The sequence below is a fragment of the Mobula birostris genome, chromosome 13 (assembly GCF_030028105.1).
Source record: "Mobula birostris isolate sMobBir1 chromosome 13, sMobBir1.hap1, whole genome shotgun sequence".
Lineage (NCBI taxonomy): Eukaryota > Metazoa > Chordata > Chondrichthyes > Myliobatiformes > Myliobatidae > Mobula > Mobula birostris.
The window spans coordinates 67282291-67354379 of NC_092382.1; the positions used below are offsets into that span (position 1 = coordinate 67282291).

Genomic DNA, 72089 nt, shown 5'->3' on the forward strand with positions numbered 1-72089 from the left:
GCTCCAGAATTTCCACACAATTAAAATAGTTTATTACATCTTTTATTTCTAGTTTTGCAACATTTATATAATTTAACAATTTAATATGTACATTATTGCAATTCATAGTTGTTACCGCAGATGGTAATGCGAGATTGAAGCCTTTTCTATTTATCTGCATTCCTCAGAAATAACAATAGTTCAGTTAAGTTTCCTTCTGTGATTCCAAAGCAGAAGCTCGGTCTGTCTAATATTTACACACAATTAAAATGGGGAATTTGTTTATCATTATCATGTACTGAGCTACAGTGAAAATCTTGCCTGACGTACCATCCACACAGATCTATACATTACGGCAGTACATTGATCTGATATACGACAAAACAATAACTGTAACAAAGCATTATGGCTGCAGAGAAAGTGCAGTGCAGATAGACATATGGTGCAGGGTCATGTCGAATTACATTGTGAGATCAAGTCCATTTTATCGGACTGGAGACCATTCATTTGGCTTATAACCGCAGACAGGAAGTCGTCCTTGAGCCTGGTTGTATGCGCTTTAAGGCTTTTGTATCTCTTCCCTGATGGGGGAGCAGGTTTGCAGCAAGAATGTCTGGGTTGTGAGGATCTTTGAGTATATGACTGGCTTTTCCAAGGCAGGGGAAGTGTAGGAAGAGTCCATGGAGGGGAGGTTTGCTTCTCTGATGTTCTCTGCTCTCCAAAGTTCTCTGCAGTTCCTTGCAGTCATGGGCAGAGCAGTAGCCATACGAAGGCGTGAGGTATCAACAAGGAGCTCAGAGACCTCGGCCTTCACCCTGCCTTGTGTAGCTGGATCCTGGACTTCCTGTCAGATCGCCGGCAGGTGGAAAGAGTGGGCTCCCTCACCTCTGTCTCTCTGACCCTCAGCACTCATACGCGCAGGGTTGTCTCCTTGGCCCCCTCCTTTACTCTCTGTATTCCCATGACTTGTGTCCCCACCCACAGCTCCAATCTGCTAATTAAATTTGCTTACGACACTACATTGATTGGCCTAATCGCAAATAATAACGAGGCAGCCTACAGAGAAGAAGTCATCATCCTGACACAGTGGTGTCCAGAAAACAACCTCTCCCTCATTATCACAAAACCAAAGGAGCTGGTTGTGGACTACAGGAGGAATGGAGACAGGGACCAAAATTCAACATTTCCAAGTCTGTTATTGACACAAAATGCACATTTTAATATTGATCACGACACAATGTATTTTATATACTTTTAATGACATAAAACGTATTTATAGATTGTGACTGACAGAGAATCGTATAATTTGTGTTCCGTGTGTTATCTGAATGTACTTGCCTGTGATGCTGCCACAAGTCAGTGTTTCTCTGTACCTGCACCTTCCCGTACTTGTGCACTTGGCAATAAACTCAACAGGACCTGAGAAATCTCCGTGAGTTTTGATTAGTGATGATCATCTTGGCAGCTTGGTAGGTCGAATGTATTGGACAGTACACTGTTAAATGCAAAACCCTGAACAGTGTTGATGATCAGAGGGATCTTAGACTCCAAGTTCAATGCTCCCTGAAAGAGACTGCACAGATTGATCAGGCGGTTAAGAAGGCAAATGGCGTGGTTGTCTTTATTAGTTGAAGCACTGAGCTGAAAAGTCGGGAAGTTGGAGATACATATATATATATATCTGCAGACAGGCAGTCGGGGCGAGAGAGAGAACCCAGACAGAATATAAGGTGCTGATCCTGGACCCTGAGGGTGGCCACATCTTGGCACAAGAGGAGACGATGGGTTGACACGGCGGAATGGGAAGGGGAATGAAAATGTTTGGACACGGGAAGTCCCGCTCGGGACGGATAGTTCAAAGGTTAATTTATTATCAAAGCAGGTATCCATAAACAACTCTGAGTTTTTTTTCTCCTCCAGAGAGTCACGAAACAAAGAAAGAAAAAGGCTTTCAGAGCGAAAAAAATCGGACTCCCACCCCACCCCCGTATAAAAAAGAACGGCATCCCGATCATCGACCCCCCAAAACCCACCCCTCCCACAAACGGGAACAATAACATCGATAACTTTAATGACCAATAAATATAATTCCTCTCTTTGATCACTGTCTGAATGATTCCCTGACTCTGCGAGGAAGGGGTGTCTATGATCCACATTGTCAGGGTGTTGAGTTTACCAGGAGACAGAGACTGCAGGGACGGGAGGTTTTCTGTTCACTAATACACTGTGTGTGGACCCCGCTGGCAATTCTGATGTTGTGACCCGAATCGAGACAAACACCACGCTGCCCACTCCACCAACAACACGGCACAGCCGGACACATAACAGGGGACTTTACATCTCACAACACTGGATTCAGTGATGAAACCCGTGATTAATGTTGTTGTCCCACTGAAATCATAAGAAATGTCCATTAAGGTGCTTTTAAATACGAGCGCTCCACCACAGGTGACGTCACACCCCCCCCCAAGTTCAGCACCGACAGTCACTCTCAAAATTGCATTGAGAAACAATGATGGACAAATATCCAGCATGAAGCTTATTGAAACTTTCTCCCCAGTGTGAACCCGGTAGCGTGTCACAAGGTTAGATTACTGAGTGAATCCCTTCTCACATTCACAGCAGGTGAACGGCCTCTCCCCAGTGTGAACTCAATGATGCACATTTGATGGAGATGGCTGAGAGAATCTCTTCCCAATCTCTGAGCAGGTGTATGGCCTCTACCCAGTGTGAACTCGCTGGTGCCTCTGTAGGCAGGATGATTGCAGAAATGCTTTCCCACATTCATAGCAGGGGAACAGCCTCTCCTGTATGAACTGACTGGTGTGCCAGTAGCTTGGATGACCGAGAGAATCCTTTCCCACAGTCTGAGCAGGTGAACGGCCTCTCTCCAGTGTGAACTCGCTGATGTACCTTCAGTTTAGATAAACAAGTGAATCCCTTCCCACAGTCTGAGCAGGTGAATGGCCATTCCCCGGTGTGAACTCTCTGATGTTCCTTCAGTTTAGATGACCGAGTGAATCTCATCCCACAATCTGAGCAGGTGAATGGCCTCTCCCCAGTGTGAACTCGTTGGTGCACCAGTAGGTCAGATGACCTAGTGAATCCCTTCCCGCAGTCTGAGCAGGTGAATGGCTTCTCCCTGATGTGAACTCGCTGGTGCACTATTAGGTTGGACGATTGAGTGAATCCCTTCCCACAGTCTGAACAGGTGAACGGCCTCTCCCCAGTGTGAACTGACTTGTGTACCAGTAGGGTGGATGACTGATGGAATCCCTTCCCACAGTCTGAGCAGGTGAATGGCCGCTCCCTGGTGTGAACTCACTGGTCAGCCATTAGGTCAGCTGACCGAGTGAATCCTTCCCCACAAATTCAGCAGATGATCAGCCTCTGCCCAATGTGAACTGACTGGTGTGCTTACAGGTGGGAAGACCAACTGAATCCCTTCTCACCCACAGAACAGGTGAATGGCCTTGTCCCAGTGTGAACTTGCTGATGTACCTTCAGTTGAGATGACCGAGTGAATCCATTCCTGCTGTCTGAGCATCCCCAGTGTAAAATGACAGGCATGCCAGTCGGTCAGATGATTGACTGAATCCCTGCCCAGTCTGAGCAGGAAGGACGATCGAGTGAATCCCTTGCTCCAATTCTTAAATATCTGGACAGAGTCAGAAAAACTGGCGTGTTGTGTTCGAGATTCCTGTAGATAAATTCCTTGTCGTTTTTAACCTGTGAAAACATTTACAAAATCCATCAATGGCTGAAGGACAACATTTCAGATGAGATCACTTTAGTCAGCAAGCTGTGATCTGACATCACACTGTTACAGTGAGCTTCAACCCAAGTTGGAGAGAGAACTCATCTTCGAACTGGCACAGTGCTGGTATCGAGGATTAAATGTTAACTGGAATCAATCTCCCTGATGCCTTTCCTGTCTCTATAAGAATGGGGCATTTCTGCCATCTCCAATCTGTGCTTTGCCTCAGTTTGAGTCTCTCCATTGGTATTATTCCCTCTTCCCACTGAGCTACATGGGTGTCTCGTTCCACAGTGACTGAAGCACTCTCACACAAATAGCCTTTGCTGACCTGCAGCTGGGACTTTCTTTTATGCACTGTTAGATTAAAGTGCCACAGTTTTAACGCCATATAAAAATTTGCTGCTGAGATGAACGGTCGGTCTGTTAAAAGGAATTAGAGTGAATATTAATATTATTTATGGTTCTTGTTACAGTCATAGAAAAGTACAACACAGAACAAGACCCTTCGGCCCATCTAGTTTGTGCTGAACTATTTAAGCTTTCTACTCCCATATCCCTACCATCCAGGTACCTAAACAAACCTCTTAAATGTTGAAATTGAGGTCACATTCACCACTTGTGCTGTCTGCTCATTCCACACCCGGATGACCTTCTGTGTGAAGAAGTTTCCAGTCATGTTCCCCTCAATATTTCACCTTTCACCCTTAACCCATGGCCTCTTGTTGTTGTCCCACCCCATCTCAGTGGAGAAGGCCAGCTTGCATTTACCCTATCTTTACCCCTCATAATTGTGGTACACCTCCATCAAGTCTCTCCTCAATCTTTTACATTCCAAGGAATAAACACCTAACCTGTTCAATCTTTCCTTATAACCAAGTCCTCCAGACCTGGCAACATCCTTATGAATTTTCTCTGGACTCTTTCAACCTCTTTTATGTCTTTCCTGTAGGTCGGTGATCAAAACTGTACACAATACTCCAGATTAGGCCTCACCAATGTCTTGTACAATGTCAACATAACATCCATCTCCTGTACTCAGTACTTTGGCTTACGAAGGCCAATGTGCCAAAATCTTTCTCTCCATCCCTATCTAAATGGGGCATCACTTTCAGTGAATTATGGACCTGTATTCCCAGATCCCTTCCTTCTGCAGCATTCCTCAGTGCCCGACCAGTCACTGTGTAAGACCTTGTTCCTACCAACATGCAACGGTTCACACTAGTCTGCATTAAATTGCATTTTCCATTTCTCAAACTATTTCCCAGCTGGTCCAAATCACACTGCAAGCCATGATAGTCTTCCTCACTGCCCACTACACCCCAATCTTGGTATCATCCACAAATTTGCTGATCCAGTTAACCACACTATCATCCAGATTACTGATATAGATGACAAACAACAACTGATCCAGCACCAATCCCTGTGGCACACCACTAGTCACAGGCCTCCAGTCACAGAGGCAACCACCTGCTACCACAACTTTGGCTTCTCCCAAAGCCAATGTCTCATCCAATTTACCATCTCATCTTGAATGCTGAGTGACTGAACCTTCTTGACCAACCTCCCATATGTGACTTTGTCAAGTGCCTTGCTAAAATCCATGTAGACAACATCCACTGCATTGTCTTCATCCACTTTCCCGATAACTTCCTCGAGAGACTCTATAAGATTGGTTAGACATGACCTACCATGCACAAAGCCATGCTGCCTATCCTTAATCAGTCCACATGTATCCAAATATATATTGATTTCCTGCACATACTTTCTAATAAATTCCTCACAACTGATGTCAAGCTCACCAATGTAGAATTTCCTATTTATTTTTAGAGCCTTTCTTGAATAGCAGAACAACATTGGCTGTCCTCCAATCCCCCAGTGTCTCACCTGTCACTAAGGATGATTTAAGTATCTCTGCTTGGGCCCCAACAATTTCTGCACTTGTCTTCTGCAGGGTCCCAGGGAACAACTTGTCAGGCCCTGGTGATTTATCCACGCTTATTGGCCTTAAAACAGCAAACACCTCCACCTCTGTAATCTGTACCGGGTCCATGAAGTTGATGCTGCTTTGCCTCACTTCTATAGACTCTGTGTCCAACTCCTGAAAAATAGAGATGCAAAAATACTATGTAAAATCTCCCCCATCTATTTTGTCTCCTCATATAAATTACCATTCGGATCTTCCAGAGTGGGCATGTTTCTGCACTGACCTTCTCCATGTTTCTGTGACACGGAAGCTGGCCAAACTTGTTTGGAAGGGAAACTGGCAGGAATGACGATGGAGCAGCAATGGCTGGAGTTTCTGCAAGCAATTCGGGAGGTGAGTGATGGACACATCCCAAAAAAGTGGAAGCATTAGAAAGGCAGGAGGACACAACCATGGCTGAAGTGAGAAGCCAAAGTCAACATAAAAAACAAAGAGAGGGCAAATAATGAGCAAAAAAGATTGAGAAGCTTTTAGAAACCAACAGAAGACAACTAAAGAAAGATGAGCTCAGGGTGTGGAAATATGATATTGTAGTCATTAATGTGCTTTGGTAGCACCCAACAGCCTGAGGCATTTACAGGAACAAAATATCTGAGGCTTCAATATCTCTTGAAAACCAAGGTTCCCTGCACTAGTTACAATTCAACTTTTATTTTGACAGGCACATACAAACTCTACACCCTCAAAATTTCACTTCTGAAGAACTCCAACTTACCACGTACTCCTTTGCCAGAAAACAGCCTGTCCCTATCCACACTTGTCAAATCCTTGCAAATACCATAAAAATTGACTTTCTCCAATTTAGAATCTCAACCCCTGGTCCATACCTCTGTTTTTTCCGTATTTACTTGGAATCTCATGGCATTATGATCACTAGACATAACGTGTTCCCGTACACTAATTTCAGTCACCAGCCCTGGACCATTTTCTAATAGCTTACTGCACACTTCAACATCGGAAATTTTCCATACTAATTAAGGCACATTTGACAACTAGTCCTTTTACAGTATGGGAGTCCCAGTCAATATATGTGTAAGGGGTTTCTTCTTTTATGTTACTGTGTACAGTAACCAAAATGGCTTCTTTGTTATGTTAACTGCTGAGAAAGTTTTCTCTCTAGCTGCTTGTTTGGGTTACAAAGAGAGTAGTATTCAGTTGCTAACCAATTGGGATAGACGTTATTTTTTCTTGTGTGTCTGTAAGCTAGTGTGATGCGCGGGCTTTGGCGCAGAAGGCACGATGGGGACAGAGACAGTGGACACGATGCTGTGGGCTGGCCGATAGGATGGACCACGAGCCAGAGTCCAAGGCCCAGGGTCTTCAGCGAGGAGAGGAGACGAAGACATACTCGTGTGGAGCGTCTGGTCGACCACTGTGGTTGGTCCCAGGCGGCGGGTCGAGGTGGTTGGAGGGGATTGAATGGTGGAAAGAAGACCCCGTTACTTGAGATCCAACTGTTGTGCACAAAGTGAACTTTGATAAGTTTGGCGCCTTTTATTTCCTTTTATATTTTATCTCTATTAATTACATAGTTCCAGTAATATCTATAAATTGTAATCATTTAATGGCATATGCTGTATTGTCTGTTATTTTGCGGGAATGTCACTGATCCTTGAATGTGGAGGCGGAGATGCTGGAGAAGACAGCGCACCATACGCTACAAGAAGAGCCCGGTCACGTGTCCATGTCCGTGATTAATTTGAAGGTACAAAACCTAATCTTCTAACTGGCCACAGCATCCACACAAACTTGATTACCCAGTTTGGCGGGGCCGAAGGCTGCTTCCCCTAGATGAAAGCGAGTTGAGCGAGCTGAGGTTTACCAGGGGGCTACATATGGGAAGTTATAATCACTTACAATATCAACTTTTGTTTCTTGGTATAGTCTGTGAACTCTCTACAAATTTGTTCCTCCTAATCCCTCAGACTGTTGGGTGCAACCAGCTCCCAGTGATGCCTACAATATCATAATTCCATGCCCTGGGCTCATCTGGCTTTCCTACAATGCTTCTTGCATTGTGATATACACAGCTCAGCACATTCATCGCACCATGCTCAACCTTCTGATTGCTGACTTCGTCTTAGGTCTGAACAAATCTGTCTGGTGTCCAGGAAACAACCTCTCCCTCAATGTCAGAAAAACAAAGGAGCTGATTGTGGACAACAGGAGGAATGGAGACAGGTTAACCCCCGTTGACACCAATGGATCTGGGGTTGAGAGGGTGAACAGCTTTGAGTTCCTCGGCATAAACATCAACGAGGATTTAATGTGGTCTGTACATACCGGCTGTGTGGTGGAAAAGGCACAACAGTGCCTCTTTCACCTCAGACAGTTGAAGAAGTTTGTTATGGGCCACCAAATCCTAAGAACACTCTATAGGGGCAATATTGAGAGCAATCTAATTGGCTGCATCACTGCCTGGTTTGGAACTGTACTTCCCTTAATGGCAGGACTCTGCAGAGAGTGGTGCGGACAGCACAGCGAATCTGCAGATGTGAACTTTCCACTGACAGGACATTTACAGAAACAGCCACCAACTGTTCCAGCTGCTACCATCTGGGAAACGGTACCACAGCGTAAATGCCAGGATCAACAGGCTCCGGGACAGCTTCTTCCAGCCAGGCCATCAGACTGATTAATTCATGCTGATAGAACTGTATTTCTATGTTATATAGACTGTCCTATGTACAAACTATTTGTTATAAATTACTATAAATTACACATTGCACATTTAAACGGAGATGTAAGGTAAAGATTTCTACTCCTCATGTATATGAAGGATGTATGTAATAAAGTCAATTCAATTCAATTCACCCTCTCCACTATCTGTTCTGTCATTCTGGCTCCCGCCCCCCACCCCCCTGCAACTTTACTTTAACCAACACTCCCACCCCCACACTAGCAATAGCAAGCCTTACCACTAGGATATTAGACCTCTGCTAGTTTTATTTCCCAAACTAACTAATCCCCTATCACCACTTTGACTTTCCTCTGCAAGGTAATTCCCCCCCCCCCACCGCCCAACAAGTTTCTAAAGTGGTCCATCTGCTGTTGTGAGGGATGGCAACAAGAGCACTCTGCGATGGTTACTGAACCTCATTCCCCTTCCTGACTCTCACCCAGTTTCCTGTGTCCTGCACCTTGGGTGTAACTCACCTCTCTTCATGTCATATCTATCATCCCTTCTGACTCCCAGATGATCCGGAATTCATCCATTTTGAGTTCCAACTCCTTAAAGTGTAGCTGGATACACATCTTGTAGGTGATGGTGTCAGGGGCACTGGAGGTCTCCCCACCTTTCCACCAATGCCCCCTCAAATTTGTAATGACAAGTGTGTGCAAATATCTTGCGCTGTGCAATTTTTAACAGTAACAAAAACGTGCACACTGAATTTTATATAGAGAGGTATTGATTTTAACAGTTAGCAAATCACAATCAATAAGAACTTTGATCTCCCCTAGGTTTGATCATGTTCATCTGCACTCTCACACAACCTATGTAGCAGGCCTGTAGCGGGTAATGAAGGATCTTCTCAACAGAAATTTTGCACGCTGTCCATATCTGATTTGCTCGTAAAATGATACTTTAAAAAGTCAGATTTCCCAATATCACTCACTTCTTCCCACTTGCAAATTCTCCAGCAACTTTTGCATTGCCACAATACACACAGGTAATACCATTTTCTGTGTTGTACATAAATATCTCTCCTGAACCCTCCCCCAGGTGACTGATGGTGGTGAACTCATTGATGGCAATGCCAATGAATATGAAGGGAAGGGCAGCAGTCTGTCTCATTGGAGTCTGGCACGTTTGTTATGTGAAAGCTACATGTTGCCCAGGTCAAAGGTGTTTGATATCATTATGTAACCGGACAGAATGGGTCAAAATATGTTCCCACGGGTAGAAACGTCCAGAACAAGAGGAGGTAGAACAAGCAACACACACAAAATGCTGGAGGAACTCAGCAGGCCAGGCAGCATCTATGGAAAATAGTTCTATTTTACCTATTTTATGTGTGTTGCTTGGATTTCCAGCATTTGCAGAGTTTCTTTTGTTTGTGGTTGAAGGTAGAACAAAGGAGATTTTCTCAGCTACTGATCTAAAAGATTTTGTTCCCTTTCCCCGAGTTCCTAATCCTTGTATTTAGACAGCTGGAGCTCAGCTCTGTCTGAAAGATGCATCGGTTCCCACTCCCTCATCAGCCGGAAGCTCCCCGGGGCCCGTGTACGGATGGTGGGGCTGAGAGAGAGAGAGAGAGGGAAGAGAACAGGACTGCCCCGGGATTGCGGGCCACGATGGCAGGAGCAATTGCCCCTCAGTCAGAGTCGAAACCCCCCGCCCGGAATATGCTCTTACCTGCAGCTGATTGTTCCGCGGCCTTTTGTGTACTGCGCGCATGCGTAATATTCGGGAAAGTCAACAACCCTGACGCCTGCGCATTTAATCGGTGCTGCAGCGCGGGCGTTATTTTTAAGGCACCGCTTTCTGGGTGATCACGGTGACTTTAGGTTTCTGCAGGCACCGGTTCCATGTCCATGCCTCACTGTGTTTTGTGTGTAGAAAACTCAGCAGCTGTTTTCACGCAGAAAGCAGCTTCCATAAATAATATACTCAATATCAACAGGCATTTCGCGTGTCAGGAGCCAAGGTACAATCCTCTCACAAAATGCAGATATAAAACACAAGAGATTCTGCTGTTGCTGGAAATGTAGACACACACACACACACACACACACACACACTATTCTGGATGAACTCTGCAGTTCGGGCAGCAACTAAGCAGAGGAGTACACAGTCTAGCCATGCCGAAGGGGCTCGGCCTAATCGTTATCTATTTATTCCTCTCCACATTTGCGGCCTCATCTGTTGATTTTCTCCAGTATTTTGCAGACATTAACCACCTTTTTAAAAATCAATCAGCTTCCAAATGTTTCTGTAGCCACATCCTGCTGGTCTGATTCCTCTTCTTCCTCCTCCTCCTCATAAACTCTAGACCCCATCTCTTTCTAGAGCCCCAAAGCCCTGACTCAGGCTGGCAACTCTTTGGTTTCTGCCTCTGCTCCATCGAAGATTCACTCGCTAGTCTGCTGTCAGACTTTAGAGGTGCATTGCAACAACCCAGCTGTCTATGGCACAGTCCTTTGAAATGAGTGAAAATGATAGAAAACGTTGAAAAGAGCGGGGAAGGAGGAGTTTAACCACCTTAGTTCAGAGCTCTAAAGAACATCAAAACCACAGTGAGTTCATCGTCTTATTCAGCCTGGAGACAATCATGCAGGAAATTCATGCAGGTGTATAGGATGATGAGAGGCATTGGTCGTGTGGATAGCCAGAGGCTTTTCCCAGGGCTGAAATGGCTAACACGAGGGGGCATAGGTTTAAGCTGCTTGGAAGTAGGTACAGAGGAGATGTCAGAGCTAAGTTTTTACACAAAGAGTGGTGTGTGTGTGGAAAGCACAGCCAGCGATGGTGGTAGAGGTGGATACAATAGGGTCTTTTAAGAGATTCTTAAATAGATACATGGAGGTTAGGAAAATAGAGGGTTATGCAGTAGGGTAATTCTAGACAGTTTCTAGAGTAAGTTACATGGTCGACACAACATTGTGGGCCAAAGGGTCTGTAATGTGCTGTAGATTTCTATGATTCCATGAAATTCAAAGAAAATCTCCTATCCCACGGAGTAGTAACTAGTTGCAACCTGTCATCACAGGGAGAGTGAGAGGGGAACGGCAGGGATAGATTTTCAAATACTGATATGGAAACGAAACCTGGGCAGGGACCAGATGGGCCGAGTGACCTCTCTAGTGTACATTGTGAGTGTGGTAGATACAGTAAGTACCTGAGACACGGGATTTGATACAGAACTGATTTATCTTTCACAGATCCACAATATTAAACATCAGTCTAGTTTAAGGCTAACATCAGCAGAACAGACTCCTCCAATACTCAGTGACCAGGGTTCAGTCCTGGGTGCGATGAGCAGCCGCAAGAACTGCAGAATCTGACAGTAACAGTCCCTCATGAACCTGCAGCTGCCTTCAGTCACTGTGATAGTTAAACATTTAACACAGGGCTGATTTGAATTAAAAAATACCATGAGAGGTCATCTATTACATCCAGTGCTTCCGGTGCGGCCTCCTCTACATCGGTGAAACCCGAGGCAGATTGGGGGACTGCTTCGTCGAGCACAATAGACAGGATCCCCTGGTTGCCACCCACTTCAACTCTGCTTCACATTCCCATTCAGATATGTCCATACATGGCCTCCTCTCCTGCCATGATGAGGTTAAACTCAGGTTGGAGGAGCAACACCTCATATACCGTCTGGGTGGTCTCCAGCCCCTTGGTATGAATATTGAATTCCCCAACTTCCGGAAATTCCCGCCCCCGCCTTTCCCCTATCCCAGTTTTACTCTGCCTCCTCCCCCTGCTGCCTACCACCTCCCTCATGGTTCCACCTCCTTCTATAGCCATAACATATAACAATTACAGCACGGAACCAGTCCATCTCGGCCCTTCTAGTCCGTGTCGAACGCTTACTCTCACCTGGTATGTACCACACAACCAGCACACCATCCTTCGAATCCATATTCCTCCCCATTTCCTCGATTGGTAAATGCTGTTTGATGCTCTCCAAACGGAAGCACTTAGCCTGGGCTGCCACTGCGGCCTCTTCAACCTCCGGCAATCGAGATGTCCTCTGACTCTTTGACTCCTCGACCTCCACCCGCAGTCGCAGCAGTTCTGACCTACGCTCCGTGTCCATCTCTATCTGGGACGCAATTACACCACCAGCTTCTTCCAATCTGTGCTGGGTCGATTTCTTGAGCTTCTGCTGATCCTTTCGAAGGTTGGTCATTGCAGCGTCTCTTTGGATTAATTCATCAGTAATGACCGCAGTTTCGGCTCGGAATACCGTTTCCCCGTCTCCACTTTGATGAGCGTGGACTCCAATCCTTCAATGGGTGTCCCAAAATTGCAGCACTCAGTCTCCATCCTGCATTTCTGAGCGTTCAGTTCAGCGGTACAAATCTCCTCTCTCCGCCAAACACTCAGGATCTGCGTCCTTCTCCAGAGCTGGCACTCGTCCAAAGAAAGTTTTACTTAGTTTATCCCTAGTCGCCCGGGATTCCTCACTCGCCTCAATTCATAGTCTTCCAAGGTGAATCCCAATGCTAGGAGATCATCCAAATACACCAAAACTCCAAACAAGTCCACATCCCCCGTCCCCCGCGGGAAGGTTGCAAGGGCTCCGGATATGCCCTGTGGCATCTTTTCGGACTGGAAGAATCCTAGGGGACCTATAACTGCCGTCTTCTCCTCATTGGCCTCACTCATCGGGATCTGGCAACATCCACTCCTCAGATCCAGCACATTAAACCACATCGCACCATTCAGACAGACCATCGCGTCTTCGGCCGTCAGACCCGTATTCAGGTCAATGACAGTGCGCCTTATCAGAGTCCTATAATCCACACACACGTCCTTCACGGCTGCAGGGGCCAGTCGCCGCGACCCCTCTCTCAGGTGTCTTCAGCGGTCAACTCCCCTCCCTCGTGGTATTTTGGAGCTTCCACTAAGAGGGTCTCACCCTCAGATACTTCCCCCAGGCCGTACCACCATCGGCTCTCGTTTAAATTCGGTACCGGCCCAATGCTGCTACACACGTCCAGATGAATATTCGGCCAATGTTGTTAATATCACTACATTTTGCGACTTTCATTTACAACGATTTAATATTCTGCATCTCTGTTTCTCTTACATAAAAAGCCATCCTTAAAGGCACGCGCCTCTGACTTTTCAGGCGGCCATAAATTCTGGGAGTGGAATCAGCAAAATGGTCCAGTTCATTCAAAACATCATCGGGCGTGATTTCTTTTTATATATCATATGCATATACCAGAACCGAGCAGCCATGCATTGTGTCGGTTAAGGTTGGGATATTTAGATCTGCTGCCGCAGACGGAGCTAAGTGCTCTTCAGCGTTTCTGTAATTTAATAGCTATCGGGTTCTCATAATTGCCAATACACGAAACGCCGTTGTTTTGGAGCCAGATGATAATTTACGATAATACGTGTTTCTTGAAATCAAACAATTTGATAAACAAGTTACTAGACGTTTACTAAATTCGATATAATTTTATCTCACTGCACTACCCAAAACACACTATTTCTTAGAGCTACAGCACACGGAATCGATCAATTTGGCATAGCACAGCGGTGGCGTCTGAAATGCTAGTAATAGCTGGTTCTGTTTTTCCCTATGGTTAGCACCTATCTCACTAAGTCTTTCTTCCCAATATCCAGAAATTCTGGTAAGCATCACAGGCAAAGTAAATATAAATGGTATCTGAAAACAAATATTTCTAACATAAGCGGAGTTTCTAAGTGCTGTGAAGAAATTCAGAATTTTGTAACACAAGAGACAGAAGAACAGACGAGGTGCCCGAGAGGTTAAGGCGATGGACTGCTAATCCATTGTGCTCAGCACGCGTGGGTTCGAATCCCATCCTCGTCGTGACCTCTTTATGTGAGGGGCCATCTGTTGAACTATTACTGTACTTTAAAGCTTCCAAGTCTCCAATATTTGCCAGATAGTTTGCTTTGTGAGTCATGAAAAATAATGTTCACAATTGGAATTTGTCTCCAAATTTGGTCATTTGGAGAGGAATTAGGCCATTCCGTCCATCGAGTCTGCTCTGCCATTCCAGCATGGCTGATATACTATCCCTTTCAACCCTATCCTCCTGCCTTCTCCTCGTCACATGTGACCCCCTTACTGATCATGAAACTGTCAATCACCTCTTTTAATATATCGAATGACGTGGCCTCCACAGCTATCTGTAGCAATAAATTCCACAAATTCACAACCATCAGGCTACAGAAATCTCTCCTTACCCCAGTTCGAAAATGACTTCCTTATATTCTGGGTTAGTTCCCTCTATTCTTAGACTTCTCCACGACAAGAAGCATCCTCTCCATGTCCACTATCTCCAGGCCTTTCATTATTCGATAAGTTTCAATGGGATACCCGCGTCATTCTCCGAAACTACAGCAAGTATAGTCCCAAAGTCATTAAACGCTGTGCATATTTCGCCTTGTAATTCCCAGGATCATTCTCGCGAATGTCTCCTGGGTCCTTTCCAATGCCAGCACACCCGCTTTTGGTTAAGGAACACACGCTGCTCAATAGATTCCAACTGCGGTCTGACCAATGCCTTATAAAGACTCAGCATTACATCCTTGTTTTCATTTTCCAGTTCTCTCGAAATGTAAACTGTCACTGCATTTCCCTTCGTTAATACTGAGCCAACCTGCAAGTTGATCTTTCGGGAATCCTGTACCAGGTCTCCCGCTTCCTTCTACACATCTGTTTTCTGAACATGCTCACCGTTTAGAAAATAGACCACGCCTTTATAGCTTCTGCCTAAGTGAACGACCATACACTTTCCAATATAATTTTACATCTCTCTCCTAATCAGTTCAGTTCCTTCTGCCAAGTTCCTGCTGATCAACACTCACACAACATAACCATCAACCTATATTTATACCGTTTGCAAACTGGCCAGAAAACTATCAATCCCCTTATTCAGATTATTGACATATAACGTGAAAATAAGTGGTCCAAACACCAACTGGTCACCAGCAGCCGACAAGAAAAACGCTCCATTTAATTCCACTCGCTGCCTTCGGCCATTCAGCCAATCTTCGATCCATGCTAGTATAACTCCCGTAATACCATCGGCTCTCCTCTTGTTGAGAAACCTCAAGAGTTGCACCCTGTGACATTCTTTCTGATTTTCTAGGCCAGCAACATCCACTGACATTCTCCATTTATCCTGTCTGTTATTTCCTCGAGGAATTCCAACAGATTTGTCAGGCTAAATTTCCCCTGAGGAACACCATGCTGACTTTGCCCTATTTTAATATGTGCCTCGAAGTGCCCCGAAACTTCATCCTTAATAATGGACAACATCGTCCTAAACACGGAAGAAGACTAACGGGCCTAACATTTCCTGTAACACAGATAAAAGTTGCTGGTGAACGCAGCAGGCCAGGCAGCATCTCTGGGAAGAGGTGCAGTCGACGTTTCAGGCCGAGACCCTTCGTCAGGACTAACTGAAGGAAGAGCTAGTAAGAGATTTGAAAGTGGGAGGGGGAGAGGGAGATCCAAAATCATAGGAGAAGACAGGAGGTGGAGGGATGGAGCCAAGAGCTGGACAGGTGATTGGCAAAAGAGATATGAGAGGATAATGGGACAGGAGGCCTAGGCAGAAAGAAAATGGGGATTGGGGGAAACAGAGGATGAGCAAGGAGTACAGTGAGGGGGACAGAGGGAGAAAAAGGAGAGTGAGAGAAAGAATGTGTGTATAAAAATAAATAACGGATGGGGTTAGAGGGGGAGATGGAGTATTAGCGGAAGTTAGAGAAGTCAATGTTCATGCCATTAGGTTGGAGGCTTCACGGACAGAATATAAGGTGTTGTTCCTCCAACCTGAGTGTGGCTTCATCTTGACAGTAGAGGAGGGCGTCGATAGACATATCGGAATGGGAATGGGATGTGGAATTAAAATGTGTGGCTGAATGGGAATGGAAATAAAATTTCTTGTCTTTTGTTTCTCTCCCTTTAAAGAGTGGAGAGACATTTCCAATTTTCCAGTTCTCCTGAACTGTTCCAAAGTCTGCTGCTCCTTGAACGATCAGTACAAATGCGCCGACAGGGGAAAATGTGTGAGTGTCACTATAAGTTGCGATGTTTATCAGTTTCCCCATTCAGCCTCCGTCTCTTCGCAACGATGAAGGGCGGATGGAGGTGCATGCGGAAATTCTGAACTGGGAGTTGAGCGCACAGATCCCGAAGCAGGTGATTTTCAAACCTTCCTGCAGAACACGCGTCAGAAACGTTTAAACACAGCGCGGTGTCGATTAATACTCGAGTGTACCGAACTGATATCAAAGACAGATCGAGCGGAGTATGTTCTCGTCATCCGATTCCGGAGACAGCAGAAGAGCGGCACAACGTCCGGACCGAGTAAGTGAAATGCATCAACCGCGGCCACGCAGGCGAGGAATGTACAAGTAAAACACAAACTGAAGGAATTTCCATACAGCGCATGAATACTGTGGGCGGCACCGATTAAACCGCGATTTCCCCACCCATCTGTCTCTTTCCTTCCGATGTACAGTTTTATGTTTTCTCCCTTCCATTCTGCTGATACCTCCGGATACATTTTAACTGACATTTCTGCAACTTCAGTGATACATATTTTATATCGACTGTGGGCAGATTGGAACATCAGTGGTAAGTCCGCCATCAAGACATTGAATAATATTCGTAACAGTGGCCGGTTTGATGACGATAACTGACCCTTATGTTTTAATAATGTAATAGAGGTAACAGGGTGCCGAGGGAACATCGGGAGCTATGTGTTGAGTCACAGGGCAAAGTGTACACCGAAATATAAACTTATTCGTGACGTTAACGACGAAGGAAAGAAAAAACATCACTGGTTAATTACTCATCTGCATGCATGCGTGGGATATTCCGTAAGTAGTTACATGTTGCATCAATACTCAGCAAGACCGACATATTAAAATATAGTGACTATAACTCTATACCGATATACGATCTCGCATCATCATCTTGTCTCGAAACAAAACGGTTCCCAATTCCCTTGCTCTGTAGATTATGCACGAGGTTTTTGGCCATTCCTTTTCAATTTCCCGCAGGGGTATTTCCATGATAATAAATGTAAATACGAACGTAAAAGTTCGCGGGATCTTTGAGATCACGTGCCTCCTAAATCCTGGAGCCTAAAGGGTGTTTCTGTCCAGGATTGAACTGGAGACCTTTCGCGTGTAAAGCGAACGTGATAACCACTGCACCACAGAAACGCTGCCAGGAGCTCAATGTTCTACACTATTGAGCACTGACCAGACACCCTGCACCTCCGACTCTCTACTTATTCATCCTGCTCTTAAGGACAATTTTTTTCTGCCCGCAAGCAATAGAAAACGAAACTTTGCCTACTCTTCGTTCCCACTTCAGGAACAAGGGCCAACTTTATAGGGCATATTTATTAAATTCACGACGAATTTGCTGTGATGTTTCGGTCAGGGCGCAACATCCAACAACATCCAACTGTACCTCTTCCTAGAGATGCTGCCTGGCCTGCTGCGTTCACCAGCAACTTTGATGTGTTGCAACAAAAAACGTATCGGCCGCTGCAGTGTCCTTCAGTCACCACATGGTGGCTCCCCGCCTCTCAAGAATAATTCAGCTGTAATTTTGACATTTCTCGCTGTAGATTAGTTCTTCGCCAGTCTTCGCCAATCTTCCGTTCTCGTCACTCTCGCCAGAACGTTAATTGAAGGAAATAATTCATAGACAACGGAAATAGTGAAAACAAGAGGAAATAGCATCTGTAGAGTCAGAAACCAATGTCTTTAGCCCCGCCTAGTGCACAAGCGAGCTATTACTAAACACACAATCACACTAATGTTTCATTAATTCCATCTTAATCTTCATTTTCCAATCTGTTCCGTCGTATCTGAACCAGACCCACTCATCTGCGGATAATCAAACAACCTCTTTTGGATGGAAAATTATATTAATCACAATAACCATCAGGAAGCGAGGCCCGTGTGACAGGAGAGCGGGAATGTGAGCATTTTACAGCAGTGCTGAGTCGGTCACATCAGAGGTCGTAGGTCACAGAGAGCCTGAAGGATCTGATAATCGGCATGTCAGTAGATTTGGTGGAGGGCTCCATTCTTTAACAGCAGCTTGGTAAAGCAAGTCAGAAATCGGATTACACTGGACATGGAAGAACTGATTTATAATTCTGTTCCAGAATGGAATCGTCTCAACTGCAGGTTTCAATAGTTTAGTGTGAAAAGTAACCAAGGAATTGCCCATTCCCGGACCTTTTAGTTTTCATTCCCTGCGCTCACCTTGTACTGTAACAACAGCCGCAATGACATATATAATTCCTCCAGTTTAACCCCATGTCAGGGTGCTGGAAGGTGGAGTTTGATACTGTCCTCCAAGCATTTGCGGCGCGGCGCGTATGCTGGGTACATCGCATGTCGCGCGGTTTCACTGGGTAACTGATAGCTTGCATATCGGCCGGGACTCTACCTTTGATTTAATGTCATGTACAGCAGGAACAAATCCATGCGGGGTTTTATCGGGATTATGGACAGTATATTGTTTTAATTTACGCTGGCAGATCAGTGCACATATTTATTACGTGAGTGAAACGTGGATGTGACTCCGTTCAATGCAGAGGTAATTTTAGCAACGTGGATAAACTGTAATGGTGTTTCTATCGCATGTTTCAATGAGGGGCGGACTTTGGTGGGCAGAGAGATTCTCTCCTCGACCTGTTCTTTTACGCTGGGTTAACCTATGTAAAGAACAGATTGGCTTCAATGATGAGAGCTCCGGCCAGTCTGTTTGGAGAGTGGATGGTCAGCTCTTTCCAAAATTAATTGCAACATGAGTACTCCACTTGTAAAAAACAATCTACGTTCAATTTAGTGACACAATCTTAGCCACTGTTTTACTCCGCTGGGGTGGAAGGAGAATCGAAGTACGGGATCATCAGGGGTATGAGAGATTTCTGTTACAACTGCAGGATGGTGAATGTCGGTTGCGACCATCCGCCCAACGACAGCTTCTAGAAAAAGCATAGGGGGACATTCGAGCCGTGGCTGTGTTGTGATTCGAAGCCTCTTCACTTTAAAGACTGGAGACAGAAACCTCTCGGCTGCACTACCCGTGAGCAGATTACATGATGATCTGAAATTGATTGCACACGGTTCATGTATTGAAGTTCCCAACAGAAAAAAAAAAACACGCATGGAAAGCAGTGAAAACCAGCTGGAAAAGTGACAGGTAGGGGGAGTTGTCAGCAAGAGGGATAGATGGGGCGGGGGGGTGGTGGTGGCAGGGTGAGCGCGAATGGAAATTATGAAGTAAGGTAACCCGAATATAACGTTCTGAGGGTCACTTGCGATCGTAAAAAGTAGGTCCTGTGTCTCTGGGAATCATTTTGTGTCTTAAGACTGCCAATGCGAGTAATCTTTGCATTTGGTCTACCACGTGGAATTAATGGAGACTTAGTTTCCTTTCTTCGGGTTGCTGGTCCGAGGTGTTCGAGGGCGGTAGTGTAGACAGCGTCTGTGAAGGCCGTCCACTGTTCCTCAACGCTGGTCCCGTCATGCTGTGGTGTGTCTGGCAGTCTGCCTTCAAGGTCATCGACGAGTTCTTCTGCAACCCTGCTGCTTTTCAGCTTGGAGACATTCAGCCTCTTTGCAATTTTCTACCCTTGGGGTCTTCTCATGGGCAGAATGCGAAGCCTGAACTTGGACACGATGAGGCGGTGGTCGGTCCAGCAGTCGGCACCACACATGGCTCTCGTCACTCTGACACCCATCCTGTCCCTCTTCCTGGTGATGATGCAGTCAATCAGATGCCAGTGCTTCGAGCGTGGGTGCATCCATGACGTCTTCTTACGGGTGGGTAGGTGGAACAGGGTGTTGGTGATGACAAGGTCGTGTGTGGCATGTCTTGAGGAGCAGAAGGCCGTTGTTGTTACACTTGCCAGTGCCGTGTCTTCCAATGATCCCTTCCCAGGTTTGGTAGCCTGTCCCTACTCTGGCATTGAAGTCCCCGAGAACGATGAGCTTCTCTGACTGTGGGATTGCTGAGATGAGGGCGTCGAGTTCTTCGTAGAACTTGTCTTTAATGTCATCTGGGTTGGTCATGGTGGGAGCGTAGGCACTAATCAGCGCAGCACTCTTCTTGTTTGCAAGTGGGAGCTGAAGTGTCATCAGGCGGTCGTTGATGCTCTCTGGGTGCTTGGTGAGTTTACGGGCGAGGTTAGAATTGATGGCAAATCCCACGCCTGCTTCTCGTCGTTCAGCGCTGCTGCGACCGCTCCAGAAGAACGTGTATCCACCAAGACTGGTTTGATGAGAATGATGAAGAAATACAGGCACTACTAACGGAGAAACATCAACATTACAGAGCGCATCAGAACGACCCCACGTCGCTAGCCAAGAAAGATGCCTTTACCAACGCAAGAAGAAAGGTGCAGAAAATACTTCGCGAGATGCAGGACAGCTGGTTCAGCAAGAAGACCGATGAAATCCAGGGCTATGCAGACAGCCACGACATAAAGCGCTTCTACGATGCGCTTAAGGCTGTATCCGGCTCCTCACCTCTCCTCAACGCAGATGAGACGCAGCTGCTGACAGAGAAGAAGCAGATTCTGGATCGGTGGGCTGAGCACTTTAACAACGTCCTTAACCGCCCTGCCGACATCAACGACGAGGCCATTGCCCGCCTGCCCCAGGTAGAGATCAACAAGAACCTCGACACTTTCCCCACAGTAGATGAAGTCAGGAAGGCAGTGAAGCAACTCTCCTGTGGCAAAGTGCCAGGACCCGATATAATCCCTGCTGAGTTATACAAAGCAGGAGGCCCTGTCATGATGCAAAAGCTGACTGTTCTCTTCCAGTCCATGTGGAAAAAGGGACAGGTCCCGCAACAGCTGAAAGATGCCAGCATAGTCCACATTTACAAGAGGAAAGGCAACGGCCAGTCTTGCGACAACCAACGAGGCATCTCCCTCTTGTCCATTGCGGGGAAGTTCTGGCCCGCGTCCTGCTCAACCGCGTTCTCCAACATCTTGAGCGAGGTATGCTCCCAGAAAGCCAGTGTGGCTTCCGTGCTGAACTTGGGACGGCGGACATGATTTTTGCTGCGTGCCAACTCCAGGAAAAATGCCAGGAGCAACACAGCGACCTCTTCGTGACCTTTGTCGATCTAACCAAGGCTTTCGATACGGTCAGCAGAGAAGGCTTGTGGAAGATCATGGAGAAGTTTGGCTGCCCCAGCAAGTTCATCACAATCGTCCGGCAGTTCCACGACGGTATGATGGTGAAAGTTCTGGATGACGGCGACGAGTCGGAGGCCTTCCCAGTGACAAATAGCGTCAAACAAGGCTGCGTTCTTGCCCCGACTCTGTTCAGTATGGTATTCTCTGCCATGCTGACAGATGCCTTCCGTAACTACGAAGAAGGAATCCACGTCAGGTAGAGGACTGACGGCAGGTTGTTCAACCTTAGGCGCCTGCAGGCAGTTACAAAGGTGCAAGAGACTGTCATCAGAGACTTCTTGTTTGCTGATGACTGCGCACTCAACGCCAGCACAGATCAGGAGATGCAGCGTGAAACGGACTGCTTCTCACAAGCCTGCGACAACTTCGGTCTCACTATCAGCACCAAAAAGACCGAAGTTATGTACCAGCCTGCCCCAGGAAAGCCATACCAGGAGCCGCGCATCACGGTGAAGGGCCAGAACCCCCAGGCAGTCGACAACTTCATCTACCTGGGCAGCATACTCTCTCGCGCAGTGAACATAGACGCTGAGATCAACAACAGGATTGCCAAAGCCAGCGCCGCCTTTGGGAGACTCCGTGAGAACGTCTGGGAGCGGAGAGGACTCAGCCTTACCACCAAGCTGAAGGTCTACTGTGCAGTGGTCCTTACCACCCTCCTTTACGCCAGCGAGACCTGGACTGTCTACAGCAGACACGCCAAACAGCTCAAACACTTTCACCTGAGCTGTCTCCGCAGACTCCTCCACATCAGGTGGCAGGACACAGTCCCCGACACGGAAATCCTGGAACGAGCTGGGCTCTGCAGCGTCTACACCCTCCTGCTGAAAGCCCAAGCCAGGTGGGCTGGACATGTGGTCAGAATGCCAGACAGCCGATTGCCTAAGCAGCTGCTGTACGGAGAACTGTGTCAGGGCAAGCGCTCAGTCGGGGGGCAGAAGAAACGTTACAAAGACTGCCTCAAAGCATCCCTCAAAGGCCTGGGTGTCGACATCAACACGTGGGAGACGCTTGCCCTCCACCGTCCAGCTTGGCGCAGCAAGATCACCACAGGAGCCCGTGCAGCTGAAGTCAGGCGCACCATCGAGGCGCAACGAAAGCGTGCTGTGAGCAAGGCCCGAGCAGCATCCACTGCCATGACAGCACCCACCCACTTGTGTCCCACATGTGGGCGAGCCTTCAGGGCCCGGATTGGCCTCATCAGTCACCTCCGGACCCACAGCCACCAATCTCCCATTTGACTTTGAAGCCATGGTCATCTCCGACTACGAAGGACGAACAACAACAACAACAACAAAGAAGGTTCACCAGATTGATTCCTGGGATGGCGGGAGTTTCATATGATGAAAGACTGGCTCGGCTAGGCTTATACGCTATGAATTTAGAAGATTGAGAGGGGATCTTATTGAAACGTATAAAATTATAAAGGGATTGGATAGGCTAGATGTAGGAAGATTGTTGCCGATGTTGGGGAAGTCCAGAATGAGGGGTCACAGTTTGAGGATAAAGTGGAAGCCTTTTAGGACCGACATGAGGAAAAACTTCTTCACACAGAGAGTAGTGAATCTGTGGAATTCTCTGCCACAGGAAACAGTTCATTGGCTATATTTAAGAGGGACTTAGAAAAGGCCCTTGTGGCTAAAGGGATCAGGGGATATGGAGGGAAGGCGGGTACAGGGGTCTGAGTTGAACGATCAGCCATGATCGTACTGAATGGCGGTGCAGGCTCGAAGGGCCGAATGGCCGACTCCTGCACCTATTTTCTATGTTTCTATGTTTCTATATCAGCTGCATCTAACACGATGGACACAGGTTTAGTGGAAGTGTAGGTTTCAGAGTTTGTCACGTAATGTGTTGACTTTCTTTGTTCCATTCTGACGTAAGGCAATGACGCGACGATTTAATTGGACATTTGCCGGCCGAGGCTACTGCACTTTCATTGTTCACAACGAGAAACATTGCAACAATAAACACACTGAGTTTGGCTGCTCAATCTACGGAATACTTGTCTACGCAGATGATCCCGAGTTCCCGATTAATGCTGAATCCACTGATATCAGGACTTTAATCTCCGTCTGCGGTGGGGGATATGTGCGTTGATGATCCTGCCGCCTTTTGTTTCCCTCTAGGTTTCATTTCCAACCGAATTAGAAGACGATTTGTATAATTTGATAATAAATGTACCTTTTAACCTGAAGTTATACCCGCTTGAGCTGAAAGCGAAGATCGATAAGGAGGTTCATCGATCAACCTTGCTTTTATAAGATCAAACTTGCTGTTATTAGTCGAAGCCTTAAGTTCAAAAGTGAAGGGGTTATGTTGCAAATTTATAAAACTCTGATTAGGCTATTTCTGGAGTATTGCATACAATTCTCGTCACCCTACTGTAGGAAGGAAGTTCAGGCTTTGAAGAGGTTGAAGAGGAGGTTTACCTGGATGCGGCCGGGTTTAAAGGGTATATGTGTTTATGGAAGGTTGGATTAACATGGTTTGTTTTCTTTGGAGCACCGGGAGCTGAGGGGAGATCTAGTAGAGGTTTAGAAGATTATGAGGTGAAGAGTTAGAGTAGACAGGGTGCGTCGGTTTCCCAGGGTTGAAGTAACTAATACCAGATGCCATGCATTGAGGATGGGAGGAGGTAGATTCTGGGGAGATGTCAAGGTCAAACTTTTTTGATCAGAGTGGTGGATGCCTGGAGTGCACTGCCCGGTACGGTGGTAGAAACAAAAACATTAGAGGCTTTAAAGAGATCAGAATCAGAATTCAGAAAAAAAAAATCGGGTTTATTATCATTGGCATGTGTCGTGAAATTTTGTAACTCAGCAGCAGCATTTCAAAGTAATACATAATATCGACGAAGAAAATAAATAATAATAAATAAGTAAATCAATGATGTTATACGTATATCGAATAGATTAAAAATTGTGTAAAAAAGCAGAAATAATATATATTTGAAAATAGAGGTGGTGTTCATGGGTTCAATGTCCATTTAAGAATCGGATGACAGAGAGGAAGAACCTGTTACTGAATCGCTGAGTGTGTACCGTCAGGCTTCTGTGCCTCCTATCTGATGGTAACAGTGAGAAAAGGGCATGTCCTGGGTACTGGAGGTCCTTAATAGTGGACGCTTTCTGAGGTACTTCTCCTTGAAGATGTCCTGGGTACTTCGTAGGCTAGTATCCACGATGGAGAGGAACAAATTTTACAAACCTCTGCAGCTTCTTTCGGTTCTGTGCAGTAGCCCCACTCCCCATACCAGACAGCGATGCAGCCTGTCAGAATGCTTCCCAATGTACATCTATAGAAGCTTTTCAGTGCATTGGTTGACATACCAAATCTCTTCAAACTCCCGATGAAGTACTGACGTTTTCTTGCCTTCTTTAGAACTGCATCGATATGTGGCGACCAGGATAAGTCCTCAGAGATCTTGACACCCAGGAACCTGAAACTGCTCACTGTCTCCACTTCTGATCCCTCTATGAGGATTGGAATGTGTTCCTTCGTCTTACCCTTCCTGAAGTCCACACTCAGCTCTTTCGTCTTGTTGATGTTCAGTGCCAGGTTGTTGCTGCGACACCACTCCGCTAGTTGGCATATCTCAGTCCCGTAGGCCCTCTCTTCTCCATCTGAGATTCTACCTACAATGTTTGCATCATCAGCAAATTTATAGGCGGTACTTGATGCGCACATTTGATTACTCGATATCCACATGGATGTCAGGAAGATCGAGGGATATGGACATGGTAGGAAGGAGGGATTAGAGTTTGAGTATCTTTGATTTGCTGTTTAGATGCCACGGCAATACACTGTGGGCCGAACGGCGTTTTCACGTATATTTCTGTGCTGTTTGCTCCATGATATTGGAATTTCTTCCAGTTTTCCTTTCCAGATATTTACAACCAAGTGTTTGCAGCGCTGGGCTCTAGTGGCGCAATCGGTTAGCGCGCGGTACTTATATGGCAGTACACGGCGGAGAAATGCCGAGGCTGGGAGTTCCAGCCTCACCGAGAGCACTTGTGATTTTAATGCTTGCAACACCCAGGTGACTGCGCGTTTTTCAAGCTGAGCACCCTGTTTATTACTTGCATTTAACTTCGAAGCGATGCACCTTTGACCTTATTCACTAAAAGGCATGTGCCCGCGGGGCTGCAAACATTCTCCCTGTTTGCTTCTCTCGCTCAACACGCGTAGCCTCACTTCCCTTTGTTGAACGTGCCTGAACAGGCGATTTCTTTGTTGAATCAGGACATCACAAGCCCAACACATTCCTGTCTTCTCAATTCAATTAACCAAACAGTGAAACAACGAACCCGACCTTTCCTGAAGCCATGCCTCAGAAACGCTGTAATTGCACCTCACCTTGGTTCGCTGTGCTGTCGATTAAGCTCAATGTTTACTTACTACGGCGAGTTGTTTCAGGCCCACCCGGATTATTGTCAGATCTCTGTAATAGTTTGGAATTTATTCATTTCAGGATGACCAGGCACACGATTGTTTGAATTTATGACGTACTTGCCAAACCTACTGAATTTTAAACTGCTTTATTCAAAAACTTCGCTGAATTGGAATTGGAGTTGGCGTTGCCTATACAGAAGGCCATTTAACGTAAACACATATTTCATTTCATCCTTCAGCTGTTGTCTGAATTTCCTTTGTGTCAGTGTGTAGATACAAGTATTGGTGCACACACTAAGAATTTGAAACATTAATCCAGTTTGCTGCAGTATATATACCGGGGAACTGAAATATCTGTCCTGGTAATAGTAATTTTCCACTTGCCATTTCAGAGAATGAGCTATATAGGGCATCCAAAACAATATGAAATTAGTTGAAATTGCAAACAATAAGATCATCGATTTTCTGCGGTTTTCCACCTCGGTATCTTTCTGTTTATCGCTGCTCTTCCGAAGCCCTCTGCGGGCTCTATTTGCCGCAATTATATGTCTTACTGTTAACCCATTGAAGATAAGAATTAAGCTGATTGGTAGCAATGGTGTTATAATGCTCTCTCGTAATTCGAGTCCTTTCCACACGGGTGAAGCAGTGTATTCACGTGTGAAGGAGTAACGCCACGGCACGTTGTCAATGATGACGTAAGGTTCAAGAGCAAAGTAAAACGGGACACTCTTCCCGCAACTCACTATAACCACGGTCACCATGATGACCGTTGCTGTTCTCTCAGTGCAGTATCGTTCCCCTAGTTTTTCACAACATATTGCGATGAAACGGTCGAATGTGAAACTGACCGTAAACCACACAGAACGGTCTCTCATCACACCAAATAATACATTTGTCAGAGCGCATACAGGAGTGATCAGCAGTGATCTGGAATAAATGTAGATATTGTTGGTCCGGTCCACTAAAGCGAAAACTATAACCACTATCAGATCCGCTGTTGCCATTCCAACCAGGTAACGGGTGATGCATTTGGAGAGTCCGCACTTTCCCTGAGATAGGATCACGATCGCCGTTAAATTAACTACAAGAAATTTGGAGAGAGAGAAACAGATTTATTTTATCCCATTCAGCGGAGCACATTCGCTTCTGACATTGAGGGCGGGACACCAGCTCGGCAGGTGAAATGGAGTATACCTTATTGAACGGGGAGATAGGATCATTCTTTACTGTCGCTTCTTCTAGTCATTTCGAGTCATTTGAACAAGAAGGTCACAGTAACAGCTGATGACATGTGTCACAATAAAACATGTTGTACGTATGTTCTTCTGAGCTTGTAAGAGAGATCGAGAGCAATGTTCCAGGGGCCTTTGGTAATAAAAAGTTACCCGCCCAGAGGAATTTAGCTGCGGTTTAGGGCCGGATTGATGAGCGTTCATGTCCGGATTAGCAGAGAGTGGGTTGTTGATTTTTTGACTGTGACGGGTCTACTGCAGGGATTGGTGTTAGTCCCATTGCTATTTATCATGTATGTTAATGACTCAGATCTCGATGTAGAAAACTGAATCAGAAGAATTACGGACGACCCTAAGGTTGGGGGCGCTGTTCCGGCCAGAATCTCCATCCAAGCTTTCAGCTTGATGTCAGCTGGCTTGAAAACTGGCAGATGGCATTTAATACAGACAGTGTGCGACGGTCTGCGTTGTGAGGAACGGTGCAACGGGTTTCGACGCACATATTGAATATGTGGACTTTAGTGCGCAGTATTTAAAAAGAGACAAGGCGATACAGATTGATAACTCCAGGAAAGCGGCGTCACGGGCAAATCGGGTCGTATTGAGCTCGAATCACAGAGGCCTTCACAATCAGATCACTGAGTACACGAATCAGGACGTTTTGTTGAAGCTGTACAACACGTTGGTGAGACCGTACATAGAATATCGTGGGCTGTTCTGGCCATCTACTTACAGTTTTGAAATATCAATAAACTTCAAAGAGTGCAGCGATAATTTGAAAGGAAGAAATCGGGAAATGAACAGTGTGAATGCGCGCAGATCTTCCCCATCCAGGGTCAATACTATAGAGAGGCTGTGTGCATACTGAACAGAGAGAGAGTGCATAGGAGATTTACAAGGATGTTGCCTGGATTGGAGGGCGTACCTTAGGAGAACAGGTTGAGTGTGCTTGGCCTTTCCTCCTCGTACTGACGGAGAATGAGAGCTGACTAGACAGAGATGTACAAGATGAAGAGAGACATTGATCGTGTGAATAGTCAGAGTTTTTTTTGTCCCCAGGTTAACACAAGGGGGATATAGTTTTAAGGTGCTTGGAAATAGGTACAGAGAGGATACCAGAGGTACGTTTTTCACACGGAGAATGGTGAGTGCCTGGAAAGCACTGCCGGCGGCGGTGGTGGAAACGGGTACAATAGGGTCTTTGAAGAGCCTTTTAGACAGGGACATTGAGCTTAGAAAACCAGAGGGCTATGCGCTAGGGAAAGTCTAAGGAGTTTTTAGAGTAGGTTACATATCGGCACAACATTGTGGACCGGAAGGTCTGTAATATAATGTAGATTTCTATATTCTATGTCATATCCTTTGAGAACATCTACAACTAAAGTTCATAGGCTTGGGGAGAAAGTTGAAATATGCAAGAAGTATATGTAATAGAATTTATTCACTCAGAGGGTCGAGCGAGCGTGGAAGGAACTCCAAGCATAACTGGTAGATGCGGATTCAATTGTATCATTTTAGTGGAGGTTGTGTAGGGACGTGTATGAGAGAGGGACGGAGGGTGCAGAAAAATGGAGTGAGGCGGAAGATCACAGAGGGATGGCCTAGATTGAATGAAGAACCTATTTTCTATAGTAATAATCTGTGACTTCATGACTATCTCTGTCCCATTTCCCCATTCAGTGTCTTCTCATTTTCCACTTCGTCACCAATCTAAGTCTGTGCAGAATAGAGGGCGTATTCAAGCTCACCTTTCAATCTCATTTCCTTCTGCTTTTGTAGTACAAACTATTGCGTGCCTATTGTGAAACTGGTACCGAAGAGCGGCCCTCGGCTTATTAGATAACCGAAACCCTCAGCACCCTGCTTCCAGTGTGGAACTTCTACTAATGTGTGGCCCTCGGTTGCCGGAGAAAGTCTCATGTCTGTATCTATCTTGGAACTGGTATCGATGTGCGGCCCACATGGGCAGAGGAGGGATGCTACATGCAATAGAACAGCAATGGTATGCGCCAGGAATAACAACAGCCATTGCTGAGGTTGTGAAAAGATGTGCCATCTGTCAGCAAAATACTGAGGCCCCAGGTCCGGCCACAGACGACCATATGCCTATGCCTGAGTTCACTTTTGAGGATTTGCATGTCATCCTTGCGCAGGGGCCATGCTAATCTTCTCTGTATCGTACCATAGCTGCAAAGAATCGAAACTATCTCATGTGTGGGCTGACTATCTTAGGCAACAGTACAATAGATGGGTTTAATGCTAACAACCGAGAACTGGCAGAGATGCTGCTGTATGCTCAACAGACTCGCTATGCCGTTGACTATGAACTTGCCCAACAAGGAGGGGTCTGTGCCGTAGCAGGAGATAAATCTATCACCCACGTCAGGGACGAGTGGTATAATATTTCCTATGCTATAGGTGAAATACGTGATTACACAGATGGCTTCACGCAGGGGCCGGCGAGCTGGTGGGACTGGCTTACTGGCTGGTTCTCCAGCTGGAGGTTGTGAATCATCCATGGAGTTATGATAATTGTAGTGTTATGTCTTCTCGGGTGCTCTGTATGTGGAGCATTAACGCCGTGTTGTAATCAGTGGATCAAACATATTGTAAATCCTTTAGGCACCCCAGTAGTTCCACAGATGTTGGGGTCCATAGCCAGCGAAGAGCATTGGCTGGGGGAGAAAGTGTATCCGAGAAACTACTGTCCCTTCCCTGAAGGATACAAACCCTCTTTTCAGGACGAAGAAGAAAACAACGTACTAGGATGTTGATCTGGAAGACAGATCAACAAGAAGGGACTTGTGGAGGAATTTTCAAGCATCAAAGGGTTAAAATGGACTAAATCAAATAAATGCCTGAAACCTGTGAAGGCGAGAGTTGGGGGCCGGGGAGGTGCGGGCAACGGACCAGTCTGTCCCTGTTTTTGTAATTCTTTATCACACATCAGCATATTTTTGCTAGAGCGGCTTCCTTATCGTGATCAAAGGGCAACAGAATGTATTGTGTGTCTGCACTAATGTCAAGTATCAGGACCTGACTGTGAGTGTTGTCCTTTAATGTTGATTTGAACCCCAAGACCTGCATCCTACAATGGACCGTGCTGTGATCATGAGTGCGTGAACAGCTGATAACTAACCGATAACCCCTGCTTGCAGAGCTTACTGATATGTACTCAACTGTATCAATGAAGCTGTACTTGAAGCTGTTTCCCGAACTCTGACACCCCGCTCTTAGGGAAGGGTTTCCCGTGATATCACGAATAAAGATTGGTTGAAGCGATCTCCTCCGTGTCTAAGTGCAGTTCCTAATATTTCTCCGACAAGGAAGAACCTCTATTCCCCTCAGTCTCAGCATTATCGGCAATTTACTTCTCAACCTGCATTTTGGGAGTCCGAATATAACTCTTGACTGTTACTCTCACATTTCATATGCCGTACGGTTAACATCATTACTATCTTTTCTCTATTCTTTTTCATAGCTGTCTTTTTCTTCAATATCTTACCTATACATTTATTGATCCATATACTCGTCTATAGATTTGCTAAAGATGCCTGCAGAAAATAAAGGATCTCAGGTTGTAACTTTTGCATACTTCGATAATAAATTTTACTTTGAACTTTCAACATTAATCTATTGTTTTTATTGTGCTTCTGACGACCTTGGGTTGGAAAACTCCCTGCACAGCGTGAATAAACATTTTAAATCGACCCCGTTGTTCTGAAACTGACTCAACATCCAGCATTTCCCTTCAGTTTAATTTCTGAAGTCTCAGCCGCATCTGCACACATTTTCCTTTATGACATCTACTGTATTTTTTATTGATATAATCCCTTGGATTAACAATGAAATGATAACCTGCTCCGACAGGCTCAACATCTTCCGTACTGAGAATTCTACCCTGATTGTTACACGGTAACGTGGAACTCTCCTCAGTGTGGGGACATCGCTGGTCACGGATGTACGGAGGATATTAAGTGCCTGTGATGAGGCTCTCGATGATTACCCATGGGACGATGTGAGGCAAGGAATTTAAACGAAGCTGGAGCAAAAGGAAGCTTAATTGAGAATTTAGTAGAATTGCGGCAGCAAAATGGAGTACAGAGGGACTGATTAGATGAAGCAATCATGTTTTCCATGATCTGGTGACCCGTCTTGAAGAGAAGCTGTCGAACTTAATTAGAAGGCAACATATTTGCGAGGAAGGTGGTTGCGAGGAGCGTGTAAATAATGCATTTGAATCAGTTTTAGAATGCTTGTGAAAAAGAGTGAGTGAAAAGAAGCACTTCCGTTTGCAGCGAAGTGGAAGTAAGAGTAAAATGTATGCTGATTTTAACACATTTTGAATGTAATGTCGAAATTATTTTCAGAAAAGGAACGTAACACTGGAGATGAAATGAAGTGTCTGCAGCCGATAGGAAATTTGCTGAGCCAACATCCCCATTCACAGAGAAATAATAAACAGGGGCTGCATATCAAACAGGAGATTGGTGGTGGACGTAGCGACGCAGCTCCGTATGGTTATGACGATGAAAGTCAGCCTGTTTCCAACATCTCCTGCCAGCATACAACCAAAGAAAGCAGTACTATTGTCACTATTCCGACTCCCTTCCCCATTTGCGACTAAAAAGAAGCTCACAATCGAAGGAAATAGGGGCAGGAATCTGAATGAAGAATATAACATGCACTACGTCCTTTGTACTTCAGCATCTGAGAAATATTGATCATTGATTGGAATGTGTTCCTATGCGAACATATCAAAAGAGCACAACACATCGCAGTTTTATAAAGTCTCAGGTTTACATTCGTAACATTCGACTTTTCCGACAATACAAGGATAGACCAAGTGAAGAATTAATGAAGCCGTTAAGTTACTTTTGGGTATTAGCAGAAGACACCGCTGGATGTGCTAACCAAATGTAACCATACGAGCAGCAAGCATAAAAAACAGAAGAACTTAAGAAATAGGAACAGGGGTAGGACATTTGGCCCATCGAGCCGGGTCCGCCGTTTAGTAAGGTCATGGCAAATCCGACCATGGACTCATCTCCACCGACCTGTCTTTTCCCCGTAACCCCTAATTCCCCTACTTGCAAAAATCTATCCGACCTAGTCTTAAATGTATTTCCTGGGGTAGCCTGCACTGTTTCATTGGGCAGAGAATCCTGCAGATTCAACACTGTCTGGGAAAACGTTTCCTCCTTATCTCGGTCCAAAATCTACATTACCGTCACTTGAGGCTATGCCCCAAGTTCTAGCCTCGACCTTATCCGTTATCTGTCAATAAGGGTGCCGTGCACAATCCTGATTTGATGGAGACAGACGTGAGAGCACGGAGGAACATCTTGTGAAACTTCTGAAATGCCTGCTTCACTGCCGCTGCCACTGTGCGATCCAGAATCTCCGGAGGGGAAGGCCCCGAGTCCTTGGCTTGGCTTGTTGGCTTGGCCGGGGCATGGTCGAAGCGCCGGGCAGAGGATGGTGCTCGGTGCTCGGTGTCAGAAGGAAGGTCGGAGCCTCGAAGTTTTCGGCTGGACTCAGAGTCGGCTGCGGTCGGGAGCTTCCAATCCATCGGCAAGTTTGCGGCGCTTGGAGGTTCATGGCAGGGAGAGTTTCTCCCTTCTACCGTCTGCGTGAGATGATGGGGCTATCGGGACTTGAGATTTTTTTTTACCGTGCCCATGGTTTGCTCTTTATCAAATTACGGTATTGTTTGCACTGTTGTAACTATATGGTATAATTATGTGGTTTTGTCAGTTTTAGTCTTGGTTTGTCCTGTGTTTCTATGATAGCTTTCTGGAGGAACATTGTGTCAATTATAATGCATGCATTTCTAAATGACAACAAACGAGAACTGAGTGTCCTCATAATCTAATCTAATCTAATCCAGCCCTTTCATAGTTTTATATGTTTCTATATCGTGTAACTCCTGGCCGCAGCCTTCAAAAGAACTCAAAAAGGGAAGGAGAAGAGATATTAAAGATAGAAATAGAGCTGAATGAGAAGATGCAAGCAAACGAGTCTCCATGAGGCGCCATCATCCGAAGCTTCACCCTCCGATGATAAGGGAGGTAACACACTGAAAGAATATACCTTCACTCCATCATTAAAGCAGTAAAGGACATAGCTCTTGATTGGGATGTGGGGGGGGGGGGGTGTGGCAAAGGCGCCAGTACAGTGTACAAATCTGTTACTTTAACGGTGGTGATAGGGATTATTAAACCTGATAATACACAACAAATCGTTCATTCCATCTCAATCGTATCTTTGATCCGTGATTGGAGGTGAGAAAACGTTTCAGTCGTTGGGGATTTGGTGACGTCGTGATGTTATCTTTCAGATATGTTGAATTATAATTTGCGGATGATGCATAACTTTCAGTGTCCCTTTGCTTTAGACTCGAAAGGATTTCTTAAATGCTGTATGATTCTAATTATAGATTATTTGTAGACTGTTCAACACTTAAAACTTCTGCTTAAAGTGTGAATCCATTGAATATGTAAAATATTGCACAATGACTGGACATTTGTGAGTTCAGTTGAAAGAGAAACAGAGATAATGTGTGCGTGAGTGAACGGAAGGCAGCCATGTGATTGTTAGCATCGTACTGAAAGGATGTTTGAATTGCTCTTTTTATTCACAAGAGGATCTCACTGTCTGCAAATGTCTGTTTCATTGGTTGAAATAAATTTGCAGGAACATGTGAATATCAGAGACCGCTTTTGTTTCCGAAATTGTATAAAGTCTCAGTGTATGGGGGCCACAATCACACACATCTGGTTTCCCTTTGTTCTTTAGAATATTTGATAAGGATTTTCACTCCAGGAATTAACTGTTTATTCTATATACGCCAGTTACCAGCGAGAGTTTTGAAGGAAGAAACGTTGGAGCTTCGATTATTGCTTTGCCTTACCTACGTATTTCGATTGCTTTCTTGTGCTTGTTTGCTGTGGTATTGATTTCACAGGGAGACACGGATTCCACACTGGCCACGTGAAATCAAGGTTAAATGGACCGAGGTATGAGTGTATCTATTCCGGGTACGATAAACCCACTGTTCAAAGGTGAATTGACATAAGACAAATTCGTGTGTACTTGAATTGGGAATTTTAAATTCGCTTTCTTGGAAGCTGGTTCATTTGGAATGCAACAAGGGGTGCTGCTGAATATTTTGAAATGCTGATCTTGAGTTGCAAAGTTCCACTGGAAAAAAAAATGTTTTGATGTATTCGTGGCATCTGCCCTGTAATAGGTAAACGTGATTTCAGTTCAGATAGCGTGCAATTTCAGTCCGAATTTCAAAGTTGCTGGTGAACCATCAACTTTGATGTGTGTTGCCTGAATTTCCAGCATCTGCAGAATTCCTGTTGTTCAGTCCGATTTTAATAGTTTGCTTTCCAAATCAGCCCTAAATCCGTAAATTATCCACGTCCTGCAGGATGGTCAAATTAAAGCCTGCCTCCCAAAACACTATAATAGCAGTGTATTGATATAGTTTGTAAAGTGTAGTAAAGATTATACCCTCCTTGCGGAACATCACCAGCCACTGTCCTCCAGGCAGAATACACTCCATCCACTACCCCATCGGCTTCCCTTGGTTAGCCAGTTCTGAATCTATGCAGCCGGGTTTCACTAGATACCAGGCCACCTGACTTTCTGAATGCGTGCACCATAGGGAACCCAGTCTAACACCTTACAGAATTAATATACTCCACATTGACTCTTCTGCTTCATCAGCCTTATTTTTCACTTTTTCATGGAATTTATTCTGGCTCATGAGGGACACAAACCATTCTGACTATCCCCAACCGGAGTAGGTTTCTCTGTAAATTCCGACTTAAGAAGCCTCTCCAATACCTTACCCACTACTCACCGAAGTCTCACTGGCCTGTACTTCTCAAGACTATCCTTATTATATTTCTTGAGCAATATCTTTTCTCACTTTCTCTAATAACCTGGATTGCATACATTCTAGGACCGGGAAATGGTTTATATTCAATTATTCCCAGTTTCCAGGTCGTAATTCTAAGCTTCTGCATGCCTCAGCTCACCTGCTTTTTTTCGCTGTGTCCACATTCAAGGTCTCACTCACTGGTCACTACCGAAGCAAAGTATCATAAAATAGTTTCACTGCGTCCTTGCAGTCCAGACACATGTTTCCTCTTTTGTCACTGATCTCTCCCATTCTCTCTCGTCATCTTCCTGTTTTTCACCTACCTTAATGCGGTTCTCCCAAGACTTCTGATGTCCCCTTTTAATTCTTCTAATGTCATTGTTAAATCCCTCCCTGCTACATTGTGACTTTCCACAGTCCTGCCTGATCCTTTCTTTCAAAACCATAAGTATATTTCTTTTTTCTTGAAGAGATGTTCCATATCTCTTATCAACCAGGGTCACTTTACGGAGCCATCCGATCCCCACCTCAATGAAACAAGCCAACGCTGAGCCCTAATCAAGTGCTCCATTAACAATCTCCATATTTCTCCTGTGCACTTGAAAGAACAAATCGCTTCCCTAAATCTGCTCCCACGTTCCTACCCAATAGTATCAATAAGTACATTCCATATTGTCTGCTGCTATCCCAGTGTAAGGTATGTCGAATCGCTGTGCTCTATCGTTCTGAAATGCTGACACGCGGAGAGATCAGTTACCTGACCCATTTCACTTTCTGGTATTAGCACAAGATGGACTGTTCACTAGTCCTCCTGCTCGCTACTTGTGCCAGGTCTCCTTCCTGTACACAACTGAGAAATTCTGTCACACCTAAACCTTTTAAACTGAGGAATTGCCGATGAATATCAGTGAAGTTTCAGTTACCTGTGACAACAGCCGTGTTTATCTAAGCACCTGTGCAAAATCTGTCTCCCGATCTGTCACTGTCTCTGTGTGTTGTTTTCGTTTTTGTGATGGGAGCTCTGTACACAATACTCCTAAACGAGTGTTTCTTCCCTTCTCACTTCCGAGTTCCACTCACTATCTATTAACATACAATCCCACCACAGTTCCCTCTCTTTCCGCAGCTGTGATGCCATCACACTCGCCCTGTGTTTAAAAGGCTCTCCCTTTACTCTCTTTCACCGGACTATGAACATTTTGAAACATCTGAACCCCGGTAAGTCCGGATGTCATTCCTCCCCTTGCGATTGCATGGACTTTATTTCTTACATCCTTCACATAAACGAGGAATACAAATCTTTAGGTTACGTCTCCGTCTAAATGTGCAATGTGCAATCCCAGTAATTTATAATAATTTAGAATAAATAGAACTGTCAATGCAAGATCGAAAAACACTCAAATCAGCGTGAGTTAATCAGTTTGATGGCCTGGTGGGTGACGCTGTCCCGGAGCCTGTTGGTCCTGGCTTTTATGCTGCGGTACCGTTTCCTGGATGATTGTCAAGTCTCTACGATATTTTGGAATTAATTCATTTCAGGATAACCAGGCACATGCTTGTTTGAATTTATGACATATTTCTCAAGTCTCCTGATTTTTTGAACTGTTTTATTTTAAAACTCCTCTGAATTGCAATTGGAGTGGGCGTTATTTACACAGACGGCCATTTAACGTAAACACATACTTCATTCCCCCCTTCAGCTCTCGTCTGAATTTCCTCTGGGTCAGTGTATAGATACAAGTATTGGTGCACACACTGAGAGATTGCAACATGTACCCAAATTGCTGCAGTATGTATACCGGAGAACTCAAATATCTGTCCAAGTAATAGTAATTTTCCCTTTGCCATTTCAGGGAATGAGCTGCATAGGGCATCCAGAATAATATGAAATTAGCTGAAATTGCAAACAATAAAATAATCGATTTTCTGCGGTTTTCCACCTCGGTATCTTTCTGTTTATCGCTGCTCGTCCGAAGTCCTCTGCGGACTCTATTTGCCGCAATTATATGTTTTACTGTTAATCCATTGAAGATAAGAATTAAGCCGATTGGTAGGAAGGGTGTTAAAATGCTATCTAGTAATTCGATTCCTTTCCACACGGGTGAAGTAGCGTATTCATTTGTGAGGACACAACGCCACGGCACGTTGTCAATGATGGCGTAAGGTTCAACTGTAAAATAAAACGGGACGCTTCTTCCGCAACTCACTAACACCACGGCCAGCATGACCACTGTTGCTGTTCTCTCAGTGCAGTATCGTTTTTCGAGCTTTCGACAACATATTGCGATGAAACGATCGAAGGTAAAACTGACCGTAAACCAAACGGAACAGTCCCTCGTCACAACAAATAATACAATTGTCACTGCGCACACAGGAGTGATGAGCAGGGATCTGGAATAAATGTAGATATTGTTGGTCTGTTCCACTAAAGCGAAAACTATAACCACCATCATATCCGCTGTTGCCATTCCAACCAGGTAACGGGTGATGCATTTGGAAAGTCCGCATTTCCCCCGAGATAGGATCACAATCGCCGTTAAATTAACTAGAAGAAATTTGGAGAGAATAAAAATCAACACAGAATTACCGTTAGCTGCAAATATCTGAATGGCTACCATTTTTCCAAAGATCCGCAGGGAATGCTTTTTTTGGAAGTGAAAAGCAGAAATTCAATTTGTGCGGACTCGGTCCGTGCACTCCGGCTGGACAATAATGGACAGAATTAGCAGTGGGTTGGCGACTTTCCGAAAGATTAGAAACGGGCGTCTGATTTCCACCACTCACGTACCGGTGAAGTTCGATCGCTCCATAAACAACACCAGTTTCCATTATTTGAGGTGAAATAGCTGAAATCATGAGACTTAATGCATAAGTTATAATTTACCGTTTTAGGGGAGAACAGACCTGAGTGTCGATATTTGACTGATCGGTCAGATGAAAAAGCCTCTGAACTGGAAATGCGACCACTGTCGGTTCAGAAAGCTGAGCAAGATGAAACTACGGAACTATGGCAATATCGGCACCAACGTCGTTGACAAAAGAAATGCAAAGCATCACATAGAAACAATATCAATTCTGAATAACGAATCTATCAAGTGCTTGAAACCTCAATTCTGGAAACACATTTCAGACGAAGGTAGCACCTGTGCTCAGGGAAAGTAGAAACAGTGCAGCGGAACAAAATCAAGATGTCGACGGCACCGTACACAGAGTGACCAGCTCCAGTATCTTACCAGGGATCCCGATCGCTACAATTGCAGGATAGAAAATGCCCGCGATGTAGTAAATCGCTGGATATCCCATATTCCGTCTGAGGCAGCGTTCAGATGCACGGAACCTTCCAAACGCTTATACGGACTGGTGGCAGGTTTTACAGAGTTATATGCAATTCAGAGTAATTCCACTGAGGCAATTAGTGTGGTAATGACATCAGCCGCATGAGGGACAACCAGCTACACAAACACTGACATTAAAGTTTTCTTCTCACTCTGGCACCGTGCCATGAATTCATATCCCCAAGGGATGTTACAGGTTATTAACTTGTAAACAAAAGATAATGCGAACGTTACCAATGTACTTTCCAAGACATCTGACGTCAGCTGCTAAAATGGGATATTTTCTGATCAGTGTTGTTTCTAACATAGACAATCATTCTGAACAATCAACTTCAAACACATTTATTTTGTCCCATTCAGCGGAGCACATTCCCTTCTGTCACTGAGGGCGGGACATTACCTCGGCAGGTGAAATAGGTTACAATTTATTGAGGGGGGAGACAGGATCATTTTTTTCTGTCGCTTGTTTTTGTCATTTCGAGTTATTTGAATCAAGAAAGTCACAGTAATAGCTAATGATATATATCACAATAAAAGACGTTGTACGTATGTTCTTCTGAGCATATAAAAGAGATCGAGTGCAATATTGCAGGGACCTTTGATAATAAAATGTTCCGCGCCCACACGAATTTAGACGCGGCTTGTGGACGGATTGATGAGCGGTCTTTTCTTGATTAGCAGAGAGTGGATGGTTGATTCTTTCACTCAGTGTAGTGTAGTGCAGGGATTTTTTATTTATTTAATCATGCATGTTAATGACTCAGGTGTTGATGTAGAAAACTGAATCAGAAGGATTGCGGCCGACTCCGAAGTAATAGGCGTTGTTCCAGCCAGGAACTCTATCCAAGCTGCAGCTTGATGTTGACTGGCTAGGAAATGGGCTGAAAAATGGCAGATGGCATTTAATACAGACAAGTGCGAGATGGCTTGCTTTGTGAGGAAAGATACAACAGGTTTCGACACACGTATTGAATATGTGGAGTTACTGTGCAGTATTTAAAAAGAGACCTGGCGATACAGATCGATAATTCCAGGAAATCGGGTGTCACGGGCAGATCGGCTCGTATTGAGCTCTGATCACAGTGTCCTTCACAATCAGTTCACTGAGTACAGGAGTTGGGACGTTTTCCTGAAGCTGTACAACACGTTGGTGAGGCCGTAGATAGAATATCGTGGCCTGTTCTAGCCACCTGCTTACAGTTTGGAAATCTCAACAAGCTTCAGAATGTCCAGCGATAATTTGAAAGGAAGAGTTCGGGAAATGAACAGTGATTCCCCATCCAGGTTCTATACGATAGACACTATAGAGAGGGTGCGTGGATAGTAGGGAGGGAGTGCAGAGGAGATCTACAAGGGTGTTGCCTGGAATGGAGGTCGTCCCTTAGGTGAACAGCTCGAGTGCACTTGTCCTTTTCTCCTTGTAGTGACGGAGGATGAGAGGTGACCTGATCGAGGTGTATAAGATGAAGGGAGTCATTGATCGCTTGAATAGTCAGAGATTTTTCTCCCCCAGGGCCGAACTGGCTAACACAAGAGGGCATAGCTTTAAAGTGTTTGGAAATAGGTGCAAAAGGGATACAGGGGTTAAGGTGTTTTTCACACAGAGAGTGGAGTTTTAATGGAAGTGCCGGCGGCGGTGGTGGAAGCGGATGGAATAGGGTCTTTAAGAGTCTTTTAGACAGGTACATGAAGCTTAGAAAATTAGAGGGCTATGCGCTCGGGAAAGTCGAAGGAGTTTCTAGAGTAGGTTACATATTAGGCACAACATTCTGGACCGAAGAGCCTTTTAATATGCTGTAGATTTCTATGTTCTATGTTCCATCCTTTGAGTGAATCTACAACTGGAGTTCATAGGCTTGGGCAGAAATTTTAAATATGCAAGAAGCATGTGAATTAGAACTTATTCACTCAGAGGGTCAAGCGAGTGTGGAAGGAACTGCAAGCGTAACTGCTAGATGCGGATTCAATTGTATCATTTCAGTGAAGGTTGTGTAGGTACGTGGATGAGAGTGGGACAGAGGGTGCAGATATATGGATGATCACAGAGGGATGACCAGATGAACGGAAGTGCCTATTTCTCTGTAGTAATAATCTGCAACTTCACGACTATTTATGATCGATTTCCCCATTCAGTGTCTATTCATTTTCGTCAAAAACCTAAGTATGTGCAGAGCAGAGGATGTGGTCAAGCTCACCTTTCAAGGTCATTTCCTTCTGCTTTTGTAGTACAAACTAAACTACTCTGTGCCTATTGTGAAACTCGGACCGATGAGAAGCCTTCGGCTTATTGGAAAAGTAAAGTCTTACCATTCTACATTCAGTGTGGAACTTGTACAAATGTACAGCCTTCGGTAGCCTGGAGAAAGTCTCACGTGTGCATCTATCGTGGAGCTGGTATCGATGCGCGATGTGCGGAACTGGTATTATCACTGTGGGCTGACTCGCCACTCTGTATCCATTGTGGGACTGGTACCAATGCGTGGCCCTCGGATTCTTTGAGAATATCTCAGCGCTGATAACACGCTTTTTCCTCTCACACTTTGAATTCGATTTGTGAGGCTGACTGCGCTGGTCCCACAGTGTGACTCACCTCTTCTTGTAAATTGCTTTCTATCAGTAACTCGGAAACAGTTACCATTTGTTGCGACAGAAATTCATTTCAATTCCTACTCAGCTATTTCATTGTTCACTGGGCCATTAATCAATGCATCCTGTCCATTGATCAATACATCAACGCTCGCTCTAGTTTTGTTGATTTCTGCGATATTTGTGTTGTTACCAAGGCATCATTTATTGCCTGTCTCCAATTGCTCCTCCGATGGCAATGATTAACTTCTCTTTTATAGGATTGCAGCCTTTCCAGTGGCGAATGGGAAGAGGCAGAGAATAACAGTGACGTGAGGAGATATATTTCTCTGCAAATCAGGTTTCTGACTGACACGGGGACTCTGAGGTGGCGAGTTGCCCTGTAACTGGGGTCATTGGTCCAGTTGCCTGGATGAGCACTGAACACGGCACACAATGCAGAATGAAATGTGATGAAATGGGTGCTTTGCTGGATGGCATCAACATCCGTATTGACCTGCTGAAGATTTAAGTGTGGAATGCTCCATCATACTCTTCATCCTTGTCACCTGTGGACAAAAAGTAGGATAGTTTAGGAGGAGAGTCACAGAGCAAGATTCCACCGTGAATCTATGCATCCTGTTTCAAGACAGTTTGAAATTCATTTTGCCAATCTACCTGGGATTCACTGGGCTCCATTCTTATAGACCGGTCGCAGATCCATCTGGATAGGAACACCGGGGAATGTTTACACGTTCATTCGCCAATGTAAAAGGAGGCTAATATTTAGAGGGTGAATGCGAAGCGATAGTGTTCCACAATGCGGTACCGGAATCTATATTGGGTCTCACCAATGTGGAATGAGGGAGAACGTGTAGATGTAGTTAGGGTACTTGTAACGCTTGCAGTGATAAGTGCCAGAAAGGAGATTAGTCAGGAGGGATAGTGGACAAGGGAGTGACGTGATACCTGCAGAAACCGCAGAAGGGGCTGGGGGCCGTGTAGGGGATTTTATCGTGGTAAGATTCCCGTTGAAGACGGAGGAAGTAACGGAGGACGAATGATGGAGGCGTGTTAGGTAACAACATGAAGATTTTTTTTCTCTTCAGGTATAGGGAGAATGTGGAAATCACAGAAAGGGTGAAGAGGAGATTTACAAAGATTTGCCTAGATTAGGGAGCATGCCTTATGGGAATAGGTTGAGTGAACTTGGCTTTTTTTTTTTTTAAATTCGAGCGACAGAGGATGAGAGGTGACCTGATATAATGATGACAGCAGCAACAGTCACAGCACGCTGCAGGAACTCAGCAGGTCGGGCAGCATCAGTGGAAACGATGAGTCGACGTTTTGGGCCGGAACCCTTCGTCAGGACTGAAGAAAGAAGGAGGGCGAGGGATTTGAAGAATGCTTGTGGGTTCAGTTGAAAAACCAGTAATATTAATGATGACAGGCATTGATCGTGGGTACACTCAGAGGCTTTTTCCCAGGGCTGAAATGACTAGCACGGGTGGGCACAGTTATAATGTGTTTGGAAGTAGGTTGAGAAGAGATGTCAGGGGTATTTATTTTTTACGCAGAGCTTGGTGAATGCATGGAATGGGCTGCCGGCGACTGTGGTGGAGGCGGATACGATAGCGTCTTTTAAGAGAATCCTGGACAGGTACATGGAGCTTAGAAAAATAGAGGGCAATGGGTAGCTGTAGGCAATTTCTCAGATAATGACATGTTCGGCAAAGATCTGTGGACCGGAGGGCCTGTATTGAGCGGCAGGTTTTCTATGTTTCTATGACGTTGGAGAAGGTAAGTGTAAATTCTCCAGAAGGTGAGACATAGATACCGAGAAATTCTCACACGTTTCAGGGTGATAATGTCGTTCAGTTAGTCGATGGTCAGGCAAATATTGTGCAAAAAACAACAATGAACCCTGCAGAATTAGGATGATTACTCTCTGAAGTAAATGAGAATGCACTAGATTTCAAGCGTGTGAGGATGTTTTTTTTTCTGGATCTTCAATAGGAAGTGTCTGAGAACACAGGCCGACGTAATAATAACCGACTAGAAAGTGTTGTTCTGCCAACTCTGCAATAGAATTCCAAATACTGTCTCTCCGGCGAATACAATTACTGTCCTTGTCACCCTGAACATGTGGATTTTGTACTGGTCATAAAATATCGCAAACATTCATAATGCTAAATATCATCAACTACAACCAGCATTGGATTACTAACGGCTCAGTACCCTGCACAGCAGGAAATGGTTATGTGTTGTCGACAGAATTTCCATGCAACTTATCGTTCAGAGGAAAGAGTTGTACGATCAATGCACCAAAGAGTGACCGAAACATCAGTGGACATGATAACATTTAAACTCGGCTTTTGTTGTTACTTTCGAACTCATCTCAGCTGTGACCCCGCCGATAATGATAAATATTCACTCTTCTTTTCCATCATCAGATTCAGCTGTGTTTCTATTTCAAGAAACCGGCACTTTTTTTAAATTATTATTTTCGTATGTCTAAATGAAATTCGGCGTTATTTATTTGCAAGTCCTGTTACATACTTACACGGGGGAGAAAAAAAAAAGATCCTGACATTGTTCAGTCGGTTCGCAGATAAAGGCCCGCAATGACGAAAATAGGTCGGTTCAGATAATGGAAACACCGGGGGCATAAGAATGTCTAGTCTTCATCAGCTGCACCTTTACACAACCGATATTTCCTCTGATGTCTAATACCAGGAATAAAATAGTGAATATAATAGCTAAAATGACTTGTATACATGTAAACATTCGTTAGGTGTACTTAACCTTTGAAAACAATGTGCTGAATGCTGCGAATAAATGTGTATGTTTTTGTTGTTTCAAGGAGGCGCTGTAGAACAACAAGAGAAAATTATTTCACACCACTAACCAGATGAACTACAGTCAAGGTGAGATGTAGCTAACCCTTTATAGTTTGGCACTTGGAGACTTACGAGAAACGCTCAGTTGTATATTTGTGTACATAAAATTGAGACAGTTTTTGAAAGATTTTGAAATAATGAGACAGATCCTACAAAGAAGACAATAAGGAGGTCTCTGCAGGAAGGCCAGTAACCCGAAACACAACTGCATGAATATGCACAAGATCTAGAAGGTGAGAGATCAAAACAGGTGTGAGAGATCTCCTTCTTGTTCAACTCTTTGAGTTCTTCTCCTGTCATTTCGCAACTTCAGACACATATTTTCATTCGTAAGACTAAACGCAATATGGTACATTTACACTGAAGTCCTCTCACATTCATTATTGTGACCTATCAGTTTTAATTCAAATCTGGACTCATCCGCATATCAGTGGAAACAGAAACGGGCGTTGTATGAACATGTGCCACTTGTATTCAGTGACTAGAGGTAATGGTTCCGATCTGGGAATTGAAAAGTGTTTTCACTGAATCACTTACTGTACAATGCTGTGTAGAGCTTTATATTGTACAACTAAACTTTAATGCGGTTTCGTGTCGTGAAGAATATTTTGATTGCTGTTTTACAGAACGATGACTACACACACTGACAATGGCATTGCTGACCATGATGATGACGACATTGGTAATCCAGGCCCATCACTGACCAGACTAATACTAAAGTTGTGTCTGCAGACGTACCAGTGAGAATGATTTATTAACGGGCACTGATTTAAAGTGACGAGAGAGCATTAATAGGAAGTGGAGGAACCACTTTTGACCAATGAAGTAGGTAAGTGTATGGGACGAGCTGCCCGAGGGTGTGTTTCAGAACATTCAAAATGTAACTGGACAGACCATGGATAGGAGTGCTTTAACGGGATGAGGTCAAGAACGGAGGAAATGAGGATATCTTCGATGGTACTAACAGCTTGGGCCGCAGTTTCTACATCCGTTTGCTCCGACTATTTACTTTAAGGACTGGGACATTAATAGCTTCTGCGATTCTATGTATGAGTTGTGCTTTGTTTCTGATTTCGGTCACTTGTGACAGTTGGATTTCTGTGAGCTTTCATACAGGGCAAATTATGCAAAATCACAACGTTCACCAGTGAGAGAATTCAACTTGTCATTATGTACACGGTCTGTTCGAAGCACGGAACTGATGGATCTGGATAAATCGTGTCCTTTCACCCTACTACTTTGCATCCAAGGGAGTAGCAGCAGGTGCCATACTCCGGAAATTTTTGTACATCTGTGGTGTGGAATCATGCACGGGTTCTATTGCAAAGAAAATATTTTATAATTCATTTCTTTTTCCTTTCTGATTCAACAGCTGTATGTATTTACAATGGAATAATGCACCGTGGAATTTTTGAAGTCCGTAAAAGTACAAATTTATCAGGATGATATGCAATCTGCTCAGTAACCACATGAAGTAAATTAGGGAAAGATAGATTGTGAAGAATACCTATCGGCCATTCAGTAATCTGACGCATTGAATACTGGAGGGAAACCACTTGAAGAAAGCTTAACAAGCCAAAGCACATTTATGCTGTTGCCACTTTGTTTTCTTGGCACCAGTTTTCGTCACTAATTTTTAGACATAACAGGCGAACACAAATCTGATTTTTGACAAATTTCCTATTACCTTTAAAGCTCGTAAAATAAAAAAAAAACGACGTATGAAGTTCTTCCTTCTACGTTAAATGTAATCCTTTCTGCCATGATTGCTTTCAAACATGTTCCTATACGTTTTGTGTGTAATTCAAAAATATCTAATAACAGGAGCATATATCCTCACAGATTTTGCTCCACTACTGTTCAAATCAAGGTAAACGTTGCATGTCAGTTCGTAGAATATAATTAACGTCATTTCAAGGGTGGCTGTGATATCACCGGAGAGATGTCTTCTCTAGTTAACACGCTTGCCGTTTAGTCTGACACGAAATGCAGAGCAGGCTTGAGCCAAAATCAGAACAGAGGAGCGGATTCAGCGGGGAACGATATCTTCCACAACAGAGTGGAAAATATAAAGCAGCATAACACCAGAAGCCACAAAGCAAGGGAAAGGGAAATTAAAGCCATTTGCAACAAGTTAAATGTTTTGCAGGTCGAGTGAAATTCAGAAACTCCTGGTTGAGGCCGATGAGTGAACAAGGATTGTGGTTGAGAACTGGGCTTAAATAGGCTGCAGATCATGTGTATAGAACGAGTGGCAGGTGAATCCTATCAGGTGGGTGGAGACAAGGGCATGTCAGCGTGTGCAGGGCCGGATAGAAACCCCACCGCCCCACCTTCCATGGCCGGTCCCCGATGGCCTTAGTCGATCCGGATGGGTCGGGTAGAACTCAATGACGAGCAATTTATCCAAAATGCTGCTATGAAGGAGGAGGTCACGGGTTTGACAAGTGAGACAGAAGATTCTGATTACGAAAAGCTCATTAATCATTCATTTACCAACAACAACAACTGTGACAATCCTTACAGCAGAAAGACAGATCCCGATCTCCTTGGAGAACGTCCCCTATCTGTTTGTATTTCAAACTCTGCCGATAATTGGGAATATTTCATGGGATTTTGAATTTAATCTGGATGCCATGTGTTTTGCAGCACTTGCTGTGTTCACACGAATAAAGTTTATCTTTGATCATTTTGTGCATTTCTTGCAATATTTTTGTATATAGGATGAAGTTTTGGCATCCGTTTGTGCTCCGAAAATCGCAAAAAGGATTCGGGAATTACAGGAATGTGGATTCTCGTAAGCTGGACATTATAAGCAGAAGGCAAGCCATAATATTGCTCTTCCCTCTATCGGGCAACTTCATGTTACTGTCTGACAGCATCTGGGAATCCTGTCATCTCCTTTTTTCGCCATGTATTCAGGTCGCGACATCTCCTGTTGTACAGGTGTCATTGAACAAATCGGAAACCTGCTCACGCACATCACTTCCTGTGCAAAGATCGGTATTTATGCATTTACCCACGTTAAATTCAGGTAAGAGCAAAAGACTTGATAATGTCTCCTTGCAGGGTTATTCTGACATTGACCAAGAAAAATATATTTTAATCCAGGTCGCCATGTCTTCGGAAGTGATCGTCCCCATTTCAGGCCGCTGTTGCAACTTGCACCATTTTATCGGGAATCCCGATTGTTACTGAGAAAAGCAAAGAGTAGCATCTAAACAAGGTGATTAAAGTCCTGCTGGCCTATTGCATAATCTATTGTCTGTATAGAGTGATTATACTTAGTTTAATAAATGAGGAAATGCGTTTCAATGAGCAGAATCGAAGGGAGGTGAATCCTAAGGCAAATCTTTCATCGGCGGCACCGTGGATCATAGTCAGAAACTGAAGTCGGAGTTAAGAAGAGACTAGATAGACGTGTGTTTTACCTGAGTTCCTTGGAAAACTCTAACACTTAACAGTCAGCAGTTCAATTGTTCCCCATTTAATATCAAAGATTCTATACAATGTACAACATCAAATTCTTGCTCTTCGCAGACATCCAGGGAAACAGAAGCGCACGCCAAAGGACGACAGACGGTATAACATTTGGAACCCGAAAGCGTCCCCCTACTCGGCCCTCACACGCACAAGCAGCAGCAAAACATCGACAGTCCCGCTCCACAAAAACGCACCGACTCCCTTCACCTACCAACCAAGCAATAGCAAAGCCCCAGAAGAAAACTATTATCTGCAGTAAAAGAAAAAAAAAACACTAATTTTAAAAAAAGGATAATTCCACATAGCTCAGGCCTTCTCTCCCTCTTTCACACACACGCACAATCTCTGTCTCCATTCTCCGTCTATTTGAATCACCTGCACGATTCTCCTCAGCACAGGGGTACACACTGCGCTCCATCAAAATGGAAAGCGAAAACATTTTCCTGGCACAATATCTGTCCGACGTGCAAATCGGTGCAGAAGTTTATGATTATTATTATTTTTTGTATTGTTTTCTCAGCTCAAGCTGGTAAACCCTGAGGTACGGAAAAACCCAAGCACGCTTAGTTCTCAGTTGCTGGAAGCAGGCTTAAAGCTAGGCAGGAGCATAGTGGTCTGAGGGAATCGTCCTGGAACTTCTGTTAACCGTGGGTGTGGGACAGAGTCAAAGTCTTCTTGGTAGTGAGTGTAGAAACACGGAACATTAATGCATTACTGCTGGGCTTAATTTACAATTATGGAATCTATTATCAATTGTTCTTTACTTGAGAAATACATGATGTTACAATTTGATATATTCAGTCGTTTGTAATCAAGTTATGTGACCATATTTTGATGCAACATCTGTGCTTTCCCTTTGGGTATGAGATATGTTTTATCATCTGTTGAAATGTAAACACTTTTTCAGAATACTTAAGTAAATTTTTGACATGCGTTAATAGGTACAGATGAAAGGAAGTATAGTTCTGTCAATATTTATGAATATTATGACTGCCAGTACCTTTCCACTTCTGGGTATATTTTATAACTTCTTTCAACATATCCACTGTAACCAGGTATGCACATTTCTTCAATCCTGTGTGTGCGTTCAGTTCCTCCCTAATCCTGCTTACTTCTTGATTTTGCCTGATCCCGTTTGACCCGATATTAGACGAAATGTGTATTATATCTGTGTTTGTTCAGTTGATATGCTAGGAATCGTAACGTTTTGGTACATTGAATTTAGTTTCAAACGTCTTCCCTAAGTTTTTGTCGTTGTGTTTGAACTGATAACTCTGTTTTCTTTGTCTGGTGCATTTCATGTTCTATTTAGTCTAGTTATGTATGCGCCAAGTTTCGGTTTTAATGCATTACATTTTCCAAAATGCTTTTCTTATGCTAATCTTATATGGACGTTATATTTGCTTAGTATTTCCCTCGCTTTTTCCTAAAATTTCTTCATCGTGTTGTGCATGTAATACTCCATTGGGCAGACTACTTCTTTTCTTAACGTTTCAATTTTGTTTCTGAGTCTCTTCTGCCATTTCGGTGTTCTCATTCCATCACTTCGTTTTGATTTCCTATAAATGAGTGTCTCTATTTTGGGGCCATTGTATTGCACCGCCGTTAATACTGAAAATTATGTTACTCTCTGTCCTTCTTCAAATGTGTCAAGTTTTCCTATACGTTCTGGTAACATTATATTATTGAGACTGTTTAAAAATTTCTGCAAATTACAATGACGTATATTTTTACATGCACAAGATCCTTTGCTGGGTCTCGTGTAGTGTTAAATATGAGGATAATTTTGTTTTTCCTCTAAGCTTCATCTGCATTCGGCGAAGGCTCTTCATATGTATTGCTGCTGTTGGAATAGTTGTACTTTCATCACTGCTTCGGTGGGTGACAACTTCATTATTTTATTCAATAGTGCTGTTGTGGTCTTTGGGTCTGTTCCTTTCCAGCTCTCGTGTAATGTCATATTTCATCTGGTTTAACATGTCTATAGTGATTAAGCTACATTTTTTTTTAAATTTTTGTTCTAGGTTGATGTGCGATTCGTTGTGTATTTGCTTGCATGTAGGAATATTGCATGAAAAACTGTTGATGGAGTCTATGCTGACATATCCGTCTCAAATGCCAGTAAAGGTGTCCCGTAGACATACTACAAATTCTCTCTTTTGGTCCATTACACACCGAGCTTTCCCAATCCACTATCATGTTGAAATCCCCAACGATTATTATGACATTGCCTTTCTGACACGCCTTTTTCTATCGCCTGCTGTAATTTTTAAACCACATCCCGGCTGCTGCTTGGAGACCTGTAAACAACGGCCATTAGGGTCCTTTTCCTCTTGCCATTTCTTAACTCAACATAGAGAGACTATACACCTTCCAATCCTATTTCATCTCTTTCCAATGATTTAATATAATTTCTTATACAAAGAGCCACACCACCCCCTCTGCCTATTAACATATCTGTGAAATACACACTATATCCCTGGACGTTCTGCTCCCAATGGCAGAAATTCTTTAATCAAGTTTCAGAGATGGCCGCAGCGTCATATTTGCCCATCTGTAGCTTAATTTTAATATCGTCCATTTTATTCGTTATGCTGAGTGCATTCCAATGTAACACTTCAAGTCCAGCATTTGCTGTTTTCTGTTTCAACTGCATCACGCCTCTATTGCCCTGTCACTCATGCCACTGACTGTAACTAAGCTTCATCTCCTGACTGCTCTTTCTATAATCTCTGTTGCACGCTATCTTTGATTTATTTCTCATTTCCCCTTCCTCAGCCCTATCACTCTGGTTCCTATACCCCCTACCAAATTAGTTTAAACTCACCCTAACAGCTCTATTAAATGTGCCCGCTAAGATATTGGACCAATTTGCGTTCTGGGATAATCCGTCCTTTCTATACAAGTCGTATCTCCCCCAGAAGAGGCCCCAATGATCCAGGAATCTGAAGCCCTGCTCCCTACATAGGTCTCTCAGCTACACATCAATTCGCCTGATCATGTTATTCATGGATTGCCGCACATTTCACAAGCAGAGTTCCCGAGATTATTATCCTCGACGTCCTGCTTTTCAGTTTCCTACCAAACTCCCTATATTCTCCTCTTTCCTTCTAACTTTTTTTCTACCTTTGTCATTGGTAGCAACGTGTACCAAGACTTCTGGCTGCTCACCCTCTCCCTTCAGAATACTCTGCACCCAATTCAAGACATCCCATACCCTGGCACCTGGGAGGCAACACTCCGTGCGGGAATCTCTATCATGCTGACAGAACCTCCCATCACTATGAAATCCCCCATGACTCCGCATTCCTCATCTTCCTTTCTTTCTTCTGCACCACTGAGCCAGTCTCAGTGCCAGAGTCCCGATCGCTGTGGCCGTCCTCTGTCGGGTGATTCCCCCTCAACCGCATCCAAAACGAGATAACGATTACTCAGGGGAATGGCCACCGGGGTGTTCTGTACCATCTGAGCTCTTTCATTCGCTTCTCTGACAGTCACCAATTTATCTGACTCCTGCAGCCTCGAGGTGTCAAATTCCCCGTCGCTCCTCTCTATCTCCAGTTCACTGTCGCTAATAAGCTCTAGGTCATCAAGCCGCAGTTCCAGGTCCGTTACACTGTCTCTCAGGAGCAGCATCTCGGTGTACTTGGTGTAGGTGTGGCCATCTGGGAGACTGAAAGATTCCCAGGATTCCCAAATCGACACCCACTCAGAGCAAAATACTAACCCTGCCGACATGCTCTCTTTTCCTCAAAATACATGCAAAGAAAGGCCAAAAACGAAGCTCACCTGCTCACCTACCTCGCCGAAGCCGAAGCTGACAATCGAAGTCAGCGTGTAACCCCAAATCAGGGTCTTCAATAGGACCTTTGTAAAGTGGCGGGGGGGCGGGGGAGATATCAAATGATAGAAATGCAGCTGTTTCCGAAAATGCAACGTAAGGATTCGTCGTTAGGCGCCATCGTCCTGATAAGCTTCACCCATGGATGTGAGCTGAGACCGCACGTGGTCGGGCTAGGATTAACAGCGTTGATGTGGTGACGAATTTTACACGTGATCCATATCATGGGTAAATGGTCGGGACATTTGGTCCGTTAACCAGCGAGCTATGGGACCTGAGTCAATATGCGATTTGTCAGTTACGGCCTTAATGAATTCTAGACAGTTCCGAGCTACGGTTCACGCTGCTATTGCTTTTTGTTGGTATGAAGACAAACATTATTCAACGCCTGAAGTATACCCTGGGCACCCGGTTACGTCCGGAATCAAATGGCAGCTTCAAGCCCGAATTTTCAATCAGGGCCAACTCAGCGTCAGTTAACTGATCCCATAAGCCTACTGCGGTTAAAATAAAATGGCATATGCGAAGAGGTTACATAAACGTATTCATGATTTTTCTTCTCAAATTACCGTAAAATAATTGATTATATTCTTCAAAGTTGCTGGTGAACGCAGCAGGCCAGGTAGCATCTCTAGGAAGAGGTACAGTCGACGTTTCAGGCCGAGATCCTTCGTCAGGACTAACTGAAAGAAGAGTTAATGAGAGATTTGAAAGTGGGAGAGGGAGGGGGAGATCCAAAGTGATAGGAGAAGACAGGAGGGGGGAGGGATGGAGCCAAGAGCTGGACAGCTCCAAAATGGGTAACGAAAACTGGTGACAGGAAGACAGTGGTGTTGGCAGAAATGTGCTTTGGCGGGATAACTGTCGGCAAGTGGTTTCCCTCCAGTATTCAATAGGTCAGACCACTGAATGCCGATAGGTACTCTTTACAATCTATCTTTCCCTGATTTACTTCAAGTGGCTGATGAGTAGATTGCATGTCATCCTGATAAATTTGTGCTTTTACCGACCTCACCACCTCCATGGTGCTTTATTTCATTGTAAATACATGCTGCTGTTGTATCAGAATAGAAAAATAAATGGATTTAAAAGTATTTTCCTTACAACAGAACCCGTACATGATCCCACACCACAGTTGTACAAAGAGTTCCGGGGTATTGCACCTGCTGCTGCTCCCTTGGATGCAGAGAAGCAGTGTGAGAGGATACGATTTATCCAGATCCATCAGTCCCGTGCTTCGAGCTGCCCTCGCATATATTGACAAGTGAAATAAGCTCAGTTGTAAACGGTGTGATTTTGCATAATTTGATCTCCATGAAAGATCACAGGAATCCATTTGTCACAAGTGTCCGAAACCGGAAATGAAGCACAACTCAGGTACAGAATCGCAACCGTATTAACATTTCAGTTCTTAAAGTAAACAGTCTTAGTCAACGGATGTAGAAACGGTGGCCCAAGCGGTTCGTACCATCTAAGCTATCCTCATTTGCTCCCTTTTGGACCTTATCCCGTTAAAACCTTCCTATCCAAAGACTGTCCAATTACATTCTGAATGTTTCCAAAGTGTGTACCTCAATCACATCCTCCGGTACCTCTTTCCATATACTTCACCACTGAATTGGTCAAAGTTGTCCCTCGACTTCCTATTAATTGTCTCTCGTCACTTTAAATCAATGTCCATTAGTAATTGATTCTCTAAACTGCTGTCGCTGGTAAATCTGCAGAGACAACAGTATTATTAGTCTGGTCATTGATGGGCCTGGATGACCAATGTCATCGTCATCATCATGGTCAGCAATGACATTGTCAGTGTGTGGCAGTAATTGTTCTGGAAAAGCAGCATTTAAAATATTCTACATTACAGGAAATAGGAAGAAAGTTTGGTTGTACAATATAAAGCTCTAGCCATCATTGCACAGCAAGTGATTCAATGAAAACACTTTTTTCAATTCTCAGACCATAATTTCTAGCTACTGAATACAAGTGGCACACGCTTATGCAACTCCCGACTTTGTTTCCACTGATCTGCATATGACCCAGATTTAAATTGAAACGGATAGGTCACAACAATATTTGTGAGAGGACTTCAGTGTAAATCTACCAAATTCCGTTTAGTCTTACAAATAAAAATATGTGTCTGAAGCTGGGAAACGACAGGATGAAAAGACAAAGAGCTGAACAGGAAGGATATCTCCTCCGCCTGTTTTCATCTCTCACCTTCCAGAGCCTGTGCATATTCATCAGGTTGTGTTTTAGATAGCAAATTATTTCAAAATCCGTAAAAACTTTCTCAATTTTTTGTACACAAACATGTAACTGAGCGTTTCTCGCAATTCTGCAAGTGCCGAACTATAACGGGTTAACTACATCTCAGCTGACTGTAATTAATCTGACTAGTGATGTACAATAATTCTCCATTGTTTTTCTATACCATCTGCTTGAAACAACAGAAAGCTTACACATTTATTCGCAGCAAACAGCACATTTTTTTTTCAATAGTTAAAAATACCTAACATACGTTTACACGTATACAGGGTATTTTAACAATTATATTTACTATTTTATTGCTAGCATGTGACATCAGAGGAAATCATATCGGCTGTGCAAAGCTGATGAAGACACGGCATTCTCATGTTCCCCGGAGGTTTCCATTATCTCAACCCATTGAACACAAGCTGCACCTAGTCTCCTCACTGCAGTTCTTTATCCGCCAACACACTCAACAATGTCCCGATTTGTTTCCTGCGGACTGACTAAGTACAAGAGTCTAACGGGACTTGCAGATAAATAACACCGAATTTCATTTACATATACGAAAATGAAAATGTGCCGGTGTCTCGAAATATAAACACAGCCCAATGTGATGATAGAAAAAATGAGTGTACGTTTGTGCTTATATAAGCATATAACCATATAACAATTACAGCAAGGAAACAGACCATCTCCGCCTTTCTAGTCCGTGGCGAACTCATTAGTCTCACGTTGTCCAGCCGACCTGCACTCAGCCCATAACCCTCCATTCCTCTCCTGTCCATATACCTATCCAATTTTCCTTGAATGACAATATCGAACCTGCCTCCTCCACTTCTACCGGAAACTCGTTCCACACAGCCACTGCACTCTGAGTAAAGAAGTTCCCCTCGTGTTACCCCTAAACTTTTGCCTCCTAACTCTCAATTCATGTTCTTTTGTTTGAATCTCCCCTACTCTCAAAGCAAAAAGCCTCTCCACGTCAACTCGATTAACCCCCCTCGTAGTTTTAAATACCTCTATCAAATCCCCCCTCAACCTCCTACGCTCTAATGAATAAAGACCTAACTTTTTCAATCTTTCTCTGTAACTTAGGTGCTAAAACCCTGGTACCATTCTAATAAATCTTCTCTGTATTCTCTCTATTTTGTTGACATCTTTCCTATAATTCGTTGACCAGAACTGTACACAATACTCCAAATCTGGCCTTGCCAATGCCTTGTACAAATTTAACAAAACATTCCAACTCCGAAATTCAATGCTTTGATTTATGAAGGCCAGCATACTAAAAGCTTTCTTCACCACCCTATCCACATGAGATTCCACTTTCAGGTAAGTAGGCACCATTATTCCTGGATCCCTCTGCTCTACCACATTCTTCTATGCCCTATCATTTACTATGTATGCTCTATTTTGATTAGTCCTACCAAAACGTAGCACCTCACACTTATCAATATTAAACTCCATCTGCCATCTTTCAACCCACTATTCTAACTGGCCTAAATCTCTCTGCAAGCTTTGTAAACCTACTTCATTATCCACAATGCCACCCATCTTAGTGTCATCTGCATACTTACTAATCCAATTTACCACCCCATCATCCAGATCATTAATGAAAATGACAAACAACAAATGGACCCCATACAGATCCCTGAGACACACCACTAGTCACTGGCCTCCAACCTGACAAACAGTTATCCACCACTACTCCCTGGCATCTCCCATCCAGCCACTCTTGAATCCATTTTACTACTTCAATATTAATACCTAACGATTGAACCTTCCTAACTAACCTTCCGTGTGGAACCTTGTCAAAGGCCTTATTGAAGTCCATATAGACAACATCCACTGCTCTACCCTCGTCAGCTTTCCTAGTAACCTCTTCAATAAATTCAATAAGATTTGTCAAACATGACCTTTCACGCTCAAATCCATGTTGGCTGTTCCTAAACAGACCCTGTCTATCCAGATAATTATACACACCATCTCTAAGAATAATTTCCATTAATTTACCCGCCACTGTCGTCAAACTCACAGGCCGATAATTGCCATGTTTACTCTTGGAACCCTTTTTAAACAATGGAACAACATGAGCAATACGGCAATCCTGCGGCACCATCCACGTTTCTAATGACATTTGAAATATTTCTGTCAAAGCCGCTGCTATTTCTACACCAACTTCCCTCCAGGACCTAGGGAATATCCTGTCAGGACCCGGAGACTTATCCACTTTTATATTCCTTAAAAGCTCCAGTACTTCCACTTCTTTAATCATCATAGTTTCTATAACTTCCATACTTTTTCCCTTATATTAGACAATTCAATATCCTACTTCTTAGTGAATACCGAAGGAAAAAAAAATGTTCAAAATCTCCCCCATCTCTTTTGGCTCCACCCATAGCTGTCCACTCTGATTCTCTAAGGGACCAATTTTATCCCTCACTATACTTTTGCTACTAATATAACTGTAGAAAGCCTTTGGATTTATTTTCACCTTACTTGCCAAAGCAACCTCGGATCTCCTTTTAGCTTTTCTAATTTCTTTCTTAAGATTCTATCTACATTTTTTATATTCCTCGAGTACCTCATTTACTCCATGCTGGGTCACACCAGATATGAGTACGAAAATATCAACAAAAGCCAAGGTTAAATGCCTTTATGTCCACTGATGTTTCGGTAATTTGTTGGTGAATTGACCGAACTACTCTCTCCTCTGAACGATACGTTGCAAGGAAATTCTGTCCACACCTCCTAGCCATTTCTTGTTGTGTAGGGTACTATAAATGCCAATGATGATTACACATTTGAGGTATTGAATCTGCAGTTTGTAATTTGCGTGCTCTCAGCAGTTTCTTTGCTGAAAGGGAGCGCATATTGACAAATAAATACACAACCGCTATGTTCTGATATTCAATGACAGTCCGAACATTGATTGCAGGGCATCATCACTAATAGTGTGATTCTGCTGAAGAGCATTTTTATATAAAGAGAGATAGTGATATGGTTTAAAGGTCATACCTCTTGTTTTCGCTGTGTCCATCATGAGGATGGGCAAGCAATTAATTTACCAGTATACTTGGAATCGTTCCGAATAAGCAGTGAAACTCACAGTGTGAGAGATCCTAGGACGGAATGAGATGTGATATTAGCATTGCAGAATTGTGGGACCTGTACCAGCAGAGGCATTATCCATGTGGTGGCTGGCACGTCAGAATAAGCACTGATAACACCGTGTGGTCAGTGATGTTCCTGTAGACCTATGATAGTCTTGTACATTGCAGTAATGGAGCCCATGGAAGGAAGGAAATAACACAGTTGTCTCCCCACAGCCGAAAAAATGGATCAGATTTTCTGTCTCGTAAGTGTAATCCTTCCCCATTTATCTATCTATCTATCTATCTATGCACCAGTTTATCAATTTAAATGCGCCCATTGGCGATAAAATGGAAACGTCTTTCTATGAAATAGCCGTGGTGACAATTTCTATGGAATATGCAGAATCAAAACTAGAAAACGGACGTATACTTGAAATGATTGTGAAAATTGTGCAAGGTAAAATCCTGGAAAAATATCAATTGGTTATGTCCTAGCTGATTTGTCTTGTTGCTTTATTTCTGATTCTTTTTTAAAGTTTTGTTTATCGGTGTTGATTGCCCGTCGTTTCCGACGATGACGTGACTTTTGAAGGAGGAATTTCACAGTGATAAAGCCATTGCGCTGGGAGAGTTCCATTCTCACGGCCTCAAAATTCCGGATGAAATGGCAGGAGAGAAAGCACAGATCGGAGCTTCCCTCGGCTGTAACGGATTTCCATGACGCCTTTTGTGCCTCGTTTTGCCCATCGCTGTCCATGAAGCGTTGCTGAACCGCGTCCTTGGGTGTTGGATCTTGTAGTTGTTCTCATCCGCAGAGTCCCGGAACTGGTGTCACCTGCTGGGGTAAGCAAATCCCAAGCTCACGGAGGTTGAAGTGTCCCGGCTATCCTCACCTGGTTTAGCCCGTCTGTCGAAGCACCGTACCAGGGGTTGCCACTGCCGGATGCAAACAGTTACTCGGAGCGACCGGTAAGAGCTGGGTGTCAGGAGGGACCTAAAAGTAGACGAGCTGCCTCTGGTCTACGCCAAGTCCGCCACCAGAGGTGCAAGTGAGTAACTTCTTATAACATTTTAAAATAAAGGGTCTTGGAGATTTTATTTTGACACGAAACTTGAGCTGCTAATTTGAGAAATATTAATAACTAGTCACTTTCATAGCATGTACAACGTGCACTAAATAAGTGACAAATATGAGCTTTGCAAAGCACAATGGTTCCCTGTTAACGACAGAGATTTTTTAAACTAGTAAAATTAAGGATATATATATATATGTGTGTTCCTGAATGTTGAAGTCTCACATTTCGCTGAGCCGTTAGCATTTCAATGCTGGTGGTAGTTGTTGATACTTAGCATAATAAAAGTTTAGGATATTTATTTGAGTAGGACAAAATCAACATTTTCAGGATGACAATGACAGTAATTGTATTCACCAGAGATACACCATCTAGAATTTTGTTGCAGAGCTGGCAGAACAACAGTTTTTAGCAGGTAGATATACCGGTGAGCCCCTGCCCTTAGATAACTCCCTTTGAAGATCCTGAAAAAAACAAACTCACACGCTTCAAATCTGGTCAATTTCCTGCATTCTCATTTACTTCAGATCGTAATCATCATTATTTTGCATGTTTCATTGTTTGATTTTGCAGAACGTTTCCCTGACGTTAGATTGACCTGAAAGAGTAAATAATTCAAATATCCATGTCTCACTTTCTGGAAAACTTACCCTTATACCATCCTCCAACGTCATAGAAGCACAGAAAACCTACTGGCCATTCAGCCCACACAGCTGTGCCGATCCTGTTCTTTCCTGTGAAGCTACCTAGAGTTACCCATAGCCTTCGATTTTTCTGAGCTCCATATACCTGTCCCGGAGTCTCTCAAAAGACCTTATCGTATCCAACTTCACCACCGTCGCCGGCAACCCATTCCACGCACTCACCACTCTCTGTGTAAAAAAAAAATACCCCTGACATCTCCTCGGTACCAACGTTCACGCATCCTAAAAATGTGCCCTCTCGTGCTAGCCATTCCACTCCTGGGAAAAAAAGCCTCTGACAATCCACACGATCAATGCCTCTCATCATCTTATACACCTCTATCAGGTCCCTTCTCATCCTCCGTCGTTCCAAGGAGAAAAGGCCGAGATGACTCAACCTATTCTCATAAGGCATACTCCCCAATCCAGGCAACATCTTTGTAAATCTCCTCTAAAACCTTTCCATGGTTTCCAAATCCTTCCTATGGCTGGTGGAAATAAAATCTTCATGTGGTTACCCAACACACCTCCAGCATTTCTCCTTCCTAACTTCCTCTGTCTTCAACGGAAATCTAAAAGCGATGCAATTACCTGCACGGCCCCCAGTCCCTTCTGCGGTTTCTGCAGGTATCCCGCTCCCTTGTCCACTATCCCTCCTGACTAATCTCCTTCCTGGCACTTATCACTGCAAGCGTTACAAGTGCCCCACCTGCATCTACACGTCCTCCCTCATCTCACATTGCTGAGACCCAATAGAGATTCCGATAGCGCAATGTGGAACACTATCGTTTTGCATTCACCCTCTAATATGCATGCTTTTTGCAGTAGCGAGTGAACGTGTAAATATTCCCCAGTGTTCCTATCCAGGTGGATCGGCGGCCGGTCTCTGAACGGAGCCCAATGAACCCCAGGTAGTTTGGCCAAATGAGTTTCAAACTGCCTTGCAACAGGATGCATAGATTCACGTTGGAGACTTGCTCTGTGACTCGCCTCTTAAAATATCCTATATTTGTCCACAGGTGACACGGAACAAGAGTATGATGGGATATAACACATCTAAATCTTCGGCAAGTCAGTAGGAATGTTGAAGCCATCCAGTAAAGGACCCTGCTTCATCACATTTCATTCTGCAGTGTGTACCGAGTTCAGTGCTCGTCCAGGCAGCACCTCCATCGTCTGAGCATTGGCCATAGTTGCAGGGGAACTCGCTATCTCAGAGTCCCCATTTGAATCAGAAACTTCCTTCCCCGGGAAATATATCGCCGTCCGTCATTGTCCTTCTCTTCCTCTTTGCATTCGCTACTAGAAAGCCTGCAATCCTATTAAAAAAATGTTAATAATTACCATTGGAGGGATATAGTAAATGATGCCTGGGTAACAACATAGATATCGCAGAAGTCAACAAGTCCAGAATGAACTGGATGTATTGATCAATGGCGTAGTTGACAATGTAATAGCGGAGTAGAAATTGAAATGAATTGCTATTCCAACTGTTTCCGAGTTACTGATAGAAAGCACTTTACAACAAAAGGTGAATCACACGGAGAGACTAGCGCAATCAGCCTCACAAATCATATACAAAGTGTGAAAGTGAAAAGCGTTTTATCAGCACTGAGATATTCTCAAAGAAGCGGAAGGCCACGGACCACTGAAAGTTCCACGATGGATACAGAGAGGTAAGTCATCCTCCAGTGAGCCGTGGGCCGCACATCGATACCAGTTCCACGGCAGATAGAGACGTGAGACTTTCTCCAGGCAACCGAGACAGAAAACAAAAGACAGAAAAAAATGACCCTATCTTCCCCCTCTATAAACTGTACGCTATTTCACCTGTCGAGCCAATGTCCCACCCTTAATGTCAGAAGCGAACGTGCTCCGCTGAATGGGACAAAATAAATCTGTTTGAAGTTGATTGTCCATAATAATTGTTCAGGACGATTGTCTATGTTAGAAACAACACTGATCAGAAAATGTCCCACTTCAGCAGCTGACGTCTTGGAAAGTACAATGGCAACGTTCATATTATCTTTTGTTTAAAAGTTAATATCTTATAACATCCCTTCGGGATACGAATTCATGGCACGGTGATATAGAGTGAGAAAAACAAATTAATATCAGTGTTTGTGTAGCTGGTCATCTCTATTGCGAAGATGTGATAACCACACTAATTGCCTCAGTGGAATTGCTCTCCCTTGTATATAACTCTGTAAAACCAGTCACCAGTCCATACGAGCAGTTGGATCGTTCCGTGCAACTGAAAGCTGCCTCTGACGGAATATGGGATATGCAGCGATTTACTACATCGCGGGAGTTTTCTATCCTGCAATTGTAGCGATCGGTATCCCTGGTAAGATACTGGAGCTGGTCACTATATGTACGGTGCCGTCGACATCTTGCTGTTTTTTTTCCGCTGCACTGTTCAGACTTCCACTGAACACAGATGCTACAGTCGTCTGAAATCTGTTTACAGAATTGAAGATTCAAGCACCTGATAGTTTATTTATTCAGAATCCATACCTTTTCTATGTGTTGTGTTTTTAAATTTCTTCTGTCAATTGTGTTGGTGCCGATATTGCCATAGTTCCATAGTTTCGCTTTGCTCGGCTTTCTGAACCGAAAGTGGTCGCTTTCCAGATCGGAAGTTGTTTCAACTGACCGGCCAGTCGAATATCGACACTCAGGTCTGTTCTTCCATAAAACGTTAAATTATAACTTATGCATTAAATCTCATGATTTCAGCTATTTCACCTCAAACAATGGGAATGGTGTTGTTTATGGAACGATCAACCGTCACCGGGACGTGACGTGGAAATCAGATGCCCGGTTCTAATCTGTCGGAAGGTCGCCAATCCACTGCTAATTCTGTCCATTATTGTCCAGTCGGAGTGCACGGACAGAGTCTGCACAAACTGGATTTCTGCTTTTCACTTCCAAAAAAAAAACATACCATTGGAAAAATGGTGGGATTGCGGACATTTGCAGCTAACGATAATTCTGTGTTGTGCTTTTTTTTTTCATTCTCCAAAGTTCCTGTAGTTAATTTAACAGCGATTGTGATCCTACCACGGGGATGGTGCGGACTCTCCAAATGCATCACCCGTTACCTGGTTGGAATGGCAACAGCGGATCTGATGGTGGGTATCGTTCATGCTTTAGTGGAACAGACCAACAATATCCACATTTATTCTAAATCCACGCTCATCACTCCTGTATGCGCTCTAACACTTGTATTATTTGTTGTAACGAGGGACTGTTCTGTATGGTATACGGTCAGTTTTACCTTCGATCGTTTCATCGCAATATGTTGTCGAAAACTCGGGGAACGATACTGCACTGAGAGAACAGCAACGGTGGTTATGGTGACGGTGGTTATAGTGAGCTGCGGGAGAAGTGTCCCGTTTTACTTTGCCTTTGAACCTTACGTCATCATTGACAACATGCCGTGGCGTTGTGCCTTCTCACATGAATACTCTACTTCACCCGTGTGGAAAGGATACGAAATGCTGGACAGCATTTTAACACCGTTGCTACCAATCGGCTTAATTCTTATCTTCAATGGGTTAACAGTAAGACATATAATTGCGGCAAATAGAGTCCGCAGAGGGTTTCGGAAGAGCAACAATAATCCGAAAGATTCCGAGGTAGAAAACCGCAGAAAATCGATGATATTATTGTTTGCAATTTCTTCTAATTTCATATTACTTTGGATGCCCTATGTAGCTAATTCCCTAAAATGGCAATTGGAAAACTACTTTTATCAGGACAGATATTTGAGTTCCCCGGTATATATACTACAGCAATTTGGGTTCATGTTGCAAACTCTCAGTACGTGCACCAATACTTGTATCTATACACTGACACAGAGGAAGTTCAGACAAGAGCTGAACGATGGAATGAAGTATGTGTTTACATTAAATGGCTATCTGTGTAGATAACGTCAAGACCAATTGGTATTCAGCGGAGTTTTAGATTACATGATTAGGTTTGGCAAAATGTCATGAATTCAAACTATCATGTCCCTGGTCCACCTGAAATGAATGATTTCCAAACTATCACAGAAACCTGACAATCATCCGCGAAATGACAGCGCAGAATAAAAGCCAGGACCAGCAGGTTCGTGGAAAGCTTCGACAACCAGGCTACCAAACTGATTAACTCACGCTGATTTGAGTGTTTTTCTATGTTACATTGACTGTTCTATTTATTATAAATTATTATAAATTACTGTGATTTCACATTACGCATTTAGACGGAGACGTAAGCTAAAGATTTCTACTCTTCATGTATATGAAGTATGAAAGTAATAAAATCAATTCAATTCAATTCGCCCTTTCCACTATGTTATAGCCGACCCTCGACTTTTATTTAATGTTCAGAAATGTGAATATGATGCGATTGCTATCTCTGATCATGCTCCCTTAAATTTAATATTTGATTTGAAATATGTTGTTTGTACAAGAACACCTTGGCGTTTTCCAGAACATTTGCTACAGAGTTCAGTTTATTGCAACTCAGATAAAAGAGTTTTTTTTTTCTCTCTTTAATAATACAGGAAACGTCTCAAAGTTAGTAATTTGGGATACGTTAAAAAGGTTATTTACGTGGTCAGATTATTTCTTATTTAGCTAAGTTGAAGAAACAGACAAGAATGGAATTAGATAAAATTGTTAAACAAATTAAATATTTAGATAATATCAATGCAATCTTTCCAAATGTTGATTTGTTTAAAAGAAGAGTGGAATTACAATCACAATACAATTTATTATTAGCTTATCCTATTGAAGGGTATTTGATTAAATTTAAAAAAAAATCAGTTGTATATTTTTTGGGGATAAAAATAATAGGCTCTTAGCTTCCCAATGAAGGGCTGCTAGAGCTAAAAGACAAATTTTAACGATTCGTAAAGATAATAGAGATAGAGTAAGTAATTATGAAGACATTAATAATATTTTTTTCAGGATTTTTATTCCGAATTTTATAAATCTCAGTTTCCTGCAGTAGCCTCCAAAATGAAGGTTTTTTTCTTGAATATAAGATTAGATTTCCTCAAATTACTGCTGAATATCAACAGACCCTTCATGCTTCAACTGTTGAGCATGAAATTCAGAAAACTATATGGTCTATGCAATCAGGTAAAGCTCGATGGTTATTCGATAGGATTTTACAAAAAAAAATGAAAAATTACTTATCCCATACCTTTTAGAAATATTTCATGAATCTTTTGGGAAAGGTAATTTACCTTCTTTTTATGAAGCCTCTGTTTCTTTAATCCTTAAGGAAGATAAGGATCCTACTGAATGCTCATCTTATAGACCTATTTCTTTATTAAATGTGGATGCTAAAATTCTTTCTAAGATAATGGCTAACAGTTTGGAAAACATTTTATCTAAAATTATCTCTATGGATCAAACAGGCTTTATTGGAGGCCGTTATTCTTTTTCTAATATTCGGAGATTGGTGAACATTATATATTCACCATTATCCAAAACACCCCAACGTGTTATTTCTCTGGATGAAAAAAGGGCATTTGATAGAGTTAAATAAGTCAATCTATTAATGTATTAGAGAAATTTGGCTTTGGAAATTTGGCGAGGTACTCGACAAGGTTGTCCATTAAGTCCTTTACTATATAATCTTGTACTGGAGCCTTTGGTTATAACAGTTCGTGAAGCAAAACACATTCATGGTATTTCTATAAATGCGACCATAAATAAGATCTCTCTTTATGCAGATGATCTTTTGGTTTATATTTCGATTCAAGAAGAATCGTTTCCTAATCTTTTAGAAATATTAAATGATTTTCGAAAATTTTCAGGATATTAACGTAATTTTAAAACAAGTGAATTGTTCCCTTTAAATGTTCTTGTTTTTATATATAATAATATTCCATTTAGAATTGTGAATTTTTTTAAAATATTTGGTATTACCATTACAAAAAAAAAAGATTTTTATAAAGCTAATAAAGTTCCTTTATTGGACTCCATGAAACAATTATTTTCTAGTTGGAATCCTCATAGACTTTCTTCAATAGGTCGTACTCATGCCGTGAAAATGATGATTTTACCTAGATTATTATATATTTTTCAAAATATACTTATTTTTCTAACTAAAAATATTTTTGATCAAATTGATTCTACTTTATTTCGAATAATAAAAAAAACAAGAGTTAATAATTTTCATTTCCAAAAATCCCCCCCAAAATGGCGGACTTGCGCTACCTAATTTAAGATTGTATTATTGGGCTGTTAATTTTCGACAACTATGTTTTTAGGTATATTAGCTCGATAAGAGCCAAAAACGAGTTTGGATTGATTTGGAATTAAAAGCTATTAAACAGTTTCATTTAACTTCATTATTCGGAGGTCTATTACCTTGAGAACTTGCTAAAATTCCCAATTTAAATCTCTACCCTGTTATTAAACGGTTCTTACAGACTTGATTTCAGTTTCGCAACTCTTTTAATTTTAAACAATTTAAATTGACTTGCCCTGTATTTCGAAATTTACTATTTAAACCTACAATTACTGATCCCATTTTTCTTTTATGGTGAAATAAGGGGATCTGTTCTTTTGACATTTATTTAGTGATGGTCGATTGATGACTTTATAAAAAGAGTTAATCTGCAGATATTCCGTCAATCATACACATTTCTTGCAAATTTTTCAGGTTAGACATTGTTTACAAAAATATATTTCTCCATTTCCATATAGGCTAGAATCTGATTTGATGGATACTATTTTAAATATGAATCCTTTAGTGAGATGTTCCATTGGTAGGATTTATAATTTATTTTTACTACAAAAAGATAACCTCTCACTAAAGATTAAACAAAATTGGGAGAGAGAACTTAATATGACTTTTGTTAATGAAGATTAGTTGCGAGTTCTGAACATGGTTAATTCTTATTGGATATGTGCCAATCATTGTTTATTTCAATTCAAAATTGTTCGCCGTTATATTTTAACAAAGGAAAGGCTATGCGAAATATTTCCTAATATAGACAATTATTGTGATAGGTGTAAAAATGAAGTAGCTACCCTGTCACATATGTTCTGGTCATGTCCCTCATTGAAATATTTTTTTGGAAATCTTTATTTTCTACAATTTCTAAAGCTTTGCAAATTAATTTACAACCTAGTGCATTGACTGTTCTATTCGGAATAGTTCCGCATTATATTTAGGAATTTCATTTTCAAACCAACATGTAATTGCATTCGTTACATTGTTGGCAAGAAGGGATATTTTATTGAAGTGGTAAGATAGCTCTGCTCCTACACTAATTTAATGTATTTTCCAAGTAATGTTATGTCTTAGTTTGAAAAAAAAAAAATAGAAGTAGAACTTTTGATCCCAGATTCGATTCTGAGAGAAGGTGGGGCTCTTTTGCCAAATATTATCATTTAATTTGAATTGATTTATATGGTTTCCTTCCAATTTTATGTTATATAAATGTGATTTGGCGGTTATATATATAGATGATTGTAAGATGTATTGCTCCGGGAGTTGGTTCCTAATGTTTCTTTGTTTCTTTTAGTAGTTAGTTGTTTTTTTTTAGTTAGTTGGGGTTCTCTTTTTTTTCCCTTTTTTCTTATATATTTTTTTTTCAGTAGCGTATACAATTTTTTCTTCAGCTTTATTAATGATATATGCTAATTTTTTGAACTTTTGTACTTTATAACTGTAGAAGATTATATATCAATAAAAATATTTTTAAAAATGAAAATGAAAGATTTTATTCCTCATGTATGTGAAGGATGTAGGAAATAAAGTCAATTCAATCACAAGGGGAGGGATGACTTCCGGACTCTTCGGGGTGTGATGTTTCAAAATGCTCATGTCGGGTAAAAAAGAATAATGGAAAAGCGTTTTAAATACAGAGAGATCTGATGACATGTTTCAGAATAAAAGACGCTGTACGTATGTTCTTCTAAGCATATAAACGAGATCGAGAGCAATATTCCGGGTCATTTCATAATAAAAAGTTAGGCGCCCACACGGCTTTCTCTGCGGCTTGTGAACGGATAGATGAGCGTTCTTTTCTGTATTAGCAGAGAGGGGATGGTTGATTCTTTGACTCTGACAAGTCCCTTGCAGCGATTGGTGTTAGATCCGTTCTTATTTTTTTCATGTACTTTCATGACTTAGATGTCGATGCAGAAAACTGAATCAGGAAATATTGGACGAATCCGAGGGTTGGGGCGTTGTTACGCTTGTAGCTTGATGTTGACTGGCTGAAAAATGGGTTGGAAAATAGCAGATTGAATTTAATAAAGACAAGTATGAGTTCGTCTGCATTGTGAGGATAGATACAACAGGTAAAGAAGCACATTGAATAGATGGAATTTGATGTGCAAAAGGAGACGTGGGAGTACAGATCGATAATTCCAGGAAAGCAGCGTCACGTCAGATCGGCTCGTACTGAGCTCGAATCACATGGACCTTCACAGTCAGTTCACTGAGTACAGGAGTTGGGACGTTATATTGAAGCTGTACAACACGTTGGTGAGGCCGTAGATAGAATATCGTGGGCTACTCCGGCCACCTACTTGCAGTTTTATAATGTCAATAAGCTTCAAAGTGTGCAGCGATAATTTGAAAACAAGAGTCCTGGAACTGAGGACAAGAGTTAGAAGGAATTGTTGAATTGTAATTTATTCGCTTGGCAGCAGAAAAACGAATGGAGATCTGACAGAAGTATACACATTTGTGAGAGTTACGGACAGGGTGATTGTTCGCAGATTTTGCCGATCCTCTGAGTGAATCTAAAACTAGCTCATAGGTGTGGGGTGGAAGTTGAAATATGCAAGAGCGGTGTGTGCAAAAGCTGACTCGCTAAGAGGATCAAGGAGTGTGGCAGGTTCTGCCAGCGTAAGTGGTAGATGCGGATTCAATTGTATCATTTCAGGGGGGGTTATCTAGGTAAGTGCAGGAGAGACGGGACCGGACGAAGCATCACAGAGGGATGATACAGATGGGCTGAAGAGCCTATTCCTCTGTAGTAATAATCTATGATTCCATGACTATCTCTGTCCCATTTCTCCATTCAGAGTCTTCTGATTTTACAGTTCGTCACCAATCTAAGTATGTGCAGAACTGTGGATGTGTTCAAATTCACGTTTCGACCACACTTCCTTCTGCTCTTGCAGTACATCCCTTTGTGCCTATTGAGAAACTCGTACGGATAAGCAGATCTCGGCTTATTTGAAAATGAAGTCTCACCACTCTGTATCCATTGTGGAGCTGGCATCGCTGTGCGAGCCTCTGATCACTCTGGGATGATTCATCTGTCTGTATCCATTGTGATGCTGGTATCGATGAGCGACCGTCGGCCGCCCTGCATCCGTTGTGGAGCTCGTACTGATGCGTGGCCCTCGGCTAATGTGAGAATATCTCAGCGGTGATACACGCTTTCCGCTCCTACACTTTGAATACCATTTGTGAGGCTGGCTGCGCCAGTCGCACCGTTTTACTCACCCTTTCTTGCGAATTATTTTCATCCCTATTTCGTCAGCATCTGCTCCTTTTTGCGACAGCTGTTCACTCATTTCCGACTCGGCTATTTTATTGCCAACGGCGCCCTTAATCAATACATCGGATTAATTGATTAATACATCCACGTCAGGACTGGTTTTGTTTTCTTCTCCGATATATGCGTTCTTACCCAGGCATCATTTATTGCCTGTCTCGAATTGCTCCTCCGATGGAACTGAATACCTTCTCTTCTGTACGATTGCAGCCTTTCAAGTAGCGAATGGAAGGAGGTAGACTGAAGAACAGTGACGGGCGGAGATTTACTTCTCGGAAAAAAAAAACATGTGGCTGACATGCACGGGACCTCTGAGGTGGCGAGGATTCCCTGCAACTGTGGTCATTGTTCCAGACGCTGGAGATGCTGCCTGGACGGTCACTGCAATCGGTACACAGTGGCGAATGTAATATGATAAAGTGGATTTCCTTTTCTGGATGGTATTAATAATCCTGCGACTTGCTGAAGACCCATTTACCCGTTTAGCAGGCAATATTCCATCATTCCTCTTGTTATGTGCCCTGTGTGGACAGAAAGTGGTATATTTTAAGAGGCGCGTCACAGAGCAAGTCTCCACCGTGAATCTGTGCCTGCTGTTGCAAGGCAGTCTGAAACTCAATTCACCAACCAGCCTGGGAATCACTGACTGGCCGTATATCCATTTGGATAGGAATACTGAGAATTGTTTACACCCCCATTCGCTAATGCAAAGGCCGTGGATTGTAGAGAGTGACTGCAAACGATGGTGTTCCACAATGCCGCAGCCCATCTACATTGGGTCTCACCAATGTGGAGTCTGCCATACCGGCAGAACCCGATATAAACGTCTGACCTAGAAGGACAGATTTCCGTGAACGGTGGCTGGTGAGGGAGGAGGTGTAGATGCTGGTGTGGCAGTTGTAATGCTTGCAGGGAAGGTGCCAGGATAGAGATCAGTAGGAAGGGATGGTGGGAAAGGGATTGATATACAGAACGATACCTGCAGACAGCGGAGAAGGCGGTGGAGGTGGGATAAGGGATGTGAATCGAAGTAAGATCCTGTTGGAGACAGAGGGGGTTACGGAGGAGCAGTTGCTCGTGTGGTAGGTAACGAAGTAAAGACACTTTTCCCAGTTGTGACACGGGGACATGGTAAGAGGGCAAAATTTCTAAAAAGGTGCGACACGAATAACAATAAATTCTCAACGAGTTCTGAGTGCTAATATGGTTCAGCCAAGCCAAGATCAGGCAAATTTTGGGTTGACATGCAAAGCACTGGGACCTGCAAAATAATGGTGATTACTATCTGAGGTAAATGAGAATACGAGAAGTAAGTCCGGTCCTTCAGTGGGATTCCGAGGGATTTGGGCCGGACAGTAAACTTATCTGCGAAAAAGTATTGTTCACCCAACTCTGCAATAACTCCAGGTGGTGCGTCTGCGTGCAATACAATTACTGTCATTTTCGGCGTGAATGCGATGATCCCTTACTGGTCCAACAAACATCGCAAACATTTATTATGCTAAATATCATCAACTACAACCTTCATTAAATTAGTAATGGCTCAGGGAAAAGTGGATGTCAACCTTCAGGAACAGATATAATTCATTGTACCTGCCAAACAAATTTTCTTTCTTTATCAAAGAACATTGGGAGCTGGCGAATTTTCAGTAAGACCTGACACTTACATGGAGCTAATTGTTCACGTTATTAAAATGACTAATTATTAGGTTTAAAAAACAGGTGAATTTTCGTGCCAAAGTAAAATCTCCAAGACCTTCATTTAAAATGTTATAATAAGCAATAAAAAAGCAAAGTTTACAATATTTTAGGGGACAAAATCCATTGCGAATTGAGGCAATGAATAATAACATTAATAAAATATTTTTCTCACGTGTTTTTCAGTGTATTGTAACTGATGCGCCAGGGGACGCGGTCACACTTACTGAGGCCGTTGCGTTTGCCTCTGTGTACAGAAATCCATCAAATCAATCACAGTGCACAACGCCTGTTGGAAGACATTGCAAATTAATGGAAAATTTATCAGGTAATCTATGACAGGTAGAGATTTACTACAAGCGAAATATCTCCTATACTGTATTTGTAGCCGTCAGTGTCGGCGGTATGAGAATGGACCAGGATGAAATTTGTGAGTTTTCCTTCTCTTTCTCTCCGTTGCATCCTAGAACAGTCGTCTTGAACCCGTCACAAATGCTTTCGGTGATACTTTCCAGGACTACTCCGAATTCAAAATATCTGTTTTTGGTTTTATTCTATCATTGATTTTGTTACTGCTCAGTTTTTTGGCGAGTGTATCAATTAAGTCAATGTATTCTGTCCTCACGCACGAGTTTCTCCGTTTTCCTAAGATAAGAGGAAAGGTAAGTTATAGCACCGGCGTAGTTTTATCGTTCACCAACGTGTTACAGTGCCCAGGGAACTGACTAAAATGGCATTACGTCTCGGTGTCCTCACGAAATATCGGTTCATATATTGCTTTGAACTCCTTCGACTTCCAACACAGTGCTTCCAACTCGGCGACAAAATGGAAAGTACAAGTGGTCTGAAAATGGACATTAAAAATAAAATAACAGATATACCAGGAAGGACATAACACAGAGCTAACATTGATAATCTTCCGGCGTTTCACCGTGAACTATTTTCACAATCATTGCAAGTATGCATTTGTTTACTCGTTATGGCTCTGCAAACATTCCAGAGAAACCATCATCACGGCTATTTCAAAGAAGGAGGGTTTCAGTTTACGACCAACCCAAGCGCATAAATAAGTAGATTGTTATATTGTTGATAGATGCATAGACAGATAGATAGATAGATAGATAGATAGATAGATAGATAGATAGATGCATAGATAGATAGACAGATAGATAGATAGATAGATAGATAGATATAGATGTCTATATACCTTTTTATTTGCCTGAAAGTATCTCCATCACCCGCTTTCTCTATGTTGCATCTTCACAAATATGTCATACCAAATTCAACAGCCTGTCTGTTTTCACTTACATATAAAATAGAACATAGAACATAGAACATAGAATAGTACAGAACAGTACAGGCCCTTCAGCCCACAATGTTGTGCCGGCTCTTAAACCCTGCCTCCCATATAACACCCCCCACCTTAAATTCCTCCATATACCTGTCTAGCAGTCTCTTAAATTTCTCTAGTGTATTTACCTCCACCACTGACTCAGGCAGTGCATTCCACGCACCAACCACTCTCTGAGCAAAACACCTTCCTCTAATATCCCCCTTGAACTTCCCACTCCTTACCTTAAAGCTATGTTCTCTTCTATTGAGCAGTGGTGCCCTGGGGAGGAGGCGCTGGCTGTCCACTCTATCTATTCCTCTTAATATCTAGTATACCTCTATCATGTCTCCTCTCATCCTCCTTCTCTACAACGAGTAAAGCCCCATGCTCCCTTAATGTCCGATCATAAATCATAGTTCATACTCTCTAAACCATGCAGCATCCTGGTAAATATCCTCTGTACCCTTTCCAATGCTTCCACATCCTTCCTATAGTGAGGCGACCAGAACTGGACACAATACTCCAAGTGTGGCCTAACCAGAGTTTTATAGACTCCTAAGCTCCATCCTTCGACTAAAGAAAGCTAACACCCCATAAGTTTTCTTAACTACCCTATCTACCTGTGAGGCAAATTTCAGGGATCTGTGGATATTTACCCCCAGATCCCTCTGCTCTTCCACATTACAATGTATCTTGCCATTTACTTTGTACTCTGCCTTGCAGTTTGTCCTTCCAAAGTGTACCACCTCACACTTCTCCGTGTTGAACTCCGTCTGCCACTTCTCAGCCGACTTCTGCATCCTATCAATGTCTCTCTGCAAATTTTCGATAATCCTCTACACTATCTACAACACCACCAACCTTTGTGTCGTCTGCAAACTTGCCAACCCACCCTTCTACCCCCATTTCCAGGTCCTTAATAAAATCACGAAACGTAGAGGTCCCAGAACCGATCCTTGTGGGGCACCAATAGTAACAACCCTCCAATCCTCTCTCCACCCCGATCCTCTGCTTTCTGCAGGCAAGCCAATTCTAAATCCACCTGGCCAAACTTTCCTGGACCCATGCATTCTGACTTTCTGAATAAGCCTACCGTGTGAAACCTTGTCAAATGCCTTACTAAAATCCATGTCGATCACATCCACTACATA

The 72089-nt window shown here is 43.2% G+C and overlaps 1 non-coding gene and 1 pseudogene across 1 annotated transcript; both read right to left on the minus strand.

The window, feature by feature from the left end:
• Positions 1-17546: 17546 nt before the first annotated feature.
• On the minus strand, positions 17547-17619 carry trnav-uac (transfer RNA valine (anticodon UAC)). Its single transcript has one exon. It is a non-coding gene; the product is annotated as a tRNA-Val (tRNA).
• An 11750-nt stretch (positions 17620-29369) lies between these two features.
• On the minus strand, positions 29370-29469 carry LOC140208840 (U6 spliceosomal RNA; annotated as a pseudogene).
• Positions 29470-72089: the final 42620 nt, after the last annotated feature.